The sequence below is a fragment of the Cibotium barometz genome, chromosome 62 (assembly GCF_041138505.1).
Source record: "Cibotium barometz isolate CiBa-2024 chromosome 62, ASM4113850v1, whole genome shotgun sequence".
Lineage (NCBI taxonomy): Eukaryota > Viridiplantae > Streptophyta > Polypodiopsida > Cyatheales > Cibotiaceae > Cibotium > Cibotium barometz.
Genome location: NC_141107.1, coordinates 5,634,985 through 5,695,932, shown reverse-complemented (window position 1 = coordinate 5,695,932; position 60,948 = coordinate 5,634,985). Strand labels below are relative to the sequence as shown.

The window sequence follows — 60,948 nt, the reverse complement described above, 5'->3', positions numbered from 1 at the left end:
TGCTTCTTGGATGGCCCAACCTCATGAGCTCTATAATCTGAGTTGAATTTTTCACCTGTTTTACTAAAGAAGTAGCTTCTGGTGGGGTGGTAAATCACTTTTTGCTAGTGAGCTCTCTACCTCCTTCTTTTCCTTTGGGTGACTATGGGTAACATAGAGGTTGATCCTTCTACAGAGAGGAGTCCTTTTGCTAGATGAATCACTAGCTTCCTAGCTTGAAATCATTGTAGGAATGTTGCACTAAGAATGAATCGGGAGGCAATTTCTATCCCATCCAGTACAAACCTTGTTCCAAGTTTTTTTGGAAGTGTCCATGGTTTCGAAGACATGGCCAATCCTCAGAGTATCATGCTTTGGGAGAGTTTCATAGCCTTGGTTCTCATCTTTACTTGAGTCTTCCATGTTTTTAGGTTTATGTTCAAGGACTGGTTGCCTTATATAGATGTGATTAGCTTCCCAATCATGATCAAGCCTTGCTTCTCTCATGTAAGGCCTTTTGAGGATCATTATGTATGACCATCTTCTTTGAAAATCCATCACCACAAAATGTGTGGTGGAAACTTAATTCGAAGGTCTTGATTTTTACGTCTTATAATATGCTATAGGTTTGGTTATGATCCCATCAGTAAAGCTTCACTACAAGGCTTATGCCCATGAGTGGTGCAGGCCATAAAAGTACATGACAAGTAACACTGCATTCATTTTGTCCCTTTCAATGTAGTGTCCAGCTTGTTCATGGTAACTTTTGGCCATCCTTTGGTTTTGGCTATAGAGGGATGGTGCTCAATGGGGCATGGTTTGTCCTCTTCCTCCTCACGTTTAGGTTCAACTATGTGGGCCCTTAAATTCCCATCCATCTAGTATGATAAATCTCTCCAAAGTTGCAAATTTCAACTATGTGGGCTCTTAAATCCCCATCCATCCTATCTTATGAGTCTCTCAAAAGTTGCAAATTTCTTTGTAGAAGAGAACTTATCAAAGCTCGAACCTCCGAGGAAAGAAGGTTGTGTACTTGCTATGTCCCTCAAGTGATACTCGTACTCACTTGATTTATATTCACTCTAAGATGGGATAGGACTTGCTAATGTGTAAGGTATGTGAACTGATCCTTTTCAAGGAGGTGGTTCCTTTGAAGGGGAGGAGATAAAGGCACCTTAGAGAAAATGTTGCATTGGCTAAGGTGACCATTAAAGGCTAAGAATGGATACGTTTCAATCCGAGGCCTTGGGAAAACTCTGAAGCTCCCTCATTGGGTCCTATGATTGGCTCTAGGATAGGATCTGAGATATGCCTAGGTGGGGTTAGTGGTTTGTGCGTGCTCTACCCACTGATTCTAATTGAGCTAGTATCTTCCCTAAAGGCTCTTGGGCTCATTTTATTCTCTTTTTCTCCAACACGCAGTTGGGGAGCTCCTTGAGTTTCTTCAGAAGGTTTTCATGGCCATCTTCAGCTGCTTCTTGCTTCTCTGGATCTCTACATGATGAGCTCTAATGACCTGGGCATGTTGTTTGTTTAATTCCTCTTAATCTTTTTACAAATATTTAATTGTTTCCTTCTTTACAAATATTTAATTGTTTCCTTCTTTACACCTTTAGTCTTGTACAGCTATGTCATGAGCTCTAATGGTCGGGCATGTTGTATGTTTAATTCCTCTTTCTCTTTTTCCAAATATTGAATCATTTCCTTCTTTACCCCTTTGGCCTTGTACAGCTATGTGATTTACTCTTTTGCCTGATTTTTTCTTGCTTCAAAATCTCTCTCTGTTTACTGAAGCTTGGCCTTGTACAGCTATGTGATTTACTCTTTTGCCTTATTTTTTCTTGCTTCAAAATCTCTCTCTATTTACTGAAGCTTGGCCTTGACCTCATTTGCTTGGTCTACCTCCTATTACAATCACCGTTTATATTCTACTTTATCATTTTGCAATTGCTTGGCATGCTGGCTGACTTGTGCTTATAGCCTCTAAGATTTTGCTTCATGAACTAGGAATTCTAACACCTTTTTTATCAAAATCTTGCTTTCATCTTATCAAGGTGTTATTAATCTCCTCCAATGTGGCTTGATATTTATGTTATTGTGTTATTGGAGTTCTTGCTTGGCTATTCTTCTCTTTGATACTTCTTTAAGACTAATTATTCTTTTATCCTTTGTAGCTCATCCTCACATGCTTCTAACCTTCTTTTGTGAAGTGACTGATTGTTTGCGAGTAAGGATTTAACTTGTGACCATGTTTGGCAATCAGACACAAGCTTCTCATTGTACGTTGTTTTGGTTTCCTTATAAGATTCCATATTTATGTATCTCTCCCAAGAAGTGTTCCAGAGCCAACATGTAGCTGAGAAGGCTCGATTTTGCATGGACACAATAATGGCGGTGAATCTATGATGCTTCGCTTTGACATCTATAGAGTAAGGTCCTTGTGCCATCTATAGAGTAAGGTCCTTAAGTTGGAACCTTCATTGCACCTTGCTCGGTCTTTCTTTAGCTTCATCTTTGTCTTTAGACTTCTTGGATGGCCCAACCCTGTCAGCTCTATAGTATGAGTTGAATCTATTACCTTTTTTGCTAAAGGAGTGTCTTGTGGTAAATCCCTTGTTGCTAGTGAGCTCTCTTCTTCATGTACCTCTTTCTCCTACTTCTTTGCCTTTGGGTGACTATGGGTAACATAGAGGTTGATCCTTCTATAGAGGAGTCCTTGCTAGATGAATCACTAGATATCCTTAGATTGAAATCATTGTTGGCTCTCCCAATAGGGATGATGCACTAAGAATGAATAGGGAGGCGATTTCCATCCCATCCAATGCAAACCTTGTTCCAAGATTTTGTGGAAGAGTGTCCATGGTTCCCAAGACATGGACCCAATCCTCAGAGTCATCAGGATTTGGGAGAGGTTGTAGTCTTGGTTCCCATTATCACTATCCAACAACGTGTTACAACATTTAAACATATTGTGTCGGAAGTAGTTTGAACAATTGTATCAGACTTATTGCCAAGTATTCCTCAACCCATGGGATGAGTCTTCCATGTTTTTACATTTATGTTGAAGGAATGGTCACCTTATATAAATGTGATTAGTTTCCCAATCATGATCAAGACTTGCTTCTCTCATGTAAGGCCTTCCAAGGATAATTATGTATGACCCTCTTCTTTGAAAATCCATCACCACAAAATGTGTGGGGGGGGGAAACTTAATTCGAAGGTCTTGATTTTTATGTCTTATAGTATGCCTATAGGTTTGGTTGTGTTCCCATCAGCAAAGCTTCACACAAGTCTTATGCCTATGAGTGGTGAGCTACCCCAAGCCTCCTAGCAATCCTTGGTGATTATGATGGCACCAGAATCACCATCCAAGATTGTGGAGGCCGTAAAAGTACACGAAAAGTAACCCTACATTCATTTTGTTCCTTTCAAAATAGTGTCTAGCTTGTTCATGGGAACTTTTGACCATCCTTTGGTTTTAGCTATGGAGGGAGGGTGCTCAATGGGGCATGGTTTTTCCTCTTCCTCCTCAGGTTTAGGTTTAACAATATGGGCTCTTAAATTGCCATCATCCAGTCTAATAAGTCTCTCCAAAGTTAAAAATTTCAATTGTGTGGGCTCTTAAATCCCCATCCATCTAGTCTAATAAGTCTCTCCAAAGTTGCAAATTTCCTTGTAGAAGAGAACTTACCGAAACTCTAACCTCCGAGGAAAGAAGGCTATGAGGCTTACTATGTCCCTCGAGTGATATACTCGCACTCACTGGATTTATATTCACTCTAATTGAGATAGGACTTGCTAATGTGTAAGGTATGTGCATTGATCCTTTTCGAGGAGGTGGTGCCTCTGAAGGGGAGGAGATAAGGCACTTTAGAGAAAATGTTGCATTTAGAACGTTTTCATAGCTTATAGGTTTCTTTTCTTTGGGGACAATGAGTTTGGGGGTGGAGATAACTGGAGGTAGCTTCGGAGCTCATCCAAACCACTTTCAATGGTCATAATGTTGAAGTCCTTGACAAACTGATTGTGCATTGCTTTTGTGCATGCTCTTTGAGAGGTATTCTTCTTTTGGACCTCTAGTTCTGGTTCATTAGCCTTTTTAGGGGCTACTATAGCTTCTAGGGCTTGCACCTCTACTCTTAAGCTGCTTACTTTTGAAGTTGAAGAGCCTCGACGTTTTGCTTATGGGGCAGCCATGGATGTTCCTTTGATTTACTGCCCCCCTCGTCTTGGCTTGGATCCTTATAATGGCATTAAGGGGGGACTATGTGAATGATTCCTCCTTATACGCTTAACAAGTTAAGGCTCATCGAAGTGGAAGCATATGCTTCTGCTACCACGAGGGTGATTGTCACTCTATTGGAAAAAAGCATGGTCGAATCCGCACTTATATAATATGCCTCCATAAGGAATTACATTGGGGTGCGGTTGTTAAGCTACTTGTCAGTCGTGGTCTGCTTATGATAAACCCAGCTCATGATTAACACTAAACGTTTGAAATATTTTGGTGTCTGACATAGTTTGATCCCTTCCTATGATGGGAGAGAGAACCTTGAGGTTCCAGATCATGCTCCTGTTCCTTCACTAGAGCTGTGCCCAAAAATAGGGTGGTTGAGAATCTTCTTCATAAAATTCAAGGCGTTGTTAACAGAGCCAATTGGTGAATTTGGAGTTCAGAGGCCCATGGTGGCTCTTGCTATTTCCAAGGGTTCCATTATTTCTCCACTCATGTTTTTGTTTTGTTGATGGCTCATTTCCTCCCAAATCTCCCTAGGATGTGGATCTACAGGAGTTTATCCTTCTTAATAGAGGAGCACTTTGCTAAGTCCTGATTTTTTATTGGGATCGAAGGCTTGGTGGGTTTGAGGAAGTAGTTTGATATACTACAATTGACTGTATTATTATTTTCAACAAGTAGTCAAGATCGGGTTTGCATTAATGGTCCCTGGTGTTTGTGGTGTAGGTCTGAAAATGGTTTCATAAAAGTTTTTTTCTTTTTTTGCTAGGCTCACGTCTCCAATTTCACACCTCTAGGTTCACGTGTCCAAGGTCATGTCTGCAGACTTATGTTTGTAGGTTCACATGTGCGGGTTCATGCCTACATGTTCACATCTCTAGGCTCATGTGTCCAAGTTCACACCTCTAGACTCATGTCTCCAAGCTCACGTATACAAGTTTATGTGTCTAGGTTCACGTATCTTGGCTCATGCCTTTTTTGTATGAACTCGGCTCACATACTATCCTTGTATATGAAAGGAGCCTACTTGGGTATAGAAATCGAGGAATTGGTTCTATGATAGAGTTGGTGTGCAATTAATGGATAATAAGTATACTTAATTTTCTAATAATTAAGAAGGACAAGAATTATCCTTGGAATTTATAGTTGGTATAAGTTGTATGATAAAAAATCTTCCAAGAACATGGGTAGGTGTGTCTGTGGTACGAGTCTTTATTATGACAATAATAATTGGTCCATAATATATTAGGTTTATCGACCCCCTAAACTCACGTCTACAGGCTCACATGCACAGACTCACAGTTCATGTCTCTAAGCTCACATGCCAAAGCTCACTGATCACGTGTCCAGGCTCACATCTTTTTGCATGGGATTGTGGGCTCATGTCTCCTACCCGCCGAGAGCTAGTTTAGCCTGGTTTTTGGTGGTTTGTGATTTTTTGGAGGTCCTAATTCTAATTAATGGTTGTGATGTAACCTTTTGACTATTTTTTGATGGTTTAACATGCTTCTAATCTACCAATTCTAACAATGTGCAACATGAACAAATTATGAAATATATGACCACTCTAATTCAACCTAATGGAGCTCAATGCTCATGTTTTTGGAGTGGATTCCACTCCTAATCACAATTGCTAAGCTAAACCTTGGATCAAAGCAATGAAATCTAAGCTTCTTGGACTCCAATTTCATGCCAAAGAAACAAGGTTTTGGCCCTACCAAAAGATAAACATAGAATTCCCTAATGTAAAATAAAGTTCAAATTAAATATCAACAACAATTAACAAACACATAATATTCTCCAAAATCATATGTTTTTTGAAGTGTGAATTCTTAATCAACAGTGGGAAAAAGATGAAAAAATGGACCGACTAAGCCCCAGGCTGGTCCTCGTTTGCAACAATGCTAAATCTGTTTAAGTCAAGACTTTACATTAGCCTTGTTTTAAAGCATGTGTTGTGCATTAGCCTTGTTTTAAAGCATGTGTTGGGTCTTGCCTTCAAGTCACAAATGTAACCTCCCATTGTGGTTGTGCTGGCTCGTCCATTGCATCCTCACTCTGTTATCACACCAAAATGTTCCTTGCTAAACGGGTGAAGGGAGAGCTCTCAACGCCTAGATAGAGGTAAGAAGAAATTCATGTAACAGTGGTTCTCTCTCATAAAAGGCACGGGAAGAAAAAGAAGCTTTGCAAGAAGAAAACCTACAATCAAACCTATCTAGCATGCATCGATCATGCAACGCAAGAGTCAATAGCATACAAGCATGCAAGAAGAGGAAAGAAGGAGACCTCACAAGAAAACTATTTTAAGGGAATGATTATATTTTGCTAATTGTTAAAAATGACTTATATACAAGTGACTAGCTTTCACACTAGGCCGACCAAGCTTAAAAATGGTCCGGCCTCTATTACTAGTCTTAAGAAACTTATGTATACTAAGTTTGTAGACTTTCCTATTTGATATTAAGCTCATGGTAAGGTTGCATGTTTGAGTGCCATCTTACAAAAGTTAAGTGTCCGCTCGCATGGGTAAGGCAGCTTACATTAGGTCAAGCGGGTGAAACCATGTTATTAACATGTAATTTTCATTTCTTCCTTGGGAAACTACAATTTTCCTTTCTCCCTTGGGAAACTATAATGCACAACTCTAAGGAAGCTATTCAGTTTGAAGGAACGAGTGTCTACTAATAGGCTTCCATTAAATGAATTGGAAAGATACGACACGGGCATAATGGGAATAAGTGTAGGGCATAGTGTTTCATTCCATATCCATAAAAGATAATGAAAGAAAAAGATGTTCAAATCATGGCATATCTCCCCTTTCCTGAAGCATGTATATAACTTTGCCTAAAATATCCATATTTAGGCTTTAAATAGGAAAAAAGGACGTCTCAATTTCCTAACTACCTCCTTCCCACTACTCCACTCTCTCTATAACCTTTTACATGTGTTATAACTTCATGATCTTGATATGACATTTTAAATCCACTAAGCCACCTTAAAACTAAGGATAATATGTTCATACTATTATGGACGGCCAAATGCCAAGCCACACCTTGCATGCCTAAGGGAACAATAGAGCAATCCATGCAAACCCATGACATAAATTCAGGGTGTACCAATTATGTTTTCTTAAAAGGTATAGTGTGTACCATATGTAAAATCGTATAACATAAATCGGTAGATACATAAATGTATGAGACATGGTAGCCCAGAACGAAGGATAGGAGAGTATGTCCACAAATTTCCAAATGAAGGGGTATTACAGCAATTTCCATCGACTATTGCATCATATGTTGGTGTAGAAATCAAGTTGAGACTCTCTAAGTAGACTGTGAAACCAAAAAAAGCACCAAAGAAGGTAGGCGCAAAACAGTCATAATAATTGAGTCATGTGCATCCCTTCCATTCCACCTAACTTGTTCCACCGTGGGAGGTACGGAGGTGGATGCCACAACTACATCAAAGCTCGTATCACCATCCAAAGTATGCCATTGTGATGGAGAGAAAGGGCGTGCCGCAATGCAAATAACAACATTCCAAAGCCCTTTGGAGACCACCAATGCACAGTGCATCATATAGGACCACAACGGGTAGTTGGTCCCATCAAGCTTATCCGTAGGGGGAAGCATCCCAAAGACATTATTATCTGCCATTCACCCTGCACATAACTAATCTCTAACACACAATGCAAATATCCCAATTACATGCAAATACTATCAATGCCCATTGCATGCAACGGATAGGGATGCTACTAGATCACTGATGACAAAGGAAACCTGTAAAGTGTATGAAAAATTATAGTGTAAAATGTGGAAAGGATACTTAGCAGTAGGAATTCAGAAATCGATGGTAATATTGATGATGTTATTGAAGCTGTTGAAGATGAGCTTGAAGATGCGATGTCAAAGATGATGACAACCCTCTTTGCCCACCAAATGCTATTGTTGTTGTGCAGATAGCCCAAAATCGAATGAAAACAGTTCGAACTAACACTCCCCCTAGGATGCCTGTGGTAACCTTAGAGCATGCCAATGAGCCCCAAAACCTTTTTAAATGCATAAAAATATTATTAATATAGTTAATAAGGAAGTTCACAACACACTATAGGGTATACCTTCTCCACCTAAGAGGATAGCTCAATCTAAGACAATCAAAAGAGCACCTCAAGAAGAAGATGACAAAGAGGTGAGAGCCAAGAGAACCTGCTCTAATACCAAGATTCATGAGAATGAGTGAAGTACAAGTGAAGTGACATGATAAGGTCACTTACACACACTCATAATTATAAGTGAAGTGTCATGATAAGAGTGTGTATAAGTGACATGATAAGGTCACTTACACACACTCATAAGAGTGCATACATACACTTGGGAAAAAAAAACTCCTAAAGAGGAAAAATTATCCCAGCCATTATTAGCCTATGTCCACACATCACTACCATATAATTGGCTACAAAGGTGAATCAAGGATGTTGTGGGTTGAGAATGCTTGAAGGCAAGGAGCTTGAGGGTGTGGGTTGAAGGCTTTTGAGTCAAGGCAAAGGGCAAGGCAAGGGGCTCCTTGAAAAAACTTTGTAAGTGGATATTTGACCAAGCTTCAATATTCGTCAAAGATTGAAAAGCGTCATAGCTTTTAAAAAATCAACACAATAAGACAAAGAAAAAGAAAATCAAAACACCATGCTATATATAATCTCCCTCCCAATGTGAGTGGCTCCATCTTCCGCACATGGATATATAAATCATGTTATACCAATTAAATCTCCCTCACGTGGATATTTAAATCATAGTATTCCAACTATAGATTTGATACAACTATAGTCTTAGAAATATCATAATTTTACTTTACACAAAATAAATGGAAGTGTCCATACACATGATGTGAATTATGTAACGGCATGGCTGGTTGATAGTACAAGCCAAAACGATAATAGATCTAAATACTCCATAGAGCAACTCAAAATTAAAAATGAATCTCACTAAGCAAATGCTAATGAAGTAGTGAGTATGTGATTCATGGACCAATACCCAGTAGATTAATTCAAACTTGACTATGTGAAAGCATAAGACACTTAGATTTTTCATAACACTCTCTCAAAGATAGATTTTTCACAATACTCACTCAAAGATAAGCTCTAAGTTGAGGGGTCTTGAAGAAAAGTATGATGATAGATACTATTGTACCTCAAAGATAAGCCCTAAGTTGTGGGGGCTTGAAGAAAAGGTGGCTTATGGTAGATATCAAGGTACTATTGTACCCCTCCATTCTCCATGTGAAATGTGTTAGTCTAGTGACTGGCATGGTACCTTGGTATAAATGTATGAAAATGGCGATGGACACCTTCCCTCATGGCCACTGCTCAATGTAGCCCCATGGTAATGGACAATGCCGTTGAGTGAATTGTCAAACCCTTGCAAGTGTGGCTTCTAGCTCAGTCTCTATAATTTTGGGTTTGCACGAGATTAATTCAAAAGAAACACTGAGAGCTTTTTTTTTCTGAAGGCACATCATATGTTCCTATGCAAATTTAAAATGCAATTTGGATTTTTCATTAACGTCAAATAGGCCTTACAACCCCCAATTGAGGGGTAACATAAGAAGAAAACTGTGACATTGATTTGTTGTCACAAGGCTGACAAAACTGTCCATTTTGACCTTCTGATTCCTGCAAACTAGTAAGATGCTTAGAGAATGGTGGCATTGTTCATAAAAACATATCACGACCTAAAACTACAACTAGAAGTATGCTGGAGTTGTCCACAAAAGCTGAAAAGGAAGCTTATTTCTTTTTCTTGGACTTCATGGGCTGGGCAATGCTCTTTGAAAGCTTCTGAGTGAAAGCAGTGCCCTAGCAAGAAGCCACACAAACATTTTAAGAGTTGAATTAGCCAATGACCAGGTACATATAAGGTGCAACTACAAAGGACAACAAAGTTCAACAACAATGCCCCTACCTGTACACTAACAGCTTAAAATCATGCAAGTCATGTTGGAATTGGTAAAATGTGAGGGAAGTGACAATTGTCAAAGAATTGGCGTACGTCCCCACTCTATTGCCAGTGACAAATTTACAATGGCAACAAATTGAGTGACAAATCCTTTTATCACAAGCGTCACACATTTTTGCCATTACGTTTTCATGAGACCTCCAAGAGTAATCCGTATGACGACACTGAAGTACAGGGAATGTGACTTGAACTTGGGGAGATATCTCAATTATGAGTCCAGCCCCAGCCCCAGCACCGCCTCCCTACACAGACACATGAGCGTGCATGCAGCATGGAAGAAAAGAAGAGGAGGTTTTTTACATGGCAAGCACTAGCCTACTAGTCCATCAAGTGCATGCATAGTCACAAGAAACATTTTGTCTGTTTCATCATCTTGGCACGTTTCCCTTCGTTTCATTCCCTCTCTATGGACGAAACAGAGAGGTTTCGAAGTGAGCAAATAGAAAAAAAACGTAAGAAATTTCAAAAATTGGATGTGAAATTAGATGCGATTGAAGTTGAGGTATGAAATTGGAATTTATAAATTGGGGGAAAGTAGAAAATTTCAATGATTTAAGTGTGAAATTAGATGCAACTGAGGTTGGAAGTGTGAAATTGGGATTTATGAATTGGAAGAAAATAAGAAATAGAAGAGCTAGTGGAATACTTTAAGGAAATTTCAACAATTGGGTGTGAAATTAGGTGGAATCGACCAAGAAGTTCAATTTAGACAAAACAATGTTTTGACCATTGAGGTTGGAAGTATGAAAATGGGATTTATAAGTAGGGAGAAAGTGAGAAATTGTAAGAAATTTCAACAATTGGGTGTGAAATTAAGTGAAATTGACCAAGAAGTCCAATTTGGGGGCTATTACACAATCACAAGAAACGTTTCATCTATTTCATTGTTTCATCTCATAGGTTTTAAAGAAAATTGAGATGGAGAGGGAAAGAAAGTAAGGGAAAAAAAGAAGAGGAGAAGATAAGAAAATCAAATTTGAGCAAAATGGTCTTTCGGTTGGGAGGGTTTTCATGTGACTATGGGTACATGTCATGGTGAGAAATGGGGATAAAACTCAAGGCCTTAGGGAAATACTAATTATCCTACTACCACTGTGCTAGAGCCACTAGAGAATCATTTTTCTAAGCTCCCATGCTTGCACTCACACCCCACACAAATCCACACACCCCAGCCTAGTATTCCATAAGGGAGATGTCTTTGTGAGAAATGGCAACCGAACTCAAGACCTGCGGGGAATAATGATTACGCTACCTACCACTGGGCTAGAGCCACCGGATAGTAATAGGAAATTGTCTGTATAAGAAATGACAATTCCCCTATACTACCACAAAGCTAGAGCCATTGGGTGGTAAAAGGAAATCGTTTTTCTGAGCACCCACACTTGCACTCACACCTCACATGCATCCAAACATCCTAGAGAGAGAGAGAGAGAGAGAGAGAGAGAGAGAGAGAGAGAACCTGCAACCATTCGTTGTCAAGTGTTTCCACACTGCGTGTTCCTGTCTCGACTTTCTTGGTTCTCCGTGTCTTCTGCAAACAGTGGAAAATCCAATTGCGAAGTTAAAGAGAGATTCAAATCATTAGTAAAGATGTACTTCTCTTAAAGAGTGCCCTGGTGTAACACACTTGAACTAGCAATAAAAGACCTATTCTCCTTATGCTGAATCATCTTTCCATTGCAAGAAAAGAAAACAAGCACCGAAAGCTTACCTTGGAAAGCTTTTGAAATTGGTCAAATAACCACATACTAAGAAGGCCCAACATGCCAAGTCCGAGTGTTACAAGAAAGAGAGTCTCCCCGCTAAAATATCCACCAGTTTCCGCCACCTCAATTGTTCCATTGTAAAAGACTGATTGATGAGGCTGGCCATTCACCTCATACAAAATGCTAGCAACTAAATCGAAAGTTCCAGGCTGAAAAAAATACAAGGTAGGTCAAAGTTAAGGAAAAATATGTAACACAATGTGCTTCAAAAAACTATGATAAACCTTGATGAGAAACGTGGTGCTCATGAAAGATCAAGTGTGTGGAGAGGAGAGACTCACAAAATACAAGAATAATATCTTGCTTATTAAGTTGCTTATACATACAACTAGGCCTTGCTCTCATGCAAAATGCCTCATGGCCTCAACTTTAAATAGGTGAACAAGTGGACCTCAAGTCCATTCACACTCACACCCTTCTCTCACCCTTCTACTCAACCTTAGTCTCTTAATACCCCCCCTCAATACCAACTATGGAAGGATGGAATAGGTGGTATTGGACATAAGATGCCTTTATAACATTAGGCGTACAAGGCTTGAATATAGGTGTGGTTATCTAGGATTTACAAATGTGTTCCTAGAGCCTTAGAGGCTATTACATTGATGCCTTCTAAGTCTTTATTTGTTGTCGATGAAGATGTACACCTCAATGATGGTGCACCCCACTCTTTGTGTTTGCTTGGCTTCTTGTAGATGACATGCTTGAGAGATACATGCCATTGCTTCCACCATATACTTTCCACCTTGACCATTCTCACACAATGATCATAAGCAGGCTGCCACCATTGCTTAAGTGGTTTGCTTTTAGATGGTCCTCTAACATGCTTTATGCTTCCTTGAATAGTATATCTCCTCCATGGGTAGTGAGGTAGATTTAAATGGGGAAGGGAACGGGAGGGTCTTACCACTTGCCTTATGCATTGGTCAAGGGCAGTGTCTACTCCACAATTACAATTTCTTTTATGCATGTTGGTTAAATGATACCCTTTAGGGTTTGAAGTTACAAGCTTAATGAGTAATTGGTTGAGGTAAATACTCAAACAAATAAGGATTATCATCTTTGGCTCAAGAAGGAGAGGACATGGCTCATAATGTTGCCAATGCCTCTTACAAAAGTAATGCCAAAAAATGCTTAAAATAATGACAACCAATAAGGTAGAGCATTTAGGGATTCTATGCTTAACCTTACGACTCATCTTATACGATGAAAAATCAGAATATGCAGCGGAATGAAGTGCCTTGGGCTTGGGAAACGAGAACATATGGCTTATGGCATGCCTATGCCTCTTACAAACAAGGGCCTCAAGGGTAATACACATAAACATTGTAAATGAACACTTAGTGTACATGTGTTCAAGTTTAAAACCCATCAAAAATCTGAGTTTAATGATGAAAAAACCAGAATTCTTCAATCTCTTTAGCCAATGAGATGAAGATAATTGGACTATTCCTCTTTGGAAGAAGCGGTTGATGATGAAGACTTGAAATGTAGCACTTATGGTGTGTGTCCGGCCTCCATGTTGATGAAGAAGAGCCTCCGTAATGTAGATGACCTCCTCCTTTGATGGTTAAGACCACCTTAGTGTTTAGCAACACTTTAGTTGATGATTAATATCACCATTTGTGTATATAAAACACAATTAGTGCTAAAAAGCACATTTTTAGTGTAAAATAACACTTATTTTGGTGATTAACTCACCATTAGTGTTTAATAACACTATGAGTGTTTAAAAACACTTTAAGATAACCTCCCTTTGCTGGATTAACAGAGTGATTAGTGTTAAACAACACAATTAGTGCTTAGAAGCACACTTTAATCACTTTGAAAGCTTAAAACTTGATGTCGGTGTTGAAGCTTGATGGGAATGAGGTTTATGGCTACCTCATGTAGATGGAAAACACTTCAAAATCAAGATTAGGACCAGCAATACTCCGAGGTACACCGACATGGCCAAGGGTGCAAGCAAAGAGGAGATAGTCAAAATGGAGGATAAGCTGAACAGCTCCAAAGAAGAAAACAAGAACACGGCGGACTCCGCCATCAACAACATCATCAACCGACTTTCCAAAGTCGAGAAGGAGATCGAAGCTTTACAAAAAGAGAAGGAAGCTTGGAAAGAGGAGAAAGAGGGATGGAAGAAGGAACGGGACACTATGAAGGAGGAAATCGACATCCTCAAAGCGGAGGTGATCTCTCTATGGGACCGACCACCACGGGAGGAGGGGGAGATTGTGGAAGTTGACAAAGAGGCCATCAAAGAGGAACTCACCAAGGCAATCACCAAGAGCCTAGAAGGTAAGATGGAGGCAACAAGGGAGGGTTGGGTAGAAGTGGTGAAGAGGAACATCAAAAAGGAAGTGAAAGAGGATGCCCAAAAAGAAGGGCTCCAAATCATCAACACCACCATTGAGGAGGAGCGGATGCGACATGCTCGTAGACTCAATGTGAGAGTCACCGGGATTCCCGAGGTAGCCGACTCTACCCTCGAGGGGGATGGGCGGACACTATGCACACGACTTGGATACTCACATGAGGAACACCCCCCCCCCCCTCCTCAAAGCTTGGAGGGCCGGGAAAGACATGACAAAGAAGAGAGTTCTCATCATACAGTTTCGGGATGTGGAGGCACGCACCATCTTCATGAGGAAGAGGGTCATACTACGAGGCTTAGAGGGAGCTCCTATTTTCTTGGATGATGATCTCACGAGGATGCAGCCAGAGCATAGGAGAGCTTGCATGCCACAAGTCTTACACGCGAGGAGAGAAGGCAAGAAGACCTTCTATTGAGATGGTCGGGTCATCATTGATGGCCGGCCCATGGATTAGCGGTTTGGGGCCTATGGGACACAGACCAGGCCACTGACAGAGATACACATGGCAGTATGGAACTGTAATGGTTCACTATGGGTGCAGCCTGGATGACTGGAGCATGTTATGGTGAGGAGAGACATCATACTTCTGACAGAGACACATTAGAGCCCACAGAGAGGGCTACCTCGAGTAGAGGGATTCCAATGGGAGTCAGCATACAAGAGGACCACACACCAAGGTACCTCAAGAGGGTCGGGGGGAGTAGCAGTTCTATTCAGACGGGAGCTACAGGGGAGACTGAGAGTGGTAGCACAGGATCTAGAGGCCAGATACATGTGGATCAGCTTACAGCTCTCACAGGACAGGGTTATATACATAGCCCTATGTTACTTTCCTCCATCAGGATCCTCCTATGTCATTACAGAGGACATGCCACAGGAGGAGGAGACAGGAGCCTCGCCATACACTTGTCTGTCAGAGGAGATTATGCATTATTCTACACTAGGGGAGGTATTTCTTACGGGTGACTTCAATGCCCACACACAGAGCAGACAGTGTGAGGTGTATGACTATGATGACATGGAGATCCTCCACCCTGTGGATCCAGAGGAGATAGGGGCTAGTCAGGCATCAGAGGACACTGGACCAGACAGAGGACATTATGGGGACCACTTACTAGAGTTGGGAGCCAGGCATCATCTCGTTATTTATAACGAGATGCTACAGTGGTCGGGATCAGGGGGGGTCATACACAGACCGGAGGCATGGTGGTAGACTACATTATGGGGTCTTTGGAGGCATCACAGGTTGTCACCTCATTCTCCATCCCACCTCGTCCTATTGGGGCAGATCATACATACTTGGCATTTTAACTAGCCGGATCACCAGTATCACCAACCCCCCACATACCGACGCCACACACTACCATCTACTTCACACATGACATGGCAGACATATACACTGGCAGAGTAGAGGATGGGCTCCTACTCATGGATCCCCTGGCACCTATGGATACCATTACAGCCGAGCTGGCATCACTCCTACACACGGCTGCATTACAGAGCTTCCCACATCGTGTCCACTCAGGAGAGCCTGTGAGATCTGGGACTATGCCCCAGAACAGATGGTATGATGACGAGTGTAGAGCCACGGCTCCGCATACAGAGAGCCTTGGGAGCCATCACAGAGCAGGAGTCGAGGAGAGAGATGAGGAGACTTACTTGCCGCAAAAGGTAGGCCTTCGCAGAGATACAAGAGCTAGAGATCTTCCATTTCTTCACGAGTAGAGATAGCCCTATCTCATGGCGGCACTTCAGAGAGCCCCGGACACCGACACCCATTGCAGACCCACAAACATGGCACACATATGCAAAGGGCCTATACCACGCTCCACAATAACCACCTATACCTCCGCCACAGCAGCCTCAAACTACCACAGCTAGCTTCTTTACCCACTCGATGGTAAAGGAAGCTATCCGCCGCCTACAGCATGGACGGGCCGCCGACCATATGGGCCTACAGGGTGAGCATCTCATATATGCAGTAGATTCTTTGGCTCCTTTTCTTGCACACCTGTTTAACAGGGCACTAGCAGAGGGTTTGCCTGCGGAGTCGACGATGCACACCATTGTGCCGATCCACAAAACAGGGGATATGCTCGATCCGAGCAACCACAGGACGGTTATGGTTGGCCACATGTTGGCCAAACTCTATGGTGCAGTGTTGGAGCAAGAGTTTAGCTTATATGCTGAGCGAGCAGGTTTACGCTCATCAGGGTAGTCAGGCTTCAAGAGAGCTTTCTCTACCACTGACCGTGTATCACTTTGAGATGTATGATTGATCAGGCCAGAGTGAGGAAGAGAAAGCTCTATTGCTACTTTGTGGATTTTCGCAAGACATTTGACACAGTACCACGAGAGAGACTCTTTCAGCGCCTGCAGTCTCTTGGCATACCAGCAGATATGACATGGGGCATCTATGCATTATATGAGCAAGTTTTTGGGCGAGTCAGATGCCCAGGAGGTATGTCCGAGACTATTGCTAGCACCATTGGTGTGAAGCAAGGATGCCCACTTTCCCCACGCTATCTGGGTTATACATTGATGAGGTGGCTGACTTCATTACACGGGGAGGCAGAGATGGAGTTGATCTAGCAAGTACCTCAGTACATATTATGCTTTATGCTGATGATATTGTATTAGTGTTTGAGTCTCCAGGAGGTCTACAACAACATCTACATGCACTCGATGATTTCTGCACACAGAGGGGTCTTACTATGAACCTTGGGAAAACCAAGGTTATGGTCTTTCATACATCGAGACAGGGCAAGAGTTAGTTGACATTCACTCTTGCAGGACGCCAACTGAAGGTGGTGACATCATACGTGTACCTAGGGGTTACCTTCTCTGCAGCAGCCATGCGCTTCACCATGGGTTCAGCAGCCAGAGCTAGATTGACACGGGGATATGCAGCATTGGCTATGCTAGAGAGACAGTGCCACCAAGCGCATTTTCAGGAGCCTCGGACGAAGGGGTGGCTATTTGACACATTAGTCACACTGGCACTGATGTATGGAGCAGAGGTATGGGCGCCAGGCCTTGCTACCCATTGGTGGACACAGATAGAGAGACCACAGGCCCTCATGATGGCACGCATGATACGCAGCAAACCGTCTGTACCTCATGACATTATCCGAGCAGAGTTTGCTGTGCCTCCTATGATGGTAGAGGCCATATTCCAGACTATATGCCTGCTAGACAGATTCAGAGAGATGCCACATGACAGATTGTCATATAGAGCTTTTGAGGCATCTAGACAGCTGGCTGAGGCAGGAGACAGAGGATCATGGTATGCACAGGTCACACATTGGTTCTCACAGCATGGCCTAGACATAGATCATCTACCACCATTCCAGTATGACAGGGACGCACCACATATCCGTCTCTCTCATAGTGAGAGGAACACAGTATTGAGACAGGACCTATGGCAGCTCTATACACGAGAGACATGGATATCGCCCACACAGCCTCTTCCACCGAAGATGCTGTACTACAGAGATCACTTCATGAGCATCACTGATGATGGATTTATAGAGAGGCCTAGATACATGGAGGGCTTTTTACCACACGGCTCCCGAGTAGCTATTGGTCAGCTTAGAGTCTCATCACATCGATTGGAGATCGAGAATGGCAGAGCAGCACGGATCCCCTGAGAGGAGAGGGTATGCAGATTGTGCAGAGAGGAGATGGAGAGTGAGGAGCATTATGTATGCAGATGCAGAGCATATACAGCCATGAGAGAGAGAGATCCCATTTTATTCAGAGAGCCACATTCCCTACGCCAGCTCTTTGAGGCAGCAGACTAGTGCATACTGGGGAGATTCATTCTAGACATACAACGTCACAGAGAGACATCATTATAGGCTCAGACAACTCCAGAGGGGGGACAACAGACACAGATTACTACATTTTTTCAGAGATCCACCCCACTCCCAACCCCTGCACGGTAGGGAATTACTCTCCACAGAGCAGAGACACTCAGAGCCCCGCAGGAGACAGAGGACACCTAGCTTTCGGACACCACGTCTATACCAGAGAGAGATGACAGAGATCAGAGCTCAGTTTCACAGAGAGGGTGCAGAGCGACTGGCTCGCTTCAGAGCAGACCCAGGCATGTTCTTCAGGGAGCTTCATTGATGTATACCATTTTATACCCCCAGTATGGTACAGGATGGAGCTAGCTAGGTTGCATATCATGATTGTATACTCCATGCATATAGCTTTGCATTCTCCTAGTAGTAGAGCTCCATCCCCTCTCCCACTCATTGTACTTATTGCACACCCAGATTCAGCTTTTTCGTTCAGTACTTTTTCATTTTGTTGGGATGACAGAGGATACCCCACATAGGTACACTGATTTGTCTCATAGGCCGAGTTCGGTCTTTTGGAAGACGTTAATAAATCATTCTTTCTTTCTTTCTTTCTCTCTATGTATGTATGTATGACATTCGTACGTATATCAATCAATTAGTGGAAACAGTGGAAATTTATAAATATTTGAGAATCCAAGTCCCATGCAATCACAAGTGCCAAGTGTAGTACCTAGGTTGGCATGGAAGAAGGGATACTATGCATTTGAAAATGCAATACTTGCAATCACACACACATCAAGATCTAGTCTCTAAACAAATATTTCTTTGAGACTAAGCCATACCAGTGCTACTCCATATGATAAGAAGTATTGGAGGACAGCATCTCATCTCCCACATTGATGGGTAAGGTTCACAAGAGAATTTATCCAAGGTCGAACAACAGACTCCGTAATCACTTCTCCTCCTCCAGACTGGGACCTTGCCAATCGAGGCCCTTGGGATGGAAGGCTGATTGCATACATCCAGAATATTCTGGACTACCCTCCTACAGAATCAGAAAGAGTGTTAAAGTGGAAAAAAACAGTGAGGGTAAAATCTAGAAGTCCCGATTGATAATAGGTTGTTGGAACTTGGTTTGCTAAATGGGAAGCTCTACCTCTCCTCACCCACCCATCACAAGCTTTACACCCAAGCAATGCCTAACCAAATGAGAAAGAATGGCTCCAAATATGTCCATTATACCTCACAAATCAACCCCCTGCACAAGAATCTACTTTTGGCTCTAAGAGTCACATACACCTGTTAATTTGGTAACATGTGGACATTATCTAGCTAATTATGGGCAATTTTGGGGATTCTATGTCCACACATGTCCAAGCCAACCGCCCAAGGGTTGAACCTTTGGGCAGGCTGGACAACCCAACATGTGTCCACACATGCTTGAGCCACCAGACCAAGAGTTGGAGACCTTTTTAGCCTAGTGAACGTGTTAAATGACTCTTATGACATGATTTTTGGGCTGCAAATGGATACCCTACAAGAAGTTAAGTGAACTACAAGACATGTCAATTCATTAATTTATCCTAAGTAAATTGACAAGTGTGAAGCAACCTTCTAACACATGCCTAATGTATCCCAAGTTATTAGCAAGTGTGAAGCAAGCTTCTAACACATGCCAAATTATTTCTAATCTATTCTAAGTAACTTGAAAAGTGTGAAGCAAGCTTCTAACACATGCCAAATTACTTTTGATCTATCCTAAGCAAGTTGACAAGTGTGAAGAATCTATTCTAAGTAACTTGACAAGTGTGAAACAAGCCTCTAACACATGCCAAATTACTTTTGATCTATCCTAAGCAAGTTGACAAGTGTGAAGCAAGCTTTAACACATACCAAATTACTTCTAGTATATTTTAACTAGGAAAAAAATTTAACTTTAAATTTATTTATTTTCTAAAAAAAACTTCCAACTAATACTAATTCTGTTACAATCTTTATCTTTAAGTTTACCTTTACCTTAAGTTTATTAAAAATAACTAAATTAATAAAGCATAATTACTACTAAACTAAATTTTTTCTTGAAGCTCATAAATTTAATCATAACCTTATAAATTAATATTTACTAATTTAAAATTATTTCATCCTTTTGAAAGACTTCTTACCCTTTTAGGGAAAGTTTTTTTGGGGAGGTACTCTCTCTATTGAGTATTTCGGAGTTAGTTGGTGTAACCACCCTCTATGGGTGTGAATATCCCTTATTAAAGTCTAGGTCAGAAAATAAGGCTTGATGCCTATAAAAGCATGTACTTGGGAGGTTCTCTAATTACATGAGTATCATTTGAGTTGTGCAACATCTCTCTCTTGTGTGCTATTACATCTCTCTCTCTTTCTCTCTCATACCCTCTCTATCTCCTCCTATGTTCACCATTGTCATGGCTTGAACTTCGTTTCTCTCCTTTAATCATCATCACTCCCCTACACACACACATCATGGATATCTTCCACCCACCATAGCATGAGCTCTGATTCTGTGAATACCAACACTCTCAAAGTCTGTAGAGACCAAGAAAACCTCGCTCCTAAGTGATTAAAACTGCTTATATAGGACACCATTTCGATCGAAATACTTTCAATGAAAATGCAATGCCTAAAAATATGTGACGTGTCCCCATATAGTACGTCCCTATACAGTTGGCAAACATATTATTCAGACATTATTCGCCTATAAACATATACTCATATTGTGGAATGGAGGGTGTTATGTACCTGGACACTAATCTATGAATTGGGAACTAATGCAGGGGTTACAGGGGAAACGTGGGTGTGTTGGCATGGATGGGTATGTGCACCCGCGAGAGAGAGAGAGAGAGAGAGAGAGAGAGAGAGAGAGTACCTGAAGGTACTTGCTAACAGTGAAAGAGTAGGGAAAGGATGCTTGGACCGATTTAGGAACCGTCGCATTTCCAAAATCCTGAATGGACAAGTGGTTGTAAGTAAGTAGAAAAAGCATTTTTTCATGTATCATTGCACAACACAGCAGACATTTCATCTATCCAGTATAGCATACTTGCAAATGCTAAACATAACGCACCACTGCAGAGAAGTTCTGAATAAGATATCTGTGATCATAGGACAAATGCAGACTTGCCGACACAGAGTGGACACTCAAATGTATATCACCTGTTTCAAAAACAGGCATGGCCAGATCAATTCAGCTTTCCATGCCAAGAAGACCATGCAAACCCAATATTTGGAAATTTAAATTACTAAAAATGAATACAAACCATGGTTTGAGACTCCGACAATGATTTCAGCCTGCTCTCCAGCTCGCATTGCTGGCATTATCAAATCAAGCACCAGTTTTAGGGATTCACAATCGAAACGAGTTAATTACATGGTGTACACTATTGCTATGTTATGCAAACCACGAGGCACCACAAAAAACGTAATTAAGAATTAAACAACGGCTGGTTACAGACAGGGAGCCCGCTCAAACCTGAAAACTTGGAGGATACATTACACATGTGAAATGCTCATCCTCAAATTGGTTGACTAGGATGCCATCTCACAGCTTGTAACAGGGAGCGTGTAACATGTGGAAGCTTACAGACAGGATTATACTTTGATAAGGAATATTCAGCACCTTGGTTCTTGATGATTGCACAATGTACCGGAGATAAGAGTGCAAGAGAGAGAGAGAGAGAGAGAGAGAGAGAGAGAGAGAGAGAAGAAGAAGAAGAAGAAGAAGAAGGACAAAGACAAGTACACCCGATTGGGTCCAAAATACCCTCTTAAGGGCCCCCACCAAGGACAGGTGTATTTGCTTTATTGAGTGTTGTAAAAGATTGACTTTCTTGGAGATCCTGCTTGGCTGGAAACTGCAGTCTGAAGATATCCTATTCTTGACCTTCAAGTTCAACTCCCCTTGGCTGTCTTGGCCCTTGGAGTATTTCAGCACTTGTGAATAATGAGATGATCTAACCTTTTGCTAGCCTATGCTTTTAAAGGACAAAAGGCTGCTGGTCGGTTTGCTAAAAAGAATGCCGGCCTGCTGATAAAGCTCCGCAACCTGAATTTATCACCATGAAGGGGCGGGCGCCTTCACACGTGGGTCCCCAGGCTGTTGTCCGGCTGGCTGTTTGCTGGCCAACTGGGGTCTGGCCCTAGCCACTATGGGCTGGCCAACTGAGGCACGAGCCCTCTAATGGGCTGCCAACTTGCTGCCCAACACACTATGGGCTGTTTGCTTGGGCATGGGGCCTCCTTGGCCTCTAGGGTGGCCCACAAGGGCTGCCCACCTTATCGGCAAGGCCTTTTAAGGCCTTATGGATGGCCCATAGGGCTGCCCCTTTTCCTACCTGCTGCCCACATGCAAGTGTATGTATGCAACAAGGTTCCTAAAACCTAATACCCATGTCCCCGGCAGAGCCCGATACACTTGTACATCATTCCAGAGGGTCCTGCATTTCCACTTTTCCATCTTCCGCTGGGATTTTGTAGGAAAACACTTATGGTAGTCTTACCTGTGAACACGAGCCAACTAGGGGCACTTTTTACCTTCACAAAGGGTCCTACATTTCCACTTTCCCATCTTCTGCTGGGATTTTGTAGGAAAACACTTATGGTAGTCTTACTGAAACTCGCGGTGGGTGCCGGGGGGACTAGGGCCTTTGACACACTTGTTGATACCATCAATGCATATTAAAACATTTAAATACGGCCACAGCCTTAACATATATCCATCATCACTTTGCATGAAACATAAAAGCTGGACAAAACATCCACAAATGCTGAAAATGAAACTTGCACGTGGGACACCGCATAGAGGCCGGAATGGGCTGACCCCCCCTTGGAGTATTTTATTACCCAAGGAGAATAATATCATGTACAAGCTTTGAGGGCCTTACTCTCCCCACGGGAGATGCCGGATTATCCATATACAAATGCCATAACACAGCCCAACACGAGGCAACCAAGCCGGGACATAGGCTGTAGAAATGCCGAGCCAACAACATAATCCATATACCTCCGTGTGGGTACTGATTCTTCCCCAAAAACCACGGGTCTTCATGCAATAGAGCTGGTACAGCAAGTACAACTCTCCATTCAGCCGGTATAATAGGTACAATGGCTTGTACAGCAAGTACAGCCGGTACAGTAGGTATAGCAAGTACAAATGCTCGTACAACATGTACAGTGACTAGTACAACGGGTATAGTGGCTGGTACAGCAAGTACAAAAGCTAGTACAACAAGTACAATGGCTGATATAGCAAGTACAGAAGCTGGTACAACCGGTACAATGGGTGGTACAACAAGTACAATGGCTAGAAATCATAATAAATGATTAAATACCCTTGCCTTCAGTATTTCTTCGCGATGGAAGCCTCCAAAACAGTCCCCAACAGCCGGTATTCTTCATGGGCAACCTTCAAGAGAGAGAGAAAGAGAGTAGCCATCATTAGGGCAGCCTGTAACGGTGGTAGAGGCTAGTATGCAGCAAGAGAGCCTCCATTAATGAAGAGAGAGGGCTCCAATTTATAGATTTGGGCCTCCCATGAGCTAAAATGGCAAGAGAAGGCTACAATGATAAGTGGAGAGCCACACAATAGCTGAAGTGACAAGTGTGAGGCCACTTGTCTCACTTTGATCCACTTTCTAACAAGTGTCAAGCCACTTGTCTCACTTTGGTCCACTTTCTTGCCACATGTCCCAATCTAAGAGATGGGTCCTTCCATAAACTTTCTCTAAAAATATCCCAACTGGTAGACATTTTGTCATAGGCACTTTGCCAACTCTTGGTATCTACTCAATTCCAGATGTAATGACGCGAACACAATTTCCATCGGAGTCGGGCCAAAAATAGCAACTCTCCTAAATTTTAGGAGTGTGGTCCTTTGTATTCTAGGATAATCCCCCATTCCCAAAGCTTGTACTTTCCAAATATTTAGACATCCTGGAGTCCACCAGACCCCTTTCATACTTGGAAATGTCCAGGCTGGTGACACTTACCTGTGAACACAAGCCAACTAGGGGCACTTTTTACCTTCACATGTGTCGAGGGTTTTTCCGTCCTCGACTCTCTTCGAACTGTGTGCATGTCTCTCTGTGCTCTCTAATGTGCACATTAGGGTTTGCTTAACCCAACACCAGGATGGTGGCTTCAAGAGAGGCCACTGAAGAATCTAAGAACTAGAGGTCCCCTCAAGAAGTTGTCGATAGACATCGGTCTCAAACGGAGTAGACAAAGCAGTTGTGCCATGGAGTGCTCCGGGGGGAAGAGCCAAAGGGAGCCGATCAAACTGTCAAAAGAGCACGGAACTGTTGGATGAGGGAGTAGATGCTCTGCACACACACAAACACACACACATGCACAGTCGTACACGAGCTCAGAGAGCGAGAGAGATGAGACACGATAGCTAGAAGTTGAAACTAGACCAAACCAATGAAAACAAATCCCGGAAGACTCGGGCAACAGACACACAACACAATACTGAAACAATCTTTAGGACGCAGTGGAAGAAACATAAACAATCACCAAAAGAACACAACACTGAGCCGGAACGGCCGGCCCCCCTAGGAACTCCTTTATTCCAATGAATAAACTAATACAAACAGACCACCACGGTGCAGGTGCAGTCCTGCACCGGATTTTCCACAAAACTCAGCAAACACGTGCTCAAAGACCTGGGTACCAATCAGCACCATAAACTAGTGCAAATCAGCCTTGAAACAACAGCCCAGTATGTATATAGCATAGCCTCTTCATTCAGGATTTTGTACCACTTCATTGCACACATCTAGTACCACATCATGAGCTGCTGCTGCTGTTGATGTTGATATTGATGTTGATGTTGATGTTGATGTTGATGTTGATGTTGATGTTGATGTTGCTGCCGACACTTACACTGCATCTGCATCTGATTCATCATCCTCACCTGTCAGCTCCAGCCTCCAGCACATCAGCGTTTCATATCAGTTCATGGGACAGCAGCCCTTGATGAAGAGCAATATGCTGAGAATGGGCCTGAATGCTGGAATGATGAGGCGCCTGCTTATATAGGTAGGAATGCTGCTGGTCGGCCAGCATAACTGCTGTTGGCCAGTCCAAATGTCCACGACTGCTGAATAAGCCTTTTCCTGCTGGTCGGCTGTCCCATAAATGAGCCTAAAAATTGCATAAAATAAACTAGATGCTATGGATGATGTGTACACTGCTGCAGGTGCCTTGCCAGCCCCATACATTGATGTACAAGCTGAACTAAATGCTTTTAATGCCTAATAAATCATACATAAATATCCGATAAATATTTGATGATGATTTTGATGCTGGGAATGATGCCATGTCAGTGTACACCTGATGGGTGTGCACGTGACAAGCACGGTCGGTGACGAAGGCTCGCGTCAATGTGAGGCAAAGGCACTCCGTGAGGTGGTCGGTGTCGAAGGCTCACGTCGGTGGATGCAGAGGCACTCTAAGGTGGTAGTGAGCAGCGGAAGGGATGCAGACTCTAGTGACAAGGGTGCTGTGGTACCTAAGTGGTGATGAAGAGCTGAGAGGGCTGCCGTCCCGAGTGGTGCAAGCTCTGGTGACAAGGGTGCTGCAATACCTGAGGGGTGGCGAGGAACAAAGAGGTGGTGCCGTCCCAAGTGGTGGTGGTGCAAGCTATGGTGACAAGGGTGCTACAAAACCTGAATGAGGTGAGGAGCAGAGAGGGCTGCCATCCCAATGAGGTGAGATGGTGAGTAGACAGTGGGCTGCTGTCCCGAGATAGGTACTGATGATCAAACGCTCAAGTGTTGTACTGTGTAGCAGAGAGTGGGCTGCTATCCCATGAGCTGAGGAAAAACGCTGAAGTCCTCTACTCTAGCAGAGAGTGGGCTGCTGTTCCAAAGTGTGGCTTGATATAAAACGCTGATGTACTGACCTGTAGCAGAGAGTGGGCTGCTGTCCCAAGGTGTGGCCTGATGTAAAACGCTGATGTGCTGTCCTGAAGAGCCCATGATGACGAAGCAAATGATGTGCAGTCCCCGGCAGCAGCAACAGCAGTGGTACAATGGTGAAGTGATGAGGCAAAGCTATATATAGTCTGTGGGACTGCTGGTCGGCCAGCCTAAAGGCTGTCGGCCAGCAGCAAAGACACAAAAAATCCCAAATAAAACCAAGAAAGCCCAGTAAAATCCCCTTTTTAGAGCTGGCGAAAAATGTTGTTTTCACACAGGGGGATACATTCCTTTTGCCAGTGTGTCAATGTGGGACCCTGGCATCATCATCTTCTCACATGGTCCCCTTTTTGGCCTGAGAGGGGGGGTGTGAAAATGGTATTTATCCAGCCCTAAAAAGGGGAATTTTATTGGCTTTATTTCATGTTTTTTGTGTCTTGCTGCTGGCTGACAGCCCCTGGCCTGGCCGACCAGCAGCACACCCCCATATATATAGAATAGCCTCTTCATTCAGGATTTTGTACCACCATATAATAGGACACATCCGATACCACATCATGAGTTGCTACTGCTGCTGTTGCTGCCGGCGCCTACATTGCATCTGATTCATCATCCTCGCCTGTCAGCTCCAGCACATCAGCGTTTCATATCAATTCATGGGACAGCAGCCCTCTTTGCTACGGTAGAGCATACCATCGTTTTATCTCAGCTCATGGGACAGCAGCCCTCTCTGCTCTCTGCTACATAGAGCATACCAGCATTTTACCTCAGCTTATGAGACAGCAGCACTCTCTGCTACACAGTACAACACCTCAGCATTTTTATCTTCAGCTCATGGGACCGCAACCCTCTCTGCTAAATACAGCACCTCAGCATTTTTATCTTCATTTCATGGGACAGTAGCCCTCTCTACTACACAGTACAGCACCTCAGCGTTTTATCAGTACACCACTTGGGACAGCAGCCCACTCTCTGCTACAGTTTATCATCGTTTTGCTTCTACAGTTTACCTTGGGACAGCAGCCTAGCCTGTGTAGGCACATAAGTCAAGGCAATCTCTCCTCTATGGAGCCTTTCCCTGACATAATGATAATGCACCTCAATGTGCTCTGTAAGTGCATGAAATACCAGATGCTGCGCACTGCTAATACCCTCTGACTGCCATTAAAAATGGTGGTAGAAGACAACTGTCTGCTCAACTGTGACATTGCATATTGAATGTCAAGACGGGCAGTGCATAGATATATACGGTATCCGGTATCCGACACCCTGCTGATAAGTGGCAACATCAAAAGGCTCAGAAGAGTCCTCAAGAGACAGGCGTAGGCCTAGTTCCACAGCAGTAGAAATAGATTTGCAATCTGTCATCAAGAACCGTTCTAAGAGCTCCTGCATGTATCTTCTTTGAGATAACATGATACCCCCCTCAACTGGTATAAACTTGATACCCAACTAGTAATGTAGTAGCCCCATGTCGGAAACATCCAATGCATGCTATAAGTCACCTGTGAAAGCTGAAATGTGCCCCTCATCAGGGCCAGTCACGAGCAGATCATCCACATAAAGGTTCACGATTATTAGATTGTCCCCTTGTTTGCGAACATAAAGGGTGCTCTCAGTCGGACTATCCTAAAACAAACAAGAGAGCAAGTATGCATGAATCTTTTGATACCAAACATATGGAGCCTGTTTCAGGCCATAGAGTACATAAACCTCTTTCTACATCAAAAGGCTCAGAAGAGTCCTCAAGAGACAGGCGTAGGCCTAGTTCCACAGCAGTAGAAATAGATTTGCAATCTGTCATCAAGAACCGTTCTAAGAGCTCCTGCATGTATCTTCTTTGAGATAACATGATACCCCCCTCAACTGGTATAAACTTGATACCCAACTAGTAATGTAGTAGCCCCATGTCGGAAACATCCAATGCATGCTATAAGTCACCTGTGAAAGCTGAAATGTGCCCCTCATCAGGGCCAGTCACGAGCAGATCATCCACATAAAGGTTCACGATTATTAGATTGTCCCCTTGTTTGCGAACATAAAGGGTGCTCTCAGTCGGACTATCCTAAAACAAACAAGAGAGCAAGTATGCATGAATCTTTTGATACCAAACATATGGAGCCTGTTTCAGGCCATAGAGTACATAAACCTCTTTCTACAAATCACCATTCAGAAAAGCAATTTTGACATTCAACTGATGTACATTCCAACCTTTATGCGCAACCAATGCAACAAGAGTGTAAATGGTCGTCATACGTGAAGTAGGCACAAAAGTCTCATCATAGTCAATGCCTTCTCTATGGGCATACCCTTTGGCAACTAAACGAGCCTTACAACAATCAATAAAGCCATCAAGCTTCCACTTCAGTTTATACACCCACTTTGTGCAGATAGCACGTTTGCTGGCACGCAAGTCACATAACTCCCATGTAGCATTTTTTTCAATGGAGTCCAACTCTAAACGCATGGTTGAAACCCAATTGTCATCCTCCAATGCATCAAAATGAGAAAGTGGTTCCTCGTTACATGCGGTAGCAACAGAGGCAGCTCGTGTCCAACCTGGCAATAGTGGAGTCAACTTGCTGTCACGCAAGGTGGCACAGAGCCAGCGGGGAACTCTCTAAGTCACGGTTAGCTGCATCCTCTTCAACTAATGCATCACCCAAGGTATCCGGATCAAAGTGTGGCTGATTTGGAGCAATATGGGTAACGTTAGACTACTGATTGTCAACAACAACAGAAGGCTGATTCGAAGTCAAAGCGGGCTCAGCTGATTCAGCACCTCTACCAAATAATGGCAACAATGTATCAAAAACGTCTGGGGCATCAATTGATGGCTGTAGACAACATGAAAGCATAGGTTAAGATGCATATTCATCAAAGCTGACATCTCTGGATACAATAAGCTTTCGAGTGGACGAAACATATAGCCTGTATCCCTTGCTTTCCCTGCTATACCCCACAAAAATACATTTCATTGTCTTTGCTTCAAGTTTATGTCTTTCCCTGCTATACCCCACAAAAATACATTTCATTGTCTTTGCTTCAAGTTTATGTCTTTGTTGTGCTGATACATACACATAAGCTAGACATCCGAAAACACGCATATGAGTGATTGCAGGCATTTTGCCATTCCAAGCCTCATAAGCTATCATAGATTTCAAAGCTTTAATCGGACAACCATTCAACACATAGTTGGTGCACATGACCGCTTCAAGCCAAAATCTAGATGGCAAATCCTTGCTTTTGAGTGTACGATTACGGCGCTCAACCACCATTCTGTCGTGGTGTATAAGGAGTAGTACACTAATGAGTAATACCAGCTGACTACAAAAAAGCTGTAAACTCATGTGCCAGATATTCCCCCCCCCCTCGATCAAAACGCAATGTCAGAAGCTTATGGCTGCAAGAATTTTCAGCCATAGAGAGAAATTGATGGAAAGCTGAAAAGGCATCCGATTTGGCTTTCAGACCATACATCCACAGAAACGAGTGTAATCGTTAATGAAAGTCATGAAGTATAGATGTCCGCTAAAAGATGGTGCCCTCATAGGGCCACAAAGATCACTATGTACGAGCTGCAATGGCCGAGTAGCTCGCACGATGCCATCAAGACTGACGTCGCACCTTTCCCAATATACATCCCTCGCATACATGCTTGTGTGGAATCTGCATAGGTGGCAGCTCATGAACCATAGCCTCACGTTGTAACTGCATAAGAGAAGGGAAGTTAAGGTGACCAAAACGAGCGTGCCATAGCTCAGTGTCATGCATAACCTGTGATCTGGAAGCAATCATAGCATCAGCATGAGAATCACTACTCCTATCATACATGTCAAGCCTGTAAAGGCCATTGCACAATGTACCAAAAAGCAGAAGTGCAATGTTGGATGGGGGAGTAGATGCTCTGCGCGCGCGCACACAGAGTGCAAGAGAGACCAAAAGCGATAGCTGGAAGTACTCAATGATAATGATGAATATGTGGAGCACAAAGTACTAGTAGCTCTAGCCCTAGGACTGACGTGGCTAACACACTGGAGAGTGTTCACACAGGGAAAAAACCCATGCCAGCACAGGGTAAAAAGCCCATGTGTAGAGCTATTGACACCAGGACTTCCAAGGCTAACAAAAACTAGCCAGGGAGCAGCAAAGGGAAGGCAGATGGCAAGGAGGGGTGCTAGCCTGGAGGACTGAAATGGGTAAGGGGGGCAGAACAAAAGGGAAGGTAGGGCAAAAGACTGATGGCAGGAGCAGCATGAGAAGGGAAAAAGTGGAGGGGAGCTCCAAGCCTTCAAGGCAAAGGCCCGAGAGGTTCATTTGTTCATCTTTTTCCATCTCACAGCTTCGCCATCAAGAGGGGGATATTCAGGTACATCCACAGCGATGCAGTTCAATCCAGCAAGGCCCGGTCCCGCACAAACATCAGGCAGACCTTCTTGTCAAAACGCATCTGCACTTACCTTAGCTTCTTCCACGGGAGGTGAATTCTGGCACCATCATCTCAAGTAGAGCCAAGTGGGTGACGCTCTCGCTGGGGAGGACTGCGTGGGTCTCCTCAACATTTATGCCCCAATTGGGATGAGAGACCAAACCGACTTTTGGATACAACAATATAATAATTCAACTAAATTGAAAACACATTAGGTTGCCACCTGCAAAACCCATGTGAAACCACCTATTAGTCCCAAACAAGGGCAAGCACGAATTTCCAAGTGTCCTCGGGTCCCGGTCCCATGGGCATTCACATGCAAGAAATGCATGTCCACACCGGAAAACGGCTTCATGTGCATAAATCATTTCCCGTTCATGTCCACACCGGAAAACGGCTTCATGTGCATAAATCATTTCCCGTTCATAAAGCAAATAGAGTATGAATACATAAAGAGGTGGTCAAGTAGCCGGGAAAGTAAAGAAATAGAATTTGACCACAATGTGGCCTACGCTCCAAGACTCCGCCCAGAGTCTCTATCATCTTCCAAAGCTTGTACCAAGTAAATCTCCAAGCACTGGTAACAGACCCATTTGTCATGGACAGCCACTCACAGGTGTAAATGGGATTGCAGGGATAAGCTAACCACTTTTGCACAAAAACGGCAAAAAATGTGACAATTTTCCTATTTAAAACCACCTGCCCATCCAAGAGTGTGAGTTGTGTGTGTGCGTGTGCGTGTGTGTGTGTGTGTGTGTGTGAGAGAGAGAGAGAGAGAGAGAGAGAGAGGGAATGTGTGTGTGTTTGTCCACATGTGATGGTGGAAGTTTGGCATGATTTCAATCCAAAGTATCAGCTAATGCTGGATTGGATAGAATCACTGCCTTCACATGCATAATGTGGGCCAATGAGTGCTTAATATGTGCTCGATCTTTGCACCAACCTATATATTGTCAGTCTTAGTAGACGTTGGAATGGGTTGAATTCTCACCTTGACATGGGTATGCATGTCAACTGATGTTTGGCATTGGTTCAGTCATTTGTGCACATGTAATTTCAAAAAAAAATGATTGAATTATGCAATTAAAGAAGCTTGGCTAACTCAAGCAAGGCACTCACATTTGTCAGGGTTTTTTGGGAAGAAGACGACAGTATCAACTCCCGGTGCTGGCTTCAGATCAGCATCGAGAAGGTTCTGGATGTCCACTGCAACCACTCCTGCTTCAGCATCACCTACATCCTCACCTGCATCATTTCAATGGGCATCAGAATCAGGCGTTTGAAGACACATGTTTTGGATCCGCTTTGAATTAGAGTGTCACAATGTAGAAAAAGCGGCCACAACATCAACAAAATGTCTGCGAGAATAAAATTGAAGCTAGAAAACACAGCAGACCAAAAAGACATGATCGCATGGAAAACACCAAAAACGAGAATAAAATTGCATGGACTTTCTCTACAAAAACAAGAATAAAATTGAAGCGGAAAAAAATGCATGATTAGAGAGATGCTAACCTTGCGCGGCAGTGACGGTGGGCGAGCAGAGGAGCAGGAGGCCGATGAAGAGGCACGAGATGATCTTGTTGTTCGATGTAGCACAAAATCGAGATCTAGCCATCTCTGCGATTGTGAGAGACAAGTCAAAGCTCTCAGCGACAATCCCAATGGGCAATGGTGCTTTAATACAAAAGGAGCTGCTTTTTGCGTTTAAACTTTAAGTCGGACACTGAGTCGGATTTGCATTCACATCCAAGGCCGGACGCCCACAACTAGTGAGAAAAAAGACAAGGTCCAAGCGTATGATTGTATTTAATCAAATTCCTATGATTTGCCGGTTTTAGAACTAAAAATGCATGAGGGACACTACGAAGCAAACGAACATGACAGTAAAATAAAGCACCATGATGTGCAATTAGCATGTCCCCCCAATAAAAAGTCTTGTGGACATGAAATAATCCACCTATATAAACATAGTACACACCATGAAGACTGAGCCCACAACATAAAAATAATTACCCATTTCAACACAATCAAGCACAACAAAGCACACACCATGAAGACTAAGCCCATAAACCGTCTCTAAGAATAGAGACGAGACGAAGCTGATGACAAAAGCATTTCTCTATTCGAGTCTTAGAACAAGCTTGCTCGCTTCTGACCCCGGCTTAAAAAACAAAACTAAGCCCATAACATAAAGATAATCACCCATTTCAACACAATCAAGCACAATAAAGTACATACCATCAAGACTAAGCCCACAACATAAATATAATCACCCATTTCAACACAATCAAGCACAACAAAGTACACACCATCAAGACTAAGCCCACAACACAAAGATAACCCATTTCAACACAATCAAGCAAACAACTCACCTCCATACTTAATCCATGCATCTTGACATGACTAGATGGATAATTGTCATGAACAACAAGGCATCGAAGAATTTACATGTCATGTCTATTTGCGTACTTCTCCATGTCATGTATATTCACATACTTCTCCACCCACCCACAATGACACAATGACCTATAAAAATTAAATTTTAAAAAAATAAAGTGCACACTAATATTAAATGCAATGTCTTACATCGCTCACTCTTACCTGTGTGCTAGGTGCAATCACCGCTAGGCCATGTCCGAGAGCACCACATGGCACAGATGTAACTGCCATCCAGTTTAATGCTTTCATGCTGTCCCATGGCATTTCTCATCAGTGTACTACTCCTTATACACCACAGCAGAATGATGTAGCTGAATGTCAGAATCGGACACTCATGGAAATGGCCAAATGTATGCTCAAAAGCAGGGATCTGCCTTCTAGATTTTGGCTTAAGGCGGTCATGTGTGCCAAATATGTACTGAACCATTGTCCAATTAAGGCTTTGAAATCTATGACAGCTTATGAAGCTTGGAATAGCACAATTCTAGTCATTACTCATATGCATGTATTCGGTTGTCTCGCTTATATGCATGTACCAACATAAGCTTGAAGCAAAGGCTTTGAAATGCATCTTTGTGGTGTATAGCAATGAAAGCAAAGGATATCGACAGTATGTTTCGACCAGTCTCGCAAGCTAATTGTATTAAGAGATGTCGTCTATGATGAAAATGCATCTCAACCCAAGCTTTCATGTTGGTTACAACCATCTATTGATGCTCCGGATGTATTTGATACATTGCTGCCTTTGTTTGGTACTGGTACTGACTCCTCTAAGCCCGCCTTAGCTTCGACTCAGCCACTTGTTGCAGCCCATCAGCAGTTTCAGCAGTTCAACAATATCCCTATTGCTTCGGATTAACAACCCTTTAATCTGAATGCCTTAGGTGATGCATTAATTGAAGAGGATGCAACTATTCGTGATTCTTGGCAAATTTCACATTGGCTTTGAACTACTTTGTGTCACAGCAAGCTGCCTGAACCTTTGCCAGGAAGTACACGAGCTACCTCTAAACATGCATCTCATTTTGTAGACATAGCCCTTGTCACTATCGCACTAAATGAAGAACCGCTTTCTCACTTTAGGGAAGCTAGATTCTATGCTTGGCTCTAATTTATCCTCAGTGTATTTTTTTCTCAAAACTAACTAGTGGTGGTGGATAGTGTTTGCACTTGTACCTACCCTTATAGCAAGTTTCATCTCAAACAAACGAGGTTGAATTTTTGGTAATTCTAGTGCCGTTGTCTATATTAGTTTTCACACATGGTTAAAAGTAGCTGTTGGAGAGAGAGAAATTGGTTCCAAGGTGTAGTGATAATTAGTGTAAAGACTAACCCCATGAGTCATAGGGACTGAGTTTGCCTCAAAAATGGATTGGCTTAAAACCTTCCACACTCACATGTTCATGGCTGAAAATTTGGCCAAAACTGAAGTGTTTAAGCCAAAACTGAAGTGTTTAAGCCAAAACTCAAGCATTTCCATGCCTGGCCATAACTTTGAGTCAGTTGACCCAAATCATGCAAGGATTTGCACAAAGGAGGCCCAACACACATATCCCAACCTAGGTTAATTAGAAATCGGAGGTCTTACAGAGGGCTAGGGATTTGAATGGACTTAGAAACCCATGTGGTTTTCCACACTTGGTTCTAGAGACCAACCTAGGAACATTTTTTATAATCTAGCTTTTGGGTAGCGCTTAAAGTTAATTGAACTAGCCACATGCCAAGTTTGGTCCCAAACTAACAAGTTTGGATATTTGCTAATTCTTCTAATTGGATCCAGAGCCTAGAAAGCAATTTTTTGTGATAAGTATAGAAGTTTTTGTACGCTCTAATAAGAACCCAATAAATTTTGTATACTTTAAGAAAAATATAGTTTAATTTACCAAAGTAACTTTGTGTAAATGATCTGCTCTTGATTTATTTCAAAATCATGAGTTGAAATTGATGCCACCCTAAACTTGTTGTAGAATCCCTCAACAATGATGCCAAGGAGATGCTCCATAAAGCTCAGCCTGGTCCATTCATAGGTAAAGGAAAGAATCTAGGCAATGAATTAGTGGAAACCTAGATCGATTCTATGGAAGAGTATTTCAAGGTAGCTAGGTATAATGAGATCTACATTACAAGTTCTAGCGAGGCTTGCTCCTACAACGCCTGACAATAATCCTATCGCTAGCATGGCCATAATTGTTTCGGAGCCCACAAAGGAGAGTTTCGGCCAAGTCGTTGATCGACACATCTCCACTAATTGGGTGGAGGATTGCTTGGTCAATAATCATCAACACCGCCTTCCTAGAGTGCCGCTATCTCGCCTCCTCATAAACCCTACAATCCGTACGAATGAGGATTAGATTGAAGAGAGCACATACAAGATGACAATGGCATCATTCATTGTCTCAGAGAGTTTCCAAGGCCAAGATCTCATTTCATTCGATCATCGAAGTGCAGTTGGCCTTGAACTATCACTATCCAGGGAGTTTAATATGGTACTAGAGTAGACAGAAGGATGGCAACACATGGCTAGGATGATGTTTATTGTCTAGGATGGGAAACATCCTCTCAAAGCTTAGCAAGAATGGGCAAGAACCACATGATCTAAGAGAGACAACGCTCCAAAGGTGAATTATAGGGTGGTTCCATTCCTATAGGAGGAGGAGACTGAGTTCCTAATGGTTCTATCTATGATAAACAAGTAAGTGGTGCCATTCTTGTAGGAGGAGAAGATGGAGTTCCTAATGGTTCTATCTATGATAAACAAGTAAGTGGACTTATATCTTGTTATTCATATAATTAAAATGAATAAACATCTTATATGTGCTCATTCTACTAATTTTATTTTATTATGCATGCAAAAATGCTAGGGTGACTAGCATTCATGTGCCAAACACAACTGCACATGATATATTCATAATGCATCGTGTGGGGCTAGCCAATCCATATTCATTGTTGTCAAAGTTTAGCGTGATGAGACAAGGATTGTGCATGGAAAGAGAAAGCTCTAACGCATGAGGGGCCTAACACATCTAAATGGCTAAAGCTTCCCATGACACTCCTCTCTTAATTAGCATTTAAGGTATGTGCATGCCTCAAAAACACCCTACAATAAAATCATATTTTGATTTACATCGATGTCATTTTTTAAATATAAACGTATTGTAGTTTAATTTTGATGCCACATACCAAAAGAAGGTTAATGGCTTGCCTAAGCAAGGAAGTAAAGATTACAATTAGAATGTAGACATGTTTGAAAAGAATTACAAAGACACCCTCAAGGAGATGGAGGCGCTATCTATAAAGAGAGGACATGAGCTGGCACAAATAGCCAACCCTGACCATGGTAAAGAATTCTTCAAGAAGGTGATCTCTTACCAAGGTTGTGGTGACAAGGCGAGTTGAGTCACTACTCCCAAGCTGGCAGAAATCGCTCCTGCGCATATTCCAAATGCAGAGTAAGATCACACATTTTCTTTGGACACATTAAACTTTTTTAATATGTAGCAAGACACATAAAGTGGATTCACAATGCAAAAAATGTACGCTCGTGGATATATTGGTGAGTGGTGAGTTCCCAATGAGAGAAGCCCAGATTCCTTCTTCGGATAGAGCATTCTTTACATGGATACATCGCCATGTGTATTAGTTCCAATTGATGGAGTACACCTATAACTCTATGTGAAGTTGGAGGAGAGCTTACCCGCCAATAGCAAGCATGCATGAGAGAGCGACACGAGACTCTGGGCGGGTATCGTGGATGCTCTAAAAGCTTTTAGGAAGATGCACTTTGAAAAGGCATTCCTAAGGTGGAAAGGGAAAATGCAAGCCACCCTTGACCTTGACTAGCACCCACACTTATTATACACGGCATGGTGCCTGATATACAGGTATGTAGTAGCATAATTGATACTATTTGTCTCATTTTACTGTTAGTCTATCTTAACAAAAGAGTATTCAAATGTTTTTGTATTAGGTGGTGGAGAAATTGTGTCATCGGGTATGTATTCTTGAGCACCGTCGGATGCATGGGTACAGTCCGAGAGAGAGGAGACGAGCTTGTACCTTGAGGATTGGATCGATGAGTTACGGGGCAAGGAGACATATACATCTTACCCATGGTGGCTAGACTACCCTGAAGGAGAGTTTCCTCAAAGGGAAGCTGAGGAGTTTCAGAGTAGGTAACACTGTATATGGTAGCATTTCTGAATTTTGAAGTTCTTATTGGGATTTTATAGTTGCTATATGGATTGGATGCAGGAGAAAAGAAGGGCAAGATGCCGGGGCCACCACACTAAGTAGCAACCCAAGGAGAAGGGTAAGAAGCCGTCCATAGACACATCTCCATCATCTGCTGCCACATGATAGAAAGGCCCAAAAAGAGGACATGGCCAGAGTGGGAAGAGGAAGATGATAATGAGGAGAGCGCCCCTAATGATGCTAAGGATGCAAGAGCGTTGATCGTTCAGCAGGAGTCCCATGCAGGGCGTGATGAAGAGATGATCCCAAAAGGTGAGAGCAAAGAGCAAGGAGCTGAGAGTCCAAAGGAAGATGACATAGATCTATTGGGATTTAGTAATGTACTCAACATCTTTTTGTTTTAGCCGCCAAGTTCATTACCTAAACATTGTGAAAGAAAGCGAAAACACAGCGTGTAAAGAGAGAAAGTGTGTAGAAAACACAAAGTTTGGACCCAAATTGAACTCTATTGCTTGTAGCATATTACATTGATGATTGCCAAGCTGTTTCGTACTCCAAATCTATGATTCTTTGCTCTCTACATTCTTCCACAAACTCCACGCTTGCTTCTTCTCTTTTTCTCACTATTTTCTCATATTTTATAATTTACCACTCCTTTGCCCCCATAAACTTTGGTTGGCCACTATGCATGTATTTTGGCCCACTGAAAACACTTTATTTTACTCTCTACACTCACTCTAAGGTCTACCCAATGATCCCCACTCTAAGGTTAATGACTCCCATCATCATAACAGACACATTGTCATTATGCATATGTCCCTGCTCTAAGGTCACTCAATGACTCCCATCATCATGATAGACATTGCTAGTATGCATATGTCTCCATCACATGAAATTTCTTCTACTTCTCCAACAGTGAGAGAGCCATTCTGCTCGGTCATGTCACTTGATATGGAAAATTGCGGCGTAGCCACATCTTGAGATCGTGCAATCTCGTCTAGATTTCCAGTGAAACCCTTCGATTGTAAATGAGTTTGGGGAGGCATATTGCTACTTTCTTATTGTGCCGGCAGACAGGGTGTGAGTGAAAGAGAGAGAATACACGAGAGGGTTTGAGAGGGTGAGATCGAAGAGAGGGAGAGTATGTAGTAGAGTGTATAGGAGAGGGTTTGAGAGGATGAGATCTAAGATAGAGAGAGTGGGGAGAGTATGTGCTAGGGAGAGGGTTTGAGAAGGGTGAGATCGAAGAGAGCGAGAGTGGGGAGAGTATGCGGTAGATTGTACGGGAGAGGGTTTGAGAGGGTGAGATCAAAGAGAGAGAGAGTGGGGAGAGTATGCACTAGAAAGGGGCTAGGCGAGTATGTGCTAGATATTAATATATATATGTGTGTATATATATGGTCCAAATACATGTATGCATGTGCATATATGTGTGTGTGTGTGTATTTGTATTAACATATATGTATATATTAATACACACACACACACACATATATGTATATATATATATTAATGTATGTGTGTATATATATATATATGTGTATGTATATATATATTAATGTATGTGTGTGTGTGTGTGTGTGTGTGTGTGTGTATATATATATGTGTGTGTGTGTGTGTGTGTGTTTGTTTATATGTGTGTGTGTGTGTGTGTGTGTGTATATATATACTTTTTAATTTTAAAAAAATAATATTTTGTTTGAAAATAAATTATATTAAAACTATCATATTATTTAAAGGTGTTAATCACCAATCATTTAGTGTGTACTTTGTACCTGTTGTTGTGACATTCTTTTTTTGTTGCGACTTCTTTTTACTCCTGTTTATAATGGGCAGGCACATCCAAGGGACTAACTGATAAGACAAAGAAAATGGTGTCCAAGGTGTTAGGAGCAGATCGCAATACTGGGGCAAGAAAAGTAAAAATGCGTGTGGCAAAAGAAATCATGATGGCAACGCTAGTGCAAGAAAGTGGTTTCATTGGGGAACAAGATCTTGTTCATCATTGTAGAGGAGATGGGACTATTGGTGGAAGATAGCTAGTAAATTAATTTGGTTTGATAATTATGTTTTTGTAAATAAGTTTTAAATATCTAGATAGGTAAAGTGTGGAACCTAAACAATTTTATAAGTAGGTTTCAGAGGTTAGTAACTGTAGCCCGACATGGGTCTCCTAAGGAGAGCTTTGGGTTGGATATACTATTGAAGCTAAAACGAGAGTGCGCTTAACGACTTTTTCCATGGAAGTAGGTTCCAGGACAAGACACATGTGAGAAGTGCTTTGTTTTCAAAGTTTTAAATATCTAGATAGGTAAAGTGTGGAACCTAAACAATTTTATAAGTAGGTTTCAGAGGTTAGTAACTGTAGCCCGACATGGGTCTTCTAAGGAGAGCTTTGGGTTGGATATACTATTGAAGTTGCCTGGTGATCATCATGTAGATCAAGTTGCCTGGTGTATTTCATGTCTAGCCTGGTGATCATCATGTAGATCAAGTTTCCCACTACTTTCTGTACATAGTAGCATTTTCCAAAATCTAACCTGTGTTTGCACTCAACTTGCCATTCTGATCCAATGGTACAAAAATGGACTTACAGCTAGCTATACCATATTTGGATAACATGTCTAATTCATACTGTCTTCCTGTATATAAACTTGCATTGGCTCTCTAACCTAATTGTGTATTTCATGTCTAGCCTGAAGATCATTATGTAGATGAAGTTGCCCACTATCTTCTTGTACATAGTAGCATTTCCCAAAATCTAGCCCGTGTTTGCACTCAATTTGCCATTCTGATCTAATGGTACAAAAATGGGCTTATAGCTAGCTATACCATATTTGGACATGTCTGATGCATACTATCTTTGTGATAGCCATATGCCCTTAGGTATCTTAATGACCTTAATGCCAAGAAAGTATCTCAGCTCACCCAAATCCTTCATGTTAAACTTTTTCTTGAGGAGACCCATAACATTCTCAACTTCCTCTTCATTATCACTCCAAATAATCAAGTTATCCACATAGATGGTTGAACATAATCCCCTTATCACTCTTGCGCCGCACATAGAGTGAATGATGAGTATCTGCCATATGAAAGCCCTGTTAATCCCATTTTGGATTAACAAATATGCTCCTCCATTTGAGGACATTAATAAGTGTCATGCAAAGGCACTATAAAAGTTGTACATTATGAGATATTGGCCACCCAAGGCCTTAGTTAAGTAAGTTTTGGACGGCCAAGTGTGAATAAGGGCCAATTGTATGTAAGGCATTTTCTCATAAAAATGAATGGACACAATCCTCCTTTGTGCTATGAGAGTTCTTGCTTTTGTCTTGATAGAGATATTGAGAGAGAGCATTCTAGCACTTGTGCCTTCTCTATACTTGTATGTTGCATGCTTGTATATTGAGGAGTGAGAGAGAGTGATTGCCTTATGTGGTGGTGTGAGCAACTCTACAGTGACAGCGTGGAGGTGGAGCCAGTTGTTTCTATTGCTCTTTCCAAAGGTGAATGAATTGAGTTCCCTCTTGGAGGTGTGGTAGCCCATAACATTTTTGGTGTTGCTGCCAGCGGGGAAACACCTTTGTTTCTTCCATCCTCTTTGAGTTTCAGCTCTCATTACATAAGATTCATCATTGCCTTTGCATTCTGTTAGTGCATTGTGTATGGAATGAATGGATAAGATTTAAGTAGAAGTGAGAAATTGTGAGAAATTGGTTTTTTTTGTTGTGTAGTTGTGTGATGGAGTGGCCTTGGAAGAAGGCTCCACTATTTTTTCTAGTCAATTTTGATGTTTGTATCATTAGATTTGTTAACGTGAACGAGCAGGGTGACATTCTCTTTTTCTTTCCTTTCAAAAATTTACAAAAATTGTAAAAATAAGGAGCCATTGATTGTGTCTTGAACTCCTATTATATTCTTCATGCGTGGCACAATCATTTTGGAAGCATCTGGATAGGTATTTTGCACCCAAATTCATCTCAGTCGACGTGGAAATTTTCCACGTGAAACTGTAGGAGATCATTTCACGATGTGAAACATTTTTTGCAGCTTCATGGCATAAAACGCTCCTGGCATCATCGTCGTAATTCACGGGATCACCTTGCTAAAAATAAGTAGCCTTATCCTAACACCTCTGACACCACATGTCTGACAAAATTAAGAACCGTGAATTAGCAAAAAACATTCATGATGTGAACGATTTACACTTCACAACGTGAACTGATTTAGAGCATTTCACGGCGTGAACCATTTGCATTTCACGACGTGAACCATTTTCATTTCACGATGTGAACCGTTTTCACTTCACGGCATGAACTATTTCTGTAGTTTCACACCTTAATCAAATCTAACTCACGAACCTAGTCTTGTTAGATTAAGGTTAAGGAAGTTCTTAAGACCAGTAAAAATAATAACAAGGTAACGTGGATTTGAGTCCGAAGCAAAAATTTTAAACACGTGAAAGTGCAGAAAATTGTTCACGACATGAATAGTTTTTTGACATTTCACACTGTGAACTATTCTCTACAATCTCACAGCCTCAAAAAACAAGTTGACAGTATCTTACTAGAATTTAATTGGGGTAGCAAAATAGCTTATCAAATCATATTCACATGCGCTTGAGGTCTGGAAAGCTCATCGGAGACGACCTCACTCCTTACGATAGTGCATCAAATCACCCAGGATCTTCCTATCAAAAGAGTGTGGGTTCAGGCCACTCAGTAAAACACTCAATTGAGTGTCTTAAGGAATCTAACCACCGTCGTCGATACTCGTAATGAAGAATCCATGGAAGAAGGGTTGCGATGCTCTGGGTTTGGGGAAGAGGAGAAACCACCCTCCCCTACCAGATCCAACAGTATCATTGATATACCCCGAGGATTTTTTGGTCTCCATACCAGCAATGATGAAGAGATGCAATCTATGGGCATGGGTCCGTCAACTAGCGTTGGACTTGGTCCAAGGCAAGAAGTACCTATCCAACCTTCAAATTTAAGGTTGTCAAACACTGGCACCCCCCGAATGAGAAGGGACATGGAAAGCGCAACCAGGATAGGTCAAGTATTCTTCCCAACCTCAGAGGAAGTAGAATTAGATCTGAAAAGGATTGAAGTGGAACGGCAGCTACAAGAATTGAGCTTAAGGAAACAAGAGCTCGATACTCAAAGGGCTAGGGCTGAGAACAAAAAGAGATGGGAAGTGTGAACTTACTTTAATCATGTGGCAAAGAGCCAGAAATAGTCATGGGCAGGAGTGAGGGAGAAATTCCAAACTTAGAACAACCCATTAATGAAGAGCCAAGGGTAGAGGAAGGGTTTATAACCCTAGATGAAGGGGACAATCTACCAAGAGAAGCGGGTGAAGTGGAAGACCGCCTGTACACCAAGAAGGATATTGAGCAGATGATCAATCATCCCACGTTCTTACAAGACATGGAGCTCTTAATTCTACAAAGGTGTATGGAAGCGACTAATGATGAGCCATTCTAAACTGAAGTGGCCGGACCGTCCTATAGATTGAAAATGCCCAAAAAAGCCAACGTAAGAAGAGGACGAGGTCTAGGTAGGGGGGAGTAGCTCTTCAAAGACCAAGGGCGGATCCAACCATAGATCTTAATGCGGCCACAAGGATGGATTTGTTGAATATGGCTGTGGAAATGGGCCGAGGAATGGTTAGGAAAATAAGCACTGCTCTAGAATTTCGACCCTCCCAAATGAAGCCACACATCATTTTAAGGCTCATTCAAAAATTCTGTGGGGATGGGGGTCTGATTCAACATGTAGAGATCTTTGAGTCCACATGCAAACCTGCGGGCCAGTAAGTGATGTAACCATGATTCATGCTTTCTCATTGACCCTAGAAGGAAAAGCTCATTAATGGTTCCGAACCCTCAAACCCGAAGATAAGGTTAATTTCACGCGGCTCAAGAATGTGTTTGTGCCAAGATTTGCCAGAAGTGGCGACAGATGGAGTCCTGTGGCACAGCTGCACAACATCAAACAAAAGAAATGGAGTCGATGCGAGACTATGTGTCTTGGCTAAAGCACTTGAATTTAAGATGCAAACTACGGGAGAGGCTAACTGATCAGTTATTGCCTTGCTTCTGAAGAGGAGTCTGAGACCACAAGATACATGATTATCTCTGGCATTAGCCCGACCGGCTACTCTGAATGCCTCTTGTAAACTGGCAATTAAATATGAAGATAATATGCTGGAATTGCCACAACCAAAAGATGTCAAAATATCTTTGACAACAATGACTTCGTGAGTTTCGAGTCACCAAGAGATTGGAACTCGGAGCAAGTCAGGAACATGATTGTGGATGAACTCAGTAATGCAATACTAGAAAAAATAAAGGTAAAGGATGGAAGAGAATCATCTGGGCATGGGCATACCCATCTTTACCCTCGTAGAGAATTGGTGTGGTGCTCTGTGTGTAGATTGAATCACACTACCACCGAATGCCCACAGTTAAGAGAGCAAGGCCATTACTCTATTGTGTGCACTATGTAAAATCAGGGAATCATGACACCTCTATGTGCATATATCTAAGGTTCCAAATAGGAGCACAGTTGCTGGCACCTAGAGCTCCATTGGCCTTACCAGCACCACTTGTGCAAATCACTGTAACTGTAGGATAGCCAAACTCTTCCTATTTACCTAGGGGGATGTTTCAAGTACAGGACACTTGACCTCTGCCACTACTTGTTCTACCACCAGAGGTTAAAATCAACCAAGTATTGATTGAAGAGCCATCATAAGATATGGATATGGTGTGTGAAGTAGAACTCAGTGGTGAGTACTATGAGGAAGCTGTGGAGATTGCACGAGAATTCTATATCTTACAGAGTAACACTCTAGTACCTGTGTTTCAAACCATGGTACAGTGGAAGGGTAAGGACATAAAATCAAATATGAGGAGAGGACCACTATAATATTTTGGTTACAGTGGACCACATCAAATCGCTGAATGTCTAAACAAGAATATGGTTCATACGCACCAACCTCAACAATTGACTGCACCCCCCAATGACATGCCAGTACTTACTTGTACTAAATGTGGGATTGATCATTTGATCAAAGATTTTTCATACCGCGTAAATGGTTTGACTTCCACTTCTAACCAGGCCACCGTCCGGACCATTAGTGTGAAACTTGGAAACATCACGCCACTCAATGTCCTAACATGAGCCTAGGCCCAACTAGGGGACAAAGGGAAGAACCTAGCAGCAGACGCAACCACTTCCAGAACTGGCAAGAGAAGGAGGGTGAAAAAAGTGGGTAAGGGTGACATTAGGGTCACAATTCAAGATGGATCTAAAGAAGATATGATCGACACCAGATCCACTAAATCAAGAGAAGAGAGGGATCTAAAGAAGATATGATCGACACCAGATCCACTAAATCAAGAGAAGAGAGGGATCAAGTGGTCAAACCAAATGAGCTTGACCAAGAGATGCAAGGAGAAAGACCATCAACTCCTAAAGGAGTCGGTGAGTACCCAAATGCTTAAGAGGAGATAAGGAAGCTTGAAGAAGCCATGGGCCTAGTTGAAGAGTATCAACGACTTCACAAAGCCAAGTTACGGGCTAACCGGGTCAGGGATACAATGTATCCAAGAAACGAACCAACAAGGGAAAGGGAATTGGACGTACCTACTCCAATTCCAGAAGAGATGGAAGAGGATTCTCAAGGAAACACGATGTCAAGGATGTTTGGGGAAGATGTGCAGGATGAGTCCATTCATTCATTCCCTAGGGATGGATACGAGACACACACATGGAAGGACCTCTCAATTGCCAGAGAACCCAGAGACATAGGTAGCCTTGCGCGACTGTACTGTCCACTTCTGTGCAAATGCTATTGGGACAATTGCTACGCAGTTCACCAACATTATGGGTAGACATAAAGGAATGGGTAGAGCTGTGTCCTCATGCCTCCCGGAGCCGTGCCCTCACCGATACTACAGAGGATGTTCTCTCACCTCTGGTAGAAAGAACCTTAAAACACACAAGGGAAAGAACAACTAGAGTCGTTAAGATACTGGTTAATCAATTGGGGCAATACTATGAAAGCGACGACACTAATGCTACAATCCCAATTCATCATAACGGATACCAGGCAGCACTGGCTATCCTGGATGGTGGGGCAATACTATGAAAGCGACGACACTAATGCTACAATCCCAATTCATCATAATGGATACCAAGCACTAGCTATCCTGGATGGTGGGGCGGTGTTAAAACCCTAAGATCTCTCTAGCTATAATAACCAGCATAAACATGCATGAACTAGGCATATTCTCACCCACCCAACCACCAAGGGTACACACATAAATACAATGAAGTATCACATATCTTACCTTAGTGTCCCATACCACCAAGAGATATGACTTCACTCCAGCAGCACTTGGCTCTAGCTTGACATGGCAAGAGAGTAGACACAATGCTCTACACAAGAGAACATCCCTTGAGAATGCCCCATGCCCCTATTATATAGGAGGGCCCTCAAGTGACTCTTGACTCCATTTCCATGTGTGACCCTTGGTTGCCTAACCTTAACCTTAACCCAAGGTTAGACCCAATCCTTGCCCCACTAGAGCATGTTCCCATGCTCCCATGTTCACATGCCTAGGGAGGGTTAGCCTCCTAGCATATGCATATATAATGTGCACATAACATACTTCCCCTCTCTCAAAACATTGCACTCTTGCAATGAAAATAAGGAAAACTATGCTGAATGTTCTCAACTCACTTCCAAGTCGAATCCTCAATTTCCCTGTCTTTCCACTTAATTTTAACCTCAGGGATTAGGCGACTACAAAGTTTCCTTTCCCTGAATTCAAGTACCTTTTTAGGTTCATGTGGAACATAAGATAAATCTTTGACTTCAATGAATTCTTGAGGAGTAACTGTGTTATCCTCACCTTCCAGCTTCTCTTTCAATATTCTGACATGAAAGACTGGATGAACTTTGACATGTGGAGATAGCTTTAATTTATACGCAACCGTGCCAATCCGACGTAAGATGGGTTGTCTACATCATATGATGGCCCAGCTGAAGTCAAGGAAGTTGATATTACAGACCCAGGGGAGGAAACTAAGCATGTTTATATCGCCAAGGACTGGACTCCGATTGAAGAAAATGAGCTTGTTGCTCTCCTTAAGGAGTTTAAGGATTGCTTCGCCTGAAAATACAAAGAAATGAAGGGTATCACTTGAGGTGGTGCAACATACGATCCTAATCATGGACGGATCAAGACCAACCAAGCAAAAACCATACCAAATGAATCCTAAATATGTAGCAATTGTAAAGGAGGAAACTCATTGCTACGGATTTTATCTATGAGATAGAACATACGGATTGGTTGTCACCAATCGTATTAGTGCCAAATAAGAATGGGAAACTTAGGGTATGTGTCGATCTTAAAAAGGTGAACGCAGCTACTAGGAAGGACCATTACCCATTGCCTTATACGGAACACGTTTTGGAGAGAGTGGTGAAGAAGCTTACAGCTTCTTACTAGATGGATTTTTAGGCTACAATCAGGTGTCTATAGCACCTGAAGACCAACATATGACAATGACCTTCAGTACAATGTGGGAGACGTTTGCTTACAAAGTCATGCCTTTCGGTCTCACCAATGCCCCAGCAACATTCCATAACGATTAATGTGCACAACCTTTAAAGACTACTTGCAGAAGTGGTTGGAGGTATTTATTGATGATTTGTGTGCACACTCTCGACGGACAGACCATCTGGCTTGCTTTAAAGAAGGTGTTTGAGTGATGTCGATTGTATCATGTATCCTTAAACCCTTTAAAATGCCAATTTTGGGTCAAACACGGTGTGATATTGGGACACATTGTCTCTAAGAACAGTATATCCACAGATAACAGGTTGATCTTGGAACTACCACCACCCACTAATTACAAAGGTATGCAAAGATTTATGAGCCACGTTGGGTATTACCAACACTTCATAATATTCTATGCTAAAATTTCCAGGCTATTATACAAGCTACTCATTTTCTTTGAATGGACTGAAGAATGCCAAGAAGCATATTATAGATTGAGGCAAGTGTTGGCTAGCGCACCAATTCTAAGACCACCTAATTGGGACCTTATATTTCATGTGCATATCGATGCATCGAACTTTGCTATTGGATGCGTATTGGCATAGCCTGGTGACTTCAAATTGGACTCCCTAGTCTGCTTCGCTAATTGCCAATTGAATGATGCAGAGGTGAATTATACTATCACTCACAGAGCGATAAGGGTTGGCCATGTTTTATGAAGTCAAGAAGTATCGACATTACGTATTGGCCAACAAATTTGTGTTCTTTGTGGACCATTAAGCCTTATTATACTTGGTGAACAAGCCTTGCACCACGGGAAGAATCACATGCTGGTTGTTATTACTATTGGAATTTGACTTCACGCGGTTACGGCGGTGAGAAAGGGGGGACACAACATGTGTTGGCCAATCATATGTCGAGAATTCCAAATGGGGAACTGGCAATGGGTGTTGATGATGACCTCCTTGATGCTTGTTTGTTCAAACTGGACATGGTGTCCGAATGGAGCAAGGAAATATCCGATTATCTAGCTTATGGTTTTCCAAAGAACGACCCTTGAACAAAGATAAAATGCAGCGGCTTGTTAAGCTTGCTACACCTTATTAATTAATTGTGGTAGAACTATATAAGCTAGGTAAGGACAATGCCCTAATAATAAGGAGATGCGTGAGGGAAGATGAGTTCGTGATATTGGATGAATCACATTCAAGGGTGGCCGGAGGACTTTTTGCTGGAGAGATTACGGCTTGCAAGGTGCTTCAAGAAGAACTATGTTGGCCTACGTTGTTTGGGACGCCATAGAGTTTGTCAAAAGGTGCGAAGAATGTCAACGATTTGCTATCCCGTAAACAAAGGGACATGATGCCACTTACCCTTGTTATTGTAAGACAACCTTTCGAGAAATGGGGAATTGATTTTGTAGGACCTATTAGTCCAACGGTGCATCCATCATCACAAGCTCGATATGTGATCGTGGCCATAGACTATTTCACAAAATGGGCAAGAAGCCAGAGCCTCTAAGCGAGTTGATGCACAAACAACAGCCAAGTTCTTATATGAGAAAATCATTTTGAGATTTAGTTGCCCATTAGAGTTAGTAAGTGATCGCGGTTCACATTTCATTTAATGAGGTGATTGATCACTTACTTGCTGGATTCCTTGTAGTCCACCGGAAGTCATCATGTTATTATCCTCAGGCTAATGGTCAAACAAGATTTTGTGTACTATCTTGACAAAAACATTGGAAGCAACGGATTGGGAACATAAGCTAACAGCAACCTTATGGGCATATCAAACATCGTATATGGTAGCGAGGCGACGGGATATACTCCCTTCTATCTAGCTTATAGTGTTGAGGTAGTAATACCTATGGAAAACCTAGTTCCAAGCTTGAGAATTGCAGTGCAAGAACGTTTGACGGAGAATGCATTAGAAAGCTGAAAGGCTAATCGATTTAGAGAAGCTTGATGAAACTAGACTAATTGGATCGCATGGACTTATGGTCGAAAAACTATGAAGAAAACATTGGTTTGACAAGAACTTAAAACAAAAAGAACTAGAAACGAGGGGACCTTGTTCTTATGTATGGTGTAGGGAGCACTAGAAAAAAGAAACTCAAGTATAGAGGTTTATGACCTTTCCGAGTGTCCGAGATCACACCTCAGGGGTTGGTTAGAATTGAGACAATTGAGGGCATACAAATGGAGGGTTACATCAATGGAAGAAAACTTAAAAAATATTTTGGACCACTGACCCAAGAGATGCTCTTGCAAGAACATCTTTTAAAACAACGGAAGGATCTCGCAAAAGAAAAAATCTAGCAAGCTCAAGAAGAGGCTGAGGCAAGGGAGGCCAAGGTCAAACAAATACTCTAGAAGAGAATGTTGCATGTGAACATGGCTTCACTAACTCTCCTTGACAAAGATGAGCGAAACATTGATCTAGCACGGCTCAGGGTGGGAATCTCTACGGCTAAATGTCATGCAACGAGCATTGCATTTATAAATACGGGATCAAGTCATTTTACTTGATCTCATATGAGACATGGGTAGCTTTAGATAAACTGCACCTTGAGGCCACCAATGCACAAGTACGAAGTGTGCACTTGACAACTACAAAAGCTGAGGGATTTCTAAGTGTTAATGTTTCCATCAGAAATAATTCCTTGGTCGGAAAGGTATTTGTTATGCCTGCAGGATTGATGGAGGAGGAAATTGTCCTAGGACAATCTTGGATTTGCATGAGTAACTGTAATATTCAATGGGAGAAGAGGATGTCATTGCCGAACGAGGGTAGCAACGTCATTTCCATGCCCTTTTGGAGCTCAATAAACAGAGGGAAGCATGCCATAATTGAGGATATGGAAACACCAAGTATGGTGACATTAGCTCATGTAGCAGAGAAGGCATCAATTTTGCAATCCATATGCAAAAAACAACCAAAGTCATAGGGTACTTAGGAGTGGGTGCCTAAGGGTCAACTTGGAAACCAACTATACAAAGATGAGAAGGGCACCAATAAGGAGTCAATAAAAAGGTTTAAAGAGCAGATAAGAAATAGAAATGGTCTTCACATGTAAGCTGGCGGTATTCCAAACAAAACAGCACTCCACAAAGCCCTTGTAAGCAATGGGTTCGAAAGGACTTGCTAATGGCATAAGGTTATTACCAGGGCAATACAACAGTATGGGTGCCCAAATTCTACCCAGTGGTGGCCATTGTTGAAAATACCTACAAATACAAAGAAAAGGATAGTAAAGGCATTCAGAACCAACTCTCGACTAAAATAAATGCTAAGAATGCACAAACATTGGTGTGGAGGAAGAAACCAATCCAACAGAATGGGCTAAATATAACAAAACCAATACCAGTGTGACCACCACAATCAGGGAGCTGGACAAGGTTATTGAAATGAAGGTGCAACAAATGGACACTGTTACAAACCCCAATCCTTAGGACTCAGTAGAAACACTCTTCAGTTGGGTGGGGGGAAGGATTAAGCACTCTCACATGGAGTTAAAATGCCTGTAATAACAACACCTGCCCAAAAGTGCCAAAGTACCACCTTGGTTTCCATGGCAATAAAAAGATGAAGGTATCCATTACTTAAAAATGGATACCAGGTAAAAATGGGTATCATTCACTTCATCCAATCTTTGAATGCATGGTTGAGTGTTTGAGCATGAAGAGAAATGTGGGGTATCAATCTTGCACACACTTGGCACAAAATAGTTCATGCTGTGAACTGGTACAAAAGGGTTCACGTCATGAAACATTCTAAGCAGTTCATGCCGTGAATTGGTTCTAAAAGGTTCATGTCGTGAACTAGCCCCAAGGGTTCATGCCGTGAAATGGTCACATTCTCTCGACCTATCATAAGCAGCCATGTAGCATTCTTCATTTAGGCAGCTGCCAAGTCGATGGCTACACCATAAAATTGAATTTCTTTCCTTTTTTTGTCATTTTGCATTCATCGTCCTTTATTGTTTGCGCAACCGTTGAGCATGGCTCTCATCGATTTCACCTTTCCTTCATCGTGTGCAAAATCGACATATACGAGTTTGAGGTGGGAGCTTGTGCCTTGCTTTTGCATTTTCTTTTCATGTTCTCATTTCTTTTCTTCATTAAGCATGAATCGCATGATTGGAAATGATTGATTGCCCCATTGTCTTCAATCTCATTCATTTATCATCATCTCACAAACCTCGTGCTCTGCAGGTCAATCACATCATGCATTCATGAAAATGGGTTATTTAAACACAAACAACTTCATTATTCTAAAACACAAACAACTTCATTATTCTAAAACAAGGTAAAGAACCTGCAACTTCACGGCTCGGCACCAAAACCTACAACTTCATGGTGCCAAGCCAAAACCTGCAACTTCACAGGATTAACCTTCACGAGTCTACCCCATTTCATGGGATTAACCTTCACGGGTCTACCCCATTTCATGGGATTAACCTTCACGGGTCTACCCCATTTCACAAGATTAACCTTCATGAAGGTTAATCCCATTTCATGGGATTAACCTTCATGGGTCTACCCCATTTCACAAGATTAACCTTCACGGGTTTACCCCATTCCACGGGATTAACCTTCATGGGTTTACCCCATTTCACGGATTTAACTTTCACGGATCCAAGCCATTTCATGGAATTAACCTTCACGGGTTTACCCCATTTCACGGGATTAACCTTCACAGGTTTACCCCATTTCATGGATTTAACTTTCACGGATCCAAGCCATTTCACGGATTTAACTTTCACAGCTCCAAGCCATTTCACAGGATTAACCTTCACGGGTTTACCCCATTTCATGGGATTAACCTTCACGGGTTTACCCCATTTCACGGATTTAACTTTAAAGGATCCAAACTATTTCACAGATTTAACTTTCACGGCTCCAAGCCATTTCACGAAATTAACTTCCACGAGGTTACCCCATTTCACGGAATTAACCTTCATAGGTTTACCCCATTTCATGGCCTGCACTTTCACGGCTTTAGACCATTCCACGGGATTCCCTTTCACGGCGGCCTAAACACCTGCACTTTCACGATGTTTAACCAACTCACGGGTTATGGACCTTGTCATGTCACAGCACTTGTACCCTCTTAATTGCTCACACCACTAACACACTTCCCATCAAAATTAACCTTAACACTTTCCAAAAAAGAAAAGAGAGGAGAGAAAACAACAAGGCATGGCACATGCCCTCACCAGTCTATGGACTGACCTTTTTCTCAATGTACAGATGTCGACCTCAGCAACATTTGACCCAGAAGCCACAGAGACCCCGACGGTGACATAAGTCAGTGCAACCGGATTCCCAGTGAGCAAAAAGAGAAGACCCACATGGGGCCCAAAGCTGAGCTACTTGGGTCAGTATGCCTAGGCATTCCATGGCGTGATCATCAATAGCAAAGAACTCCACACAAAGAACTCCACACTGCACATGGAAAGGTAGCTCTATAGTACCACAATCCTGAGTGCCTATAAATTTTGAAGGATGCTAAAGTCAAAGAAAAGTTGGAGAAAGTGGGCCTACGGATGGCACATAGTCTCCCTCGAAATATTGATATAGAGCTATGTGTGGAATACATCAAGACCTACAACAAAGGCCACCAAGTGGGGAACAGTCATTAAAGCGGGGATGGCACCACAGAGCAGGTTTTGATCACGGAAGAATTGATACATGAGGCTCTGCAGCTACCACCACCAGTTAAAATACACACATAATTATGAAAAGATGCCCCTGGATGCAATGCTAAAGAAGAGTTCATACAACTCTAATGGAGCAAAATATGACAATATCATGGATGAAGTAACAGAAAAGGCATGCAAGGCAATGTCGCTAATTATGCAAGTGAAGCCAGTAGATAGACAGGTACAACAGGGTGCCCCTAAATAGGATAGCCAAGGTACATGAGGAAAAAGAGGATGACTGGGCCTATTACATCCACAGAGAGATGGAAAATTATCTAAAGGCCCACCAGTCAAAGATCTACAACCCGTACCTAATGACACAAGTGCTGAATCATGTAGCTTAGAGGCCTCTTCCAGACTTGGAACCAGAAGAAGGGATGTAACTGGTACTACTGATAGAACAACCACCACTTGCTATTGAAGAAATGTAGGAAGGACATGCCATACTAATGGAAACAAAAGAGACCATGAAGGAGATCAAGAAAAGGGAGAAAGAAGAAGACTGAGAAAAAGATGAGAGGCATTATACTAGATGTCACAGAAGAAACACAAAGGATTGAGGCCGAGCTAGTCCAGGAAATAGCGTCACATCAAGACGTCACATCAAGAAGTACTGGGGTAGCAAGAAGCAAGTATCAGCTTGACACCACCTTAAGAGAGGACGGAAGTACATCATCTAACTCCTCCTCAAAGTCCGGTACAACTAATATTCAAGAATCTTTCTCTCCTCAAGAATTCAATGATGTCAGATACACCTGCTTCTGCTGGGCTGCAGAAAGAGTCTGAACCAAAAGCATTGCCAGAAGTAGAGCCCCCAAGGACATGAAGAAGCGACATCACTCCCAGTATGACTCACAGAAGAGCCACTAGATACAGGAAAATGACCAAGGGATGAAGAGACACCAAGTCCCAGTAAAAGGCAACGTCTAGAGGATGAGGAGGAGATACCAGAGACATCCTTCCTCCATAATTTGGATTATGAAAGATTATTTCAAGAGACTGTGGAAGGATTGGACGAACTCTTGAACTTGTTGCCACACACTAGACTAGAAGGGGCCGCAGCAAAAAGTGCTTCCCTTTGGGAGAGCAAGAGCAACGAGTATGGTGATGCCATCTCCTCACAACCCACATGCTTCATGATTGCAATGCAACGTTATGGAAGCAGGTTTAAGAGGCTACCAATCAAGTTCAAACATTGTAAGAGCACCTAATAGCAGCAGAAGAAACCCACAAGGATGTTATCCTGAAGAGCTTAAAGGTGACTGAGCATGAAGCCAGATACCAAGCACTAGAAAATTGTTCTAAGCCAAACCATTGTGCAAAAGATCAAAGAGAATACATATTTAAAAGCGCAGTTGGAAAAAGCCAAGGAGCAACTTCAAAAGGAAGTCACACATAACAAAAGAAAAATCGGCTATCCATGCTCAACAGCTATAGGAGCTAAAGCACACCTCCTAAGCCAAGGAAGAAGAGCTACAAGGACAACTACATTCACTATCCTTAACTCTAAAGGAACTACAACAAGAAAGGGAATAGAGCAACAAAGCAAATGCAGAAAAGATTAGAGCACTCAATGAGACAATCAACATCAATAAGTCTAAAATGCAAAAAATGATGGCTACACATGTGAGACCCCTCTGTCCCCTCTGTGCACCGGATTCCCGGTTGCTTGCAGCAGTGGAAGTAGCTTCCTCTTGTGTGGGCATGGTTCCCACTCGGGGCCTCGCCCTCGAATGTCCTGACACGAGACTAATCTGGTGGTCATTCAAAAACCGAAAAACCGAGAAAATTTCCCTTGCCCAAAAAACGGGGACGATTCCACCTTTTTGATTTTCTTAAAACGAATTTTCTAACGGGGTCAAGAGACTAAACTATTCTTCACCTGATTAAACCAGATAGAAGGAAAACTATCACTGACTTAGTTTGAAGAAATCAAGATTTTTTTCCTAACAAAAATCAGGTACAGCCGTTGATCTAATCATTTGAGGAAATCAATGCTTTTTTCCTAACCGAAGTCAGGCACAGCCATTGATCTACTCATTTGAGAAATTCTTCAAGTTTTTATTTAACTACTCGAATTCTAAGCGTATTCCTATTATTTTAATTTAAATATTAAAACTCCATTGATTCTAACCTAACCCCATCCGGCCCATGGGTTAGCCACCACCCACCAACCACTGGAATCGATAGAACTAGACAATTACTCACCCACCCATAATTGAATGCCTTTCTTAACTTTTGCTTTCGAATACAGATACGCACACACTCCTCTTTAAAACTTTAACATATAAAATAATCCATTGACAAACAGTTTTTGGTTACAAATGTCATAACTCAAAAATTCCATCCAGTCCCTTGTTTCTCAAAAAACAGTATCACTCTGGACTCTCCGCAGTTGAGACCAACTGGTGGTCAACAATGAGATCCAATAAAAGATTACAATAATCATTTCGTCCATTATACATATCTTCCACGACATATGCATGGGTGTCATAGGCATCGGGAGCCCATGCATCTCCTGGTGGTCAGAACCCTCGAGGATCCTCCTTAGGTGTCCTGGCACTTCACTCAGGGACCGCTTCGTCGGCCCTCGCCCATCGTACCAGAAGCGCACCATTTTTCAACCATACTGAGGTTGGTCAAGACCTGGGCAGGCTTTGCCACGTGAGCCATCCTTTGAACACTCCCCACCCTAGCTGTTGCAACCGAACTTTCCTTAGAAAAACATATACCAAATGCTCCCTCCAAAATTCTGGCGTAAGACAGTCCTTTAAGAAAACAAGGTTTCTAAGCAAGTCTTCAGTTTGATTTTCTTTTGAATACAAGGAGTATTTCTTGAATTAGTATCCTCAAAACTTCTTGATCGAAATTCTGAATTTCATACCAGAATTCCTTGAATTCTATAACCTTGATCCACAGATCAATTTGAAGGGTCTCAAACTTAGCTTCAGATTAGGCGAGAGTTTTGAGTGTATTTTTCTAAACTGCTCACACCTTCTTTCCTCGAAACTGACGAAAGAGTTTGGTCTTGGTCATAGTCTGATTCAAGGTTCGAGTTGGATAAGATTTTTTCTGAACTATCTTTCTCGAAAAGGTTTGATAATTCAGTTACTATTTTACTGAATTTCTTTCTTTGAATATTCGCTTAACTGATTTCTAAATTAGTTACGAATTCCAATGAGGAATAAATTAATAATTTATCTGAATATTTTGATCTCGATAGATTTCTTGAATTTTCTTTTTACAATCCGTGGGAATATAAAACGATAGAAATTTCTCTCTTAGAGTATTTAATTATTCATTTATCAAATACTCATAGAATTTAAACATAGAATTTAAGAGAATTCTAATTTTGATATAAAAATTCTTTATGCATCTATTTATGCATAAAAATCAACTTCAATGGGAATAACACTTTTATTAAAAAAAACCCTTTTATGCATAAAATCAAATTTAATAGGAATAACACTTTTATAATAAAAAAAATTCCTTTATGCTTCTTTCTATGCATAAAAATCAATTTTAATAAAAATAACACTTTTATAATAAATTTTTTTTCCTTTATGCATCTTTCTATGCATAGAAATCAAATTTAATAAGAATAACACTTTTGTAATAAAAAAAATTCCTTTATGCATCTTTCTATGCATAGGAATCAAATTTAATAAGAATAATACTTTTGTAATAAAAAAAAATCCTTTATGCATCTTTCTATGCATAGAAATCAAATTTAATAAGAATAACGCTTTTGTAATAAAAAAATTCCATTATGCATCTTTCTATGCATAGAAATCAATTTTAATAAGAATAACACTTTTGTAATAAAAAATATATTCCATTATGCATCTTTCTATGCATAGAAATTAATTTTAATAAGAATAACACTTTTGTAATTAAAAAAATTTCCTTTATGCATCTTTCTATGCATAGAAATCAAATTTAATAATTAATATCAGTGATATCCATGCATATTCATAGGTGAATATGTACATGGAGTAATTAGAACATTTCTTTTAGATTGCAAAAATGGTGGGAATTACTTTTTTGGAATAACATAAAAACAAACTTTTTTTTCATAAAATTCTGAAAAAATTTGCCATAACCTCCTTTGTATGGCTAACCATTTCTCATTTTTATCTTTCTTCACTTAACTTAATTAACCCAATTTAGAATTATAGAACTCTAATCTATACAATTTTCTAAATTCAAGAGAGTAAATAATAAGAAGAGTTTAATTAGTCACTTAGTTTATCTTTCTAGGATTAAGAAAGGTTGGAATGTAAAGAAGAGAAGGGGGTGGCCTTTTCATCAAAGGCATAGCATTTGAATTTAATTCAATCATTTGCAAAACATAAAAATCAAGAAAACCATAGATTTTTCATTAAAATTGGTAAACAAAGTAAGAAAATTAGCTTACATGGAGCTTGTAAGCTCTCCTTTGGCTTGAGGGATTGAGGGTTCTACTCTTGTTTGAAGCAATAGTGGCCACCAATTCACTTTGGAGAGGATTAGGCAAAAAACAATTGAATTATTAAAAAATTCAATGTAGATGGCTCAAGATAGGATTAGAGTAACATTGAATTATTAAAAAATTCAATGTAGATGGCTCAAGATAGGATTAGAGTAATAGTGCATAAACACCATAAAACATTGAATTATTAAAAAATTCAATGTAGATGGCTCACGATAGGATTAGAGTAACAGTGCATAAACACCATTAAGCTTTTACAAAAGGGGGAGGCTTCTATTTATAGGAAAAAGTGAGCCTCTAACCAAGCAAACCGATTCTAAAATTTTCTAGATTAGTTTGGTCAATTTTAGACCATTTTTAGGTCAGTTCAGCTTACTTTTTGGATCTAGATTTGAAATAGGAGAGAGGAGAGATGAAAATATCTCATTTTATTGATTAAAAATTGGGGGTAATGATGAGAAAAGGCACCTACTTCATGAGGGGAGATCCCCACACTGAGGTGTCAAAATTCAAATTTTTAATTCTTTTCTTTGGTCCTTAGTCCACTCTTCATCTTATGTGAGCATTTTTGGGGGGTTTTTCTTTTATTCTTCAATTTATCTCCTCCCTACATTTGGATTAATCTCACTGGCATGTCAAACCTTTTTTTGGACCTTAATCCAAAATTTTCTGAAAACAGGGGCCCTTAGGCTAAGGTCTTTTGTGCACATTATAATTTATTTCTAATGCACCTTAGGAATTTCTTTTTAAACTTCTGTTTTGGGGGAATTTATTTTAATAAGAAGGGATATTTTTCCATCCAAAGATATCTAAAAAATGAATTACCTCTCTTTAGAACATTTTCTCTCTCTAGGCCAAAATAGGTAGAAACAAGATCTTTTATTATTCTGAAAAGGGGATTGATTACAGGGAAAGAAACTGGACATCTTGAGGGGCTGGGGAGGAATCTTAAAACACACCAAGAAGCTATGGTGCAAATACACAGCAGCTCCAAGAAAGTCAAAATTTGGCCAGAGACAGACTTTACAAGATTATAGAGACTCAGGGAAGGAAGGCTGTAGCCAGATGAGCACAAGAAGAAGCAGTAAGGCGTTTTGAAGAGCTTGATGCTGCAAGGATGGTAAGAGAAACCACTATTTCCGACCTTCTCACCACCAAGGACTCGCGAATACAAGAGTTGGAACGCCAATTGGCCATCCAATAACGTAGCTAATGACAAGAACCAACAGATGAGATGCGACTACTCCTTGAGCGAGCTTCAGAGATAGGTTCGTTTTGTTGCCATAGTAACTTCTCGGGCCCCTTCTCAAACTATGACTCTCTTTTTGTCTACACTAACCCTCTCTCTACTTCAATATGATATAAACCTGTCTGATGACTTGAGCCTAGGAGAACTAACACTAATTAAACAAAACACAGAACGTGATGTTGATCCTACCATCATCATGGGAATTTTTCAGGGGGACTTAGTACTAAACTGATCCTTCCTAAAGATATTTACTTTTATCCTTTGCATCCCATTGTGCTCAACCTTCGTAGTTGGTGTCGGGTGCTATAAAACTCTGACATCCTCGACAACAACGTCGATAAATTAGACCTATTTATTCTTGATGATATTCCTGAAACACTGGCCAACTACGAGGTTGTAGCTCGAAGTTATCAATGGATCATAAGCCATGGGTGGTTAGAGGTATATAATACTCACCAGCATTTAAATCTATGTGAGTCCTCATTATATCATCCTTTTGGTATTCTCAAATTATATCAAAATATCCACAAGCATCTAGCAGCTATGTTAACCACCGTACTTTATAATTTTGATAAAACACATATTTAGTATCCTAACATATCTCCAGAGGATATCACTGAGCTACAAGACTTTATGAAGCTCCACAAACCCACCCATCCACCCCCTAGTTCAGAAGAAGGTCAAGAAGAAGCATCCAGATCATCCTTTAATCCTACTTACCCTAAATATTCTAATGTCGCCCCAATAAATTACTTAATCCATATCCAAGTGCTCCGCCTAACTGACAAATCTCAAGCCGATTTTATATTTTCTACTCTTCTTTCTCAACCCTTAGAATTTTCCACTAACACTCTTGCCCCTGAGGAGTTGCCGCCGCCTGGCACTTGACCCATCTCCACCATGGCCAACTCAAGAGGTTAGTCACACTCTACCACAAGATACAATTAAGCCCTTTACTGATGATTCTATTCTTGAGTCCTTGTTTGTTGCAAAGTACGAAGGTTTCATAAGATCTGGGAATCCTCTACTCAAACCAAAGCTCATGTTCAAGGTGTTAATGCAAATAACACCCTTTGAACCTACTCGGCGGATTCTACTTGAAGCTTACTCAGATGTCACACCAACGAAGCAGCCGTATGTACCGTACCCTTTCCGAGCACCAAGATCAGAATTGGAAGAGCTACTGCCTTTGGAAGAGCTACTGCCTTTGGCTGGAGAGGGTTCGTTATGGTCCAACGTGGCACGACACACAAAGCTGGCAAATCCATATTTGGTAGATTTGTTGGAAATAAGGTTGTTACATTTATGATCAGTTTTACTGCTTCTGCACAGGTGGAGGAAGGCTAATCCAGTCCACACAAGACGGGGTTATACAATGATTATCACAGATGATGCCAACCCCAAACTGGAGGATTTTGGTATACAGCCGGATTGGAGGATTTTGGTATATAGCCGAATTGGAGGAAAGCGTACCTTACAATTCCAAAATACAGCCATCAATATATGTGTGCACCACCAACGCAGAGAGTAGATCCTTTGTACATGCCACTAAAGAGAAGGTGGACACCATTTAAGTTTCAAGAGGCAAAGTAAAGAGATTCACATGTCTGCTACAGCTTCCCGTATTCATGCCCAACAACATTTACAGATATAGGAGAGTAAAGAAAGTAAATGCTGAATTGGATACATGCATGGCGCTATATTCTAGACCTGGCAATTGTAGCTAGTGTTCGATTCGTGAAACTGCTTGTGGTTTTGATAGATCAACCCAAAGAAAGATATGATGGATATGGTGCTGATCAGCTAAAATTCAACATGAATCAAGGGCCAAGTGACAGAGGCATGATATTATAATATCATCACCTAAGGTGTCTACCATCATATATGCATGTCACATTCGAGGATATGGTCGACATCAGGTACTGGAGATCACACGCTGCATTCTGAAGAATCCTGAAAAAACTTTAGTTGCGCTGGAACTTTTATCGTTAATGAGTTCGGTGACCAGGTCTTTTCGACCTCGGTAAAACAGGTTCTGGATAGAACCTACATCAGGTAGGGGGGATGTTAATCCCATTTTGGATTAACAAATATGCTCCTCCATTTGAGGACATTAATAAGTGTCATGAAAAAACACTATAAAAGTTGTATATTATGAGATATTGGCCACCCAAGGCCTTAGTTAAGTTTTGGGTGCCTAAGTGTAAATAAGGGCCAATTGTATATAAGGCATTTTCTTATGAATGGACACAATCCCCCTTTGTGCTATGAGAGTTCTTGCTTTTGTCTTGAGAGAGAGATTGAGAGAGAGCATTCTAGCACACTTGTGCCTTCTCTATACTTCTATGTTGCATGCTTGTATTGACGAGTGAGAGAGAGAGTGATTGCCTTATGTGGTGGTGTGAGCGACTCTACGGTGACAGCATGGAGGTGGATCTTGGAGGATTGGAGCTTCTCAAGTGAGCTTGGAGACCTCAAGGGACAAGCATTAGTAAGTGCCCTACGACAGTTATTATGTTCTATTGCTCTTTCCAAAGGTGAATGCATTGAGTTTCCTCTTGGAGGTGTGGTAGCCCATAACAAGACCATGGTGATAAGATATTGTGCAATCTTATCATGCCATGCTCTTGGTGCCTGCTTCAAGCCATACAAGGTGTTATGTAGCCTGCACCTATAATCTAGGTGACTCAAATCCTCATAATAACCACAAGGTGGCTGGTTGCAACACACCATATAAGAACACATTCTTTACATCCATTTGATGC

At 41.7% G+C, this 60,948-nt stretch overlaps 1 protein-coding gene and 1 pseudogene across 1 annotated transcript; one reads left to right on the top strand and one right to left on the bottom strand.

Annotated features, from left to right (window-relative positions):
* Nucleotides 1–9,745: 9,745 nt before the first annotated feature.
* On the bottom strand, nucleotides 9,746–32,222 carry LOC147604065 (translocon-associated protein subunit alpha-like). Its single transcript, XM_086795321.1, has 8 exons — nucleotides 32,062–32,222; nucleotides 31,666–31,791; nucleotides 21,459–21,509; nucleotides 21,266–21,354; nucleotides 21,068–21,145; nucleotides 11,939–12,142; nucleotides 11,687–11,758; nucleotides 9,746–10,067 (listed from the first exon to the last, which is right to left on the bottom strand). Exons 1-8 carry the CDS (start codon nucleotides 32,162–32,164, stop codon nucleotides 9,999–10,001), a joined length of 792 nt encoding a protein of 263 aa, XP_086651447.1. The 5' UTR covers nucleotides 32,165–32,222; the 3' UTR covers nucleotides 9,746–9,998.
* On the top strand, nucleotides 13,940–14,819 carry LOC147604066 (uncharacterized; annotated as a pseudogene).
* Nucleotides 32,223–60,948: the final 28,726 nt, after the last annotated feature.

Coding starts and splice junctions, on each gene's coding strand:
- LOC147604065 (XM_086795321.1), bottom strand. CDS start 32,164: ATGGCTAGATCTCGATTTTGTGCTACATCGAACAACAAGATCATCTCG. Junction 31,792..32,061: donor CACCGTCACTGCCGCGCAAG/GTTAGCATCTCT, acceptor GAAATGATGCAG/GTGAGGATGTAGGTGATGCT. Junction 10,068..11,686: donor TTGACAACGAATGGTTGCAG/GTTCTCTCTCTC, acceptor GCTTCTTGCTAG/GGCACTGCTTTCACTCAGAA.